Raw genomic sequence first — 72089 nt, 5'->3', positions numbered from 1 at the left:
CCCTTGTCTCCAATCAGCCAGCTGAGAGCTTGACGTGGTGGCTGGAAGAGAACTGGCACACCAGTCTGGTGCAAGATTGTAGCTGTCAGGAAAGCGGGCATGCATATTGAGAAATTCATATTGTGGTCACACACCAATTGCACATTAAGTGAATGGTAGCCTTTGCGGTTATGGAAGATGGCAGGATTAGAAACATAGAAAATAGGTGCAGGAGTAAGCCATTCGGCCCTTCTAGCCTGCACCGCCATTCAATGAGTTCATGGCTGAACATGCAACTTCAGTACCCCATTCCTGCTTTCTCACCATACCCCTTGATTCCCCTAGTAGTAAGGACTTCATCTAACTCCTTTTTGAATATATTTAGTGAATTGGCCTCAACAACTTTCTGTAGTAGAGAATTCCACAGGTTCACCACTCTCTGGGTGAAGAAATTCCTCCTCATCTCGGTCCTAAATGGCTTCCCCCTTATCCTTAGACTGTGTCCCCTGGTTCTGGACTTCCCCAACATTGGGAACATTCTTCCTGCATCTAACCTGTCTAACCCCGTCAGAATTTTAAACGTTTCTATGAGGTCCCCTCTCATTCTTCTGAACTCCAGTGAATACAAGCCCAGTTGATCCAGTCTTTCTTGATAGGTCAGTCCCGCCATCCCGGGAATCAGTCTGGTGAACCTTCGCTGCACTCCCTCAATAGCAAGAATGTCCTTCCTCAGGTTAGGAGACCAAAACTATACACAATACTCCAGGTGTGGCCTCACCAAGGCCCTGTACAATTGGAGCAACACCTCCCTGCCCTTGTACTCAAATCCCCTCGCTATGAAGGCCAACATGCCATTTGCTTTCTTAACCGCCTGCTGTACCTGCATGCCAACCTTCAATGACTGATGTACCATGACACCCAGGTCTCTTTGCACCTGCCCTTTTCCTAATCTGTCACCATTTAGATAATAGTCTGTCTCTCTGTTTTTACCACCAAAGTGGATAACCTCACATTTATCCACATTATACTTCATCTGCCATGCATTTGCCCACTCACCTAACCTATCCAAGTCGCTCTGCAGCCTCATAGAATCCTCCTTGCAGCTCACACTGCCACCCAACTTAGTGTCATCCGCAAATTTGGAGATACTACATTTAATCCCCTCGTCTAAATCATTAATGTACAGTGTAAACAGCTGGGGCCCCAGCACAGAACCTTGCGGTACCCCACTAGTCACTGCCTGCCATTCTGAAAAGTCCCCATTTACTCCTACTCTTTGCTTCCTGTCTGACAACCAGTTCTCAATCCATGTCAGCACACTACCCCCAATCCCATGTGCTTTAACTTTGCACATTAATCTCTTGTGTGGGACCTTGTCGAAAGCCTTCTGAAAGTCCAAATATACCACATCAACTGGTTCTCCCTTGTCCACTCTACTGGAAACATCCTCAAAAAATTCCAGAAGATTTGTCAAGCATGATTTCCCTTTCACAAATCCATGCTGACTTGGACCTATCATATTACCTCTTTCCAAATGCACTGCGATGACATCCTTAATAATTGATTCCATCATTTTACCCACTACCGATGTCAGGCTGACCGGTCTGTAATTCCCTGTTTTCTCTCTCCCTCCTTTTTTAAAAAGTGGGGTTACATTGGCTACCCTCCACTCCATAGGAACTAATCCAGAGTCAATGGAATGTTGGAAAATGACTGTTAATGCATCCACTATTTCCAAGGCCACCTCCTTAAGTACTCTGGGATGCAGTCCATCAGGCCCTGGGGATTTATCGGCCTTCAATCCCATCAATTTCCCCAACACAATTTCCCGACTAATAAGGATTTCCCTCAGTTCCTCCTCCTTACTAGACCTCCGACCCCTTTTACATCCGGAAGGTTGTTTGTGTCCTCCTCAGTGAATACCGAACCAATGTACTTGTTCAATTGGTCCGCCATTTCTTTGTTCCCCGTTATGACTTCCCCTGATTCTGACTGCAGGGGACCTACGTTTGTCTTTACTAACCTTTTTCTCTTTACATATCTATAGAAACTTTTGCAATCCGTCTTAATGTTCCCTGCAAGCTTCTTCTCGTACTCCATTTTCCCTGCCCTAATCAAACCCTTGTTATGTGGTGCCTGCAAAGCTGTGATATATTCACAGAGCACAGCACACACAGCTCCTAACATGGCAGGCAGCTCTCTCTCGGAAGCCTCCGGAAATCTGCCTGGTTCTGTTTAATTATTAACTGTGCAATTGCAGTACACAATACGTCCACATCCATAGTGTGGAGCTACAAACATTACAAGCTTACAGACATTACACTTCTCCCTCCTTAATGAAGAAGTTAATATAACAAACATCATACATAACTTTCATGTTTATAAATAACACAGGATATAAACTTATTATTTTTCCATATTTACAAATTTTACTTTACCACTTGCTTTCTGTTTCGAAGAGGATACCTTCGCTCTCTAACAGAACCTTCCAAACATGGTGTCGAATCTGAACTCATTCGAGGCTCATCCTGAGGAACATTTTCCTCCACGGAATTTCCTTGATTTTCATTTGAAGTCACTCTAACTTCAGGCTCTTTGTTTTCCTGACTCAGACTCAGACTTTCATTCTGATTCTCTCCTGGATTTGTTTCCAGTACATGGGATTTAGGATTTGCAACTGGTGTATCAAAACTATCTGATGAGTCAGAAATAATTGAATCATTCCCACCTTCAACTCCTTCCATGTCTGTAGGTAAAATGTGATCAATATGAACAAACCCAACCTGTCCATTATCAAACATCTTTATCAAATATGTGCGAGAACCACATATCTTCACCACTCTTCCTAGTAACCACTTTAACCATTTATGGTGAGGAGTATTTCGGTATATAATCAAAAAATTAGCCAATTTGTGATCCAATGACAATTGTCATTTCCTTGGATTTGGATCTAACATTTGTTTTATGAGGGCATGTTTTACAATTTGTACAGTGCGCTCTGCTGCATCATTCGAAGCAGGATGGTATGCTGGAACCTTGGTATGTTTCACACCATTTTTGCTCGTGAATTGTGCAAATTCTTCTGAACTAAATTGTAGTCCATTATCCGAAACAATCTCTTCAGGGAGGCCAAATGAAGAAAATAATTTTCGCAAAATGTCCAATGTTTTACTTGTGTTATTTTCCACATTGTTAACACCTCAATCCACTTCGAATGGCTATCAAACACAATGGACAATTGTTGTCCTTCCAACTCAGCAACATCAATATGTAGCCTTTGCCACACCCTGGGAGGCCATTTCCATGGCTGTAATGGTACTGGTGGTGGTTGCTTGCTTACTGATTGACATGTCATACACTAACTCACAATGTACTCGATATCTTTATCAAGACCTGGTCACCATAAATAACTGCGTACAAAGCTCTTGATCAAGCACATTTCCAGGTGCTGGTCATGGAGGTCTCCTAATAATTTGGACCTGAATTTATTTGGTATAACCACTCTTGCACCCTACATGATACAATCTTTATCGACTGGTAATTCATTCCTACGGATGAAGAATGGATGTGTATCTTTGCCTGTTACCTGGTTTGGCCATCCATTTGCAATATAATCATACACCTTTGACATCACTGGGTCACGTTTGGTTGCTCGACCAATCTCTTCAGCTGTGACTGGCAGTTTATCAATGTATGAAAAATGAAATACTTCTTCCCTATCGGGTTTAATTTGTGATGGGGAAGGCAATCTAGACATAGCATCAGCATTACTGTGATCAGCTGATCGGCTATATTCAATACCATATGTTTTTGCTGACAAAATCAAAGCCCATCTCTGCATTCGGGCTGCAGCTAATGTTGGAACTGGGGACTTTGGATGGAGGATTGCTGTTAGGGGCTTATGGTCCGTAACGATGGTAAACTTACGACCATACAAGTATTTGTGAAACTTCTTGACCCCAAAAATTAATGCCAAAGCTTCCCTTTCAATTTGCGCATAATTACTCTCATTGGCACTGAGAGTATGTGAAGCAAAAGCAATTGGTCTCTCCTCCCCACTACGTGATACATGAGAGATCACTGTCCCAACTCCATATGGAGAGGCATCACATGCTAGCTTAATCTCCTTAGATATGTCACAGTGAACTAACATGGTGCTCTCTACCATTTTGCTTTTACAATTCTTGAATGCATTATCGCATTCTTTTGATCACTTCCAATGGACCTGTTTTTTCAAAAGTTCATTCAGTGGATGTAATACTGTAGCCAAATTTGGTAGGAACTTCACATAATAGTTCAAAAGACCCAAGAATGAACGAAGTTCAGTGACATTCCTGGGAGTGGGTGCATTTCTGATCGCATCCAATTTTTCCTTGGTTGGATGTAAACCATCTTTGTCTACTCTGTACCCTAAGTACTCCACTGAGTTTTTAAATAACTCACACTTACGAGCAGACATTCGTACACTGTGCTTCTCTAGCCATTTGAGGACTTCATTCAATATGTTATTATGAATTTGCCTATTTGGTGCTGAAATTAGTATGTCATCCAAATAACATACTACGCCTTCAATACCTTGCAAAATCTGGTTCATCATCCCTTGGAATATGGCAGGGGTGGAAGACACTCCAAACGGTAGCCTATTAAATTGATATAGGCCTAGATGAGTATTTATAGTCAAACATGACAAGCTGTAAGTAGGCATTTGTAAGATCCAGTTTTGAGAAGATCTGACCACCTGTCAGTGTTGTGAACAAATCTTCTATATTCGGGAATGTATTGGGGACATTACCCTCTAGAACCTGGTATACGCTTACTTTATAATCACCACACAACCTTACCTTACCAACGGACTTCGGTACAACAACAATGGGTGTAGCCCAATTACATGGATCTATCTTACAAATAATGTTCTCAGTCTCCAGTCTTTTGAGTTCTTGCTCTCCTTGAGTGCATATGGTACGAAACGTGGCTTGTAGTAAACCGATCTAGCGTCCTTCTGTACCCTGACACTCACCTTGAAGCCTTGGATCGCACTGCCCGTTTCATAGAACATCTTCGGATACTTCTTGATAACCTCATTCGTTGATGAAAATCTCGCTTCCACACAGAAAATCTTACTCCAATCCAGCTTCAGTGAGCTCAACCAATTTCTTTGTAGTATGGCAGGCTTGTCTCCTTTCACTACTATTAGAGGCAAGTTCTGAAATTGATCTTTATATTTAACCGGTACAGTGATACAACCTACCACAGGAATTTTCTCTCCCGAGTAGCAGCGCAGCTCTATCTTGGATTTCTCCAGTTGGAAATCACGCCATTTGTCGAGGTACAGCGACTCCGGTACTACACTCACGGATGCATCCGTGTCAATTTCCATTGGTATCTTGACTCCCGCAACATCTATGTGGATTTTGATGCTTTCCGAATCGCTGTCCGTTAACCTCATGCTCCTGATGAAGTGTAACTCTAACATCTCCTCATCCTGTTGTTGTTCTTCCATGCTATGTAGTCTCTTGGGATTTCTACTCAGAGCTTTGAACGCTGGATTCATAGCTTTAAAAGCTGGTTTACCCTTCAGTCGGCATGCCTTCGCAAGATGCCCAGTCTTTCTGCAGAAGAAACACTCTGCTTTCACGTCTGGACAACTTTGAGCAATGTGTTGTCCCAGGCACCTATAGCACGACTTTGATGCTCTGTTAGAATTTCCAGTTTCTGAGACTTTGGGCCCCCACCATCTTTTAACTTGAACCTGCAGGTTATTTACCTCGGTTGACTGACGACCATAATTATTATTTAATTCTCGGGAATATTGTTCGACCATGCCCATCGACCTCACTCTCTGACAAGCAATCTTGATAGAGTATTCAAACAGGCTCATTTAGACAGACTGTGAAAATTCACAGACCCCCAAGTCAAGGCTGCAACATGCTGCTCAGCATGTTGCATTAACTCATCAATCACCTTGACATTTTCGGACCTTGGGTAGCGAGCCAATAAAACGTTAAACGACTTTCAATTGAGCCAATAAGGTCAAAGGCGGCGAGTTCTTTTCTGTAAATTGATCCAAGTATAAAATACAGCCATTTTGACCATGTGCCTCAGTAAGAACAAAGACCTGGCTTGAAGCCAAGCAGTTTGTTGCTCTCTGCCGAGATTAAAAAGTTAAAACTACCATCGGAGTTCGTATTTCATTGGAAATTAAGAGATCTAACAATTTTGGCGCTGCGAACAGGATCGCTGAGGAAAGAAACTGAATTTTGGACATCGGACCGACATACTGAGGTAAGGACTCCTCTTTTTAAAAAAAAGTCCTCGGTCAAAAGTCTAAATTCGCCTCTCCTTCTACGCGATTCCGAAAGCCTCCGGTTTGCGAACCCTCCAGTTGGTAGTCGGCTCGAGGTCCCATAGACGTCTAAACTTCGGCGGTGTGTTAGTTAATTAATCGCCGACCTATTGATCGGCTAGCAGGCCTACGACTCGAGACCCCAGTAAAGAACTCAGTAAAGAAATGGCAGCAGGAGAAAAGGGCAAAGAATTGCCTACAACTGTTAAAGGTGGGCAGGCTCCACCTGAAGTTTCTTGAGATTTAATTCTCGAACAGTTGAAAGAATACATAGAGCAACAATTCCACTTATCTAAAACCTGTATTAAGATCGAACAAAAGTACGGAACCTCCAAAGGACAATGGTCCTTGGACGAGATTAAAAGGGTCTGGGGAAAAACGACCCGTATGAAAAATAAAGAGCGAACTAGATGGTCCCTAGCGGTTATGGGCCAGATTCGAAACCAGAATGAAATTATAATGCATTCCCAACATGATCGAGAACTGACCAGTACAAAGGATCAATTGCAAGCTGTTTGTGCACAGCTGCGACAGAAAAAGCTTGAACTTGAAAAGCTGGAAGCGGAAGTTAAAGATCTTAAAGGTGAAATTAAAGAATGGAAAAAATCATTAGGTCAAGAGACAGTAATAGGAAAAGGAAAATGTATTGATCAATTCCCAGGGTACCGATGTTTGGATAAATTAAAAGCGCAAACCCGAAGACACGACCGAGGAATAGATACTGTTTCTGAATCCTCCGACAATAGAGTGTCGGAGGATGAAGAAGAATTAGGGGTGCGCTTTGCCCCATTTAAAAAAAGACGAGTTGTAGTCAAATCAGAAGAGACTGCGGATGAGGGCGGAACCAAAAAAACAAAGAGAAGGGTGTACAAAGAATACTTAGTTCATGATCCGGCAGACCCAGAGAAAATTGATAAATGGTCCAAAGAATTGCCCAATCCAAAGAAAGGGGGAGTAAAAACTTGGGACCAACTGGTCCGCTTAAGAAATATATATCAACTTCATCCCTGGGACGGAGTGCAAATTTTGACCATAATGGTGCCAAAAACACAGGGAAGAAAATTGCACGACAAGGTAGATGAAGCTTTGGGGCAGAATGAGCAAGAATTAGATGCAGGATGGGAAGCGATTAAACACTGGCTGCAAGCCTTAAGTCCAGCTAAGACAGACTGGGGAAAAATTGCAGCCTGCCAACAGAAAGGAACAGAGGAGGTCCTGGAGTATGATGAGCGGTTTAGATGCACGTGGCTAGAACATTCGGGTATGAATAATATGGATGAGGAAATGGATGAACAAGCGTTTGGACCCCTGAAAGCAGCTTTCGTGGCAGGTCTAAAGCCACTACTGTCCAAAATGCTTAAGGTAGTGTTACCGGACTGGGAAGGTAGAGGAACTACCTTTGCAGTATTGGTGGATCGATGTAACCAATTAGATCGGGATATGGGAGCTAAAGTCCAAGCTGTACAGGCTATGGGATGGAAATCCCAGGATTCTGATAAACAGTCATTAGGAAAATTACCCAGAAAATGTCATTATTGTGGGAAAGACGGTCACTGGGCCAAGATGTGCAGGGCAAAACAGAAAGGTTGTGGCTGGGGAAGAGGACGCAGCCAGGGATACAATTCAGCCAACAAACCAGGCTTGTCACAAGATAACGACCTCAGAGAAGCATTTAAGCGACTGACAATACAACAACAGAAGGAGTTACTTGGGATAGCAAAAATCGATTAGAGTCCACCCTGGCCCCCCTCCTCGCACTAATACAACAAAGGGGAGATGGGCTATATATAACTGTGAGGGTGGGCGATAAGGATATGGACTGTCTTTTAGACACAGGGGCGGAATTAACATGCTTACCCCTAAAATATGGAGACTTTTTGCCGTTAGATGGTAGGGCACGTACAGCCTATGAAGTTGGGGGCCATAAAATGGAAATTAAAAGGACAACACCGGTACTTATAGGGCTGGGTCCACATGAACTAACCACGCCGGTCTGGATAGGCCCAGTAGATCAACCCCTTTTGGGAATGGACGTTCTAATCCAAATAGATTCATTGTTGCATTTCGAGGATGGTCGGGTGACATGGTCAATTAGAACTTTGAAGAAAGAAGAATTGAAGGAACTTGGGGCTAAAGATAAGAACGATTGTGGCCTACTCCAGATGGAGCCTGCGTCATTTACAGGGACCAAGCCTCCATGCACTAAACAGTATCCCATCAGTCCAACTGCCATCGCGGGAATCTTACTGGTTATTCAGCAATTGGAGAAACAAGGGGTGCTTATTAAAACGCATAGCTCCTCCAATCACCCCGTGTGGCCGGTACAGAAATCTAATGAGACTTGGCGTTTGACTGTCGATTATAGGAAAGCTAACCAGTGTATTGATCAAAAAGCTCCTTTGGTCGCAGATCCCTCCACCATTTTTAATGCTCTCAAACCGGAACATAAATATTTCTCGGTTATAGATATGGCCAACGGATTTTGGTCGGTGCCTCTGGTACCAGAGGTTCGACAGTGGTTTGCTTTCACTGTCCAAGGACAACAGTATATTTGGACCCGGTTACCGCAGGGTTTCCACAACAGCCCTACGGTATTCCACATGGCTTTACAAAGCCATTTGCGAGAATTACCTCCCCTGTCATCCACAGTCATCCAATATGTAGACGATATCCTGCTAGCTTCAAACACGGAAGAACAGCATGAACAAGATTTACGACCTTTGCTGGACCACCTTCGGCTGAAAGGACATAAAGCCAGCATCGACAAAGCACAAATATCCCAAGAAGAGGTTGTATACCTGGGACAAAAGATTTCACAAGGAAAGAGAACTTACCCAGGATAGAACTGCAGCCATTCGGGCTGCTAAAAAACCCACTACTATTCAGGAACTAAGGTCTTTTTTGGGATTGTGTAACTTTAACAGAAATTGGATTGACTCCTTCACACAGCTTGCTCAGCCACTGAATGATATTTTAAAGGGGAAACGTGCCTCTAAAGAAGCCATCACCCTCACTAAAGAACAGCAAGAGGCCTTCCTGAGTTTGAAAAAGGCTTTGTATTCGGCACCGGCTCTGGGAATCCCCGACAGTGGTAAGCCATTTACCCTGTTTGTCCATGAGAAAGAAGGATACATGACAGCTATACTGACACAAGAACATGGGGATCGGCAAAGACCTATTGGCTATTATTCGGCAAAACTGGATGCGGTAGCCCTCGGATGGGGAAGTTGCCTAAGGGCCATGGAAGCTACATGTCGAATGGTAATGATCACTGCGGGTCTAGTCCTCGACCAAAAGCTGATTGTCAAGTGTCCCCACACCGTACACACTTTGCTGTCTATGAACAGAATGTCTCAGGTGACGGCAGCAAGCTGGACCCGCTGGACAGCAGTTTTGAAAGCTCCTAATCTCAATATCGTCCGGGCCAGCCCGGTTAATCCCGCAACTATGCTCCCGATGTCAGAATCGAGGGAGCAAGAGGGGGGAGAATGTGAAGAGCATGACTGCGTGGAGATTTTAAAAGAAACAGAAGAACCAGCCTTAGCAGCAGAGGAGCCTCTGCAAAACCCAGACCTCATCCTGTTTACAGATGGTTCCTCCTTTGTTGACAATGGTACCAGAAAAGCAGGATGGGCAGTTACAACCTTATATGAGGTAGTGGCAAAAGGATGTTTACCCTCAGGAACGTCAGCACAACAGACAGAGTTACGGGCCCTGTCAGAAGCATGTCAAATAGCAGAAGGACAGACAGCTAATGTCAACACAGATTCGCGTTATGCTTTTGGAGTCGCTCACGAATTTGGTATGTTATGGCGGAAAAGAGGATTCCTCACTGCTGCTGGTACACCTATTCGAAATGGAAAAGAAGTCCGAGACTTACTGGTGGCCATACAATTACCTCAGGAAGTGTCCATCCTGAAGTGTAAGGCCCATACCAAGGAAAATACCACAGAAGCACAGGGAAATGCCCTAGCCGACCAGGCAGCTAAAGATGCCGCCTCACAGGGTGTTCCTCCAGAAGAACCAACACAGATGTGCAGATTGAAAGCACTCAGGACTCTGACACGAGACCTTCAAACAATGCAAGGCGAGTGCTCCTGAGAGGAAAAATGGACATGGATTGAGGCAGGAATTAAGCTATGCGAAGATGGTGTCTGGAGACAAAGAGTTACCGACAAGCCAGTCGCGCCACAAGCGCTTATGCCTTTTTTAGCCCAACAGATCCACTCGTGGGGACACTTGGCCTCACAACAGATGATGGCACGGTTCCAGAAAAGCTGGTGGGGTCGGGGATTTAAAAAACATGCCCAGCTGGTAACAGACCGCTGTGTGGTCTGCCAGAAAAATAATTCTGGACCCATCACGGTAATGCCCCAACTGAGGCCCCCTGCCCCTGTCGGACCATTCCAGCATCTGCAGGTTGATTATATATCTCTTCCTTCATGCCAAGGATACACTAACATTCTTGTCATGATCGACAGATTCTCTAGATGGGTAGAAGCTGTCCCAACTAAAAGAGCCACAGCCAATCACACTGCAAAGGTGTTGTGTAAGGATTACATTCCCCAATGGGGAGTTCCGAGTAGCATTGACTCAGATCAGGGAACACACTTCACAGGTGCTGTCTGCCAAGAAGTCTGTAGGTTACTGAACATTACGTGGGATTTACACTGTCCTTATCATCCACAATCATCAGGACAAGTAGAGCGAATTAATCGAACTCTGAAACAACGGCTTGCCAAATATCACCAAGAAGGAACACCATGGCCCCAGGCACTACCAATAGTGCTATGTAGCATTAGGGCAATCCCGAACAGAACTACAGGTCTAAGCCCATTTGAAATTATAACAGGAAGACACATGTCGCTGCCAGGAACTATCGATTTACGGAAAGCTGATGTTCACTTAATGAGTGACACTCTGTTATCATACTGTCAGAACTTAACCAATGCTATTAGTTCTGTTTCCCGACAGGTATCGGCAGCTTGGGGTAATCCACCCGAAGGAGGACACGACATCATCCCGGGAGTCTGGGTGTATGTGAAAAAGTTGCATAAAGAACCTTTGGGTGCCAAGTGGGAGGGACCTTATCAAGTGTTATTGACCACCCAGGCAGCTGTTAAAGTCCAAGGAAAGAAAGCCTGGATCCACGCTTCACACGTTAAATGAGCACCCGTAACTGAAGCTGAAATCTAATAAGGACAATTACTTTTTGCCAAAATGTATAAATTTACTATATTATTGATTGTAGGTATTCTAGGCATAGGCCTACTTCGTACTCGCCGACCCTCTGCACCAAAGGGAAATAGTAGAGTACCAAGGGAATTACATGTAAATTGTTTGTTTCTGTTGATTAAATGTTGTTGCGACCAGGCGGCTGTAGCTGCTGTCCCGCAGGTGAGACACCTTGCAGGTCTCACAGCAGACCGTCTGTACGTGGCACAGGGGTAGGTTATGCTTAAGGAAAGGTTGTTTACTGGTTGAATTAAGATATTGATTTGGATTAAATTGGAATAAGGTTAATTAACCTACTAAAACCAGACTTCCATTGTGGCCACGATGGAACTCGGGTTGGTGTATATTTGTGTGGAAGCTACTAGTCCGGACATGTGGTGAAACACATCAACAAATTTTCGAAGGAAACTCTATTAACATGTATGAAATGATTTTGTAGAATGTTTAACCAGTGATACCTGATGTTTTATGATTCAGTTTGTGAAAGAATCAAAGGGGGGATTGATAGAGTATTCAAACAGGCTCATTTAGACAGACTGTGAAAATTCACAGACCCCCAAGTCAAGGCTGCTACGTGCTGCTCAGCATGTTGCATTAACTCATCAATCACCTTGACATTTTCGGACCTTGGGTAGCGAGCCAATAAAACGTTAAAAGACTTTCAATTGAGCCAATAAGGTCAAAGAAGGTGAGTTATTTTCTGTAAATTGATCCAAGCATAAAATACAGCCATTTTGACCATGTGTCTCAGTAAGAACAAAGACCTGGCTTGAAGCCAAGCAGTTTGTTGCTCTCTGCCGAGATTAAAAAGTTAAAACTACCATCGGAGTTCGTATTTCATTGGAAATTAAGTGATCTAACAAATCTCAAAAGTCAAGTCATCTGTCATCAATAAATTCCTTCTGATCGCATCATTTTTCACTCCACAAACAAAATGATCCCGTAATGCTCGGTTTTGAAAGTTTCCAAAATTACAGTGCATCGATAGCCTTTTTAATGCTACAATGTAATCACTAATATTTATATCAGTCTTTTGATTCCCAATCCCGAAACGATAGCTTTCAGCAATTTCTAATGGTTTGGGGTTATAGTGCTGCTCCAGCTTCGTTAAAATCTCTTCAAGCGTTGTGTCCTTTGGCTCGTCAGGCACAAGCAGATTTACAAGGGTTTCGTATAATATCGGACCTGCCTCCGATAAGAAGATGGCTTTCTTACATTCCAACACAGCTCGGTTTTGTACGGCATTGTCTGAAACTTCAATTCTGTTATTTGCAGTGAAATTCATTTCTAGCCGATCCACATATGCTTTAAAACATTCCCGGTCGTGTCTATATTCCCCCAAATGTCCGATTACACCTGCTATTTTAATCTCTAGCTGTTCACACCGTGTGCTCTATTTTACCTCAGATTTTGAAGCTTTTTCCAAAGACAGAAACTTCCAAAGTCTCTCTGTCGGCTGGCTGAATCCTTCACCAACAAAATTTAAGCTATAAATCATCCGAAAAATCCCATCTCAATCGCAAAATGTGATATATTCACAGAGCACAAGCACACACAGCTTCCAACATGGCAGGCAGCTCTCTCGGAAGCCTCCGGAAATCTGTCTTGTTCTGTTTAATTATTAACTGTGCAATTGCAATACACTATACATCCACATCCATAATGTGGAGCTACAAACATTACAAGCTTACAGACATTACAAAAGCCATCTGGTTAAAGTCAATGGCACCCTGCGCCATGGGGAATCCCGCTATCCTTGCAAAGCCACATGTACGTCTGTCTAAATTCTCTCTGGGAATGGAGAAGGAAATGTAGTCCCTTCTCCTACTGTAAAGAGATTCTGTGACCTCCCAGATGCAACGATGGATGCTGAAACATAGAAAATAGGTGCAGGAGTAGGCCATTCAGCCCTTCTAGCCTGCACCGCCATTCAATGAGTTCATGGCTGAACATGCAACTTCAGTACCCCCTTCCTGCTTTCTCACCATACCACTTGATCCCCCGAGTCGTAAGGACTTCATCTAACTCCCTTTTGAATATATTTAGTGAATTGGCCTCAACTACTTTCTGTGGTAGAGAATTCCACAGGTTCACCACTCTCTGGGTGAAGAAGTTTCTCCTCATCTCGGTCCTAAATGGCTTACCCCTTATCCTTAGACTGTGACCCCTGGTTCTGGACTTCCCCAACATTGGGAACATTCTTCCTGTATCTAACCTGTCTAAACCCGTCAGAATTTTAAACGTTTCTATGAGGTCCCCTCTCATTCTTCTGAACTCCAGTGAATACAAGCCCAGTTGATCCAGTCTTTCTTGATAGGTCAGTCCCACCATCCCGGGAATCAGTCTGGTGAATCTTCGCTGCACTCCCTCAATAGCAAGAATGTCCTTCCTCAAGTTAGGAGACCAAAACTGTACTCAATACTCCAGGTGTGGCCTCACCAAGGCCCTGTACAACTGTAACTGAACTGTGAGATGTTAGCTTTGTCTCCTGTTGCAGAAATTGAGAGCAATGGTGACCTTGGCTGCTACTGAGAGAGCCGTGGTCATCCTGATCTGAGGTTCCATATCTCATTGCAGGAGATGGCAGGGTGACCACCTCCTTGGTGAAGCGGAGCCTTCTAATACACTGCTCCTCGCTTAATTAGAGGTCGGACAAGTGCTCTTGGATACCCTCAGAGAATAAGGTTTCCTGTTGAGGGCCATGATGGTCCTCCTCCCTCTGGCCTCATGTTCCAATCTTTCTCACTGCCTCCGCTGTAGATCTTGGAGGGCCAGGTCAACTGCCAGTACAGCTCCCATTAATGTAAGCCATCTGTAGCGGTTTGATTTTTTAAAGAATATATATAACTACTTTTTAGTTACCACAGCACTCCTGATACAAAATAACCTTTCAATTACTGAATTAAAGTGTTGCATAATGTCAAATTGACAAAAAGGCATTGAAATTCCACTAACCTACAGCTGATTACTCATGATCCCTTCAAATTAGATCCCTGAAGCCAGCTTCTGGCTGCTTCACGCCAGCAATTCCTGTCACTGTTTAGTTGAGGCACTAATATGGGTGGCGACAATCAATTGTGCAGATTGGGCAGCCAGTGAGCATTGCACACTCATTGACATCACGATCTACCTGGCATTGAAGTCCCCAGCGGTACTTCGCACCAGCATGCAACGGGGGGGAGCATAGCTGGATTCGCCTCGTCCCAGCGCTAATGGGAGGTGCGAAGGAACTGAATTTTCCTGTGTCTCTATGATGCTTTATGTGGGCTCACAGTGCTAATTATGAAATTTGTTTTTTTAAACTGTTTCCTTCTTTAGCAGAATAAAGTATTTGGCATAATTTCAAAGTTGGCAGATGAGACAAACCTTGGAAATATAGTAAACAATGAGAAGGATAGTAACAGACCAGAAGGACATAGACAGACAGGGCAGATAAAATTTAATGCAGAAAAGTGTCAATTGATACATTTGGGTAGGACGAATGAGCAGAGGCAATATGAACTAAATGGTACAATTTTAAAGGGGCTGCAGGAACAGAGAAATCTGGGACTGTATGCACACAAACCCTTGAAGGTGGCAGGACAAGTTGAGAAGAGTATTACAAAAGCATATAGGATCTTTGGTTTTAGTAATACAGTAGAAAAGCCAGAAAGTTATGCTAAAACTTTATAAAAACACTTTCTTCTTATGGTTTTGAACACCTCTATCAAATCTCCTCTTAACCTTCTCTGTTCTAAGAAGAACAACCCCAGTTTTTCGAGTCTCTCCACATATCTTAAGTCTCTCATCCCTGGTGCCATTGTAGTAAATCTCTTCTGCATCCCTCCAAGGCCTTGATATTCTTCCTAAAGTGCAGTGTCCAGAATTGACCGAAATACTCCAGCTGAGGTTGTTCTGATCGCAGGTGGAGCAGATGTTAGTCAGGCGTAGCAGATTGTGGTCGGGCAGGAGCAGATGGCCATTGTGGGGTTCTGATGGTGAGTGGGTGGGGGAGCAGACAGTTTTCATTGTTGTGCTAGGGTGTTGTTGTAATTCGCTGCCTCAGAGAGCTGTGGAAACTGGGACATTGAATGGATTTAACACAGAGAAAGACAGTTTCTTAACTGGTAAGAGAATAAGGGGTTATGGGGAGTGGGCAGGGAAGTGGACCTGAGTCCATGATCAGAACAGCCATGATCGTATTAAATGGCAGAGCAGGCTGGAGGGGCTGTATGGCTGCTCCTATTTCTTATGTTCTTATGTACTTGCAAGGCCGATACCCTTGAGCATTTTCCTTCTGTGGATAGTAGGGATAACCAGCCTATTTGGCCTCGATTTATGTCTTGCTCCATTTGTGGTGTAATTCTATTACATGCAACTCATACAATGAAGAATTTAAATCTAATTTGTCAATGTCATCACATCATTCATTTCATGGAATCATAAAATGATACAGCACAGAAGGAGGCCATTCTGTACAATACAAATGATAAAAGAAACATCAGCAGGTTATGCAGTAATGTGACATCCCACACAATGCTTTGTCCTGTAAAAATTCTGACCTATAATTAGAAAGGAACGCCCTGCAGATACTTTACATTGTATTATATTTGAATATTCAGAAAGCATTAGATAAAGTTCTGCATGTTAGGCTTTTAACATCTAAAACTCCTCCAATTAATAAGTTAACTTCACGATAGAAAAGAGATGGTCGAAGGGAAATTGGTAGCATTAAGAAACTAGCAGCTCTGTGGAATTAAGTGATACTTGGGCAGGCCAGTTTTTAAGGGTTTTGAGTGGCATGTACTGTGATGCTGAAGTGACCTCTGATATTACAGTAATGTAGAAACTCATTAATTAAGAATAGCCTGATTGCTTTAAATAAATTAAGTATTTACAGTTTTAATAAAATACAGCTCAGACTTGTTTTTCCTTTTCTTCTTTCTATTGCTTCTGTCTAAAGTTTTCCATATGTCTGTTGTTCTGTCTCCTTCTCCACTTATCTTATCTCAGCATTGCCTTAGCAGTGGCATCTGAATGTTTAAGCAAATGGCCTGAAGAAAACTAGATGGAATTTCATGCTGAAAACTGCAGCGTAATGCATTTTACTGGACCAAGACCTTGCTCCGTCAAGTCTGTGTGGTGGCTGGTGTGCAACGGCCACCCCACGTTAAAATAATTCACACACAGGCATCTTCCACCATTTAAAATGAGTTCATCAGTCACCTGAGTAAGTCATCCTCGACCGCGAGGGACTGCCTATGATGAATGCATTTGGAATGGGAAGCGTGAAATGAATAGGTGGTCATTTACAAAGATTTTTTTTTTAAAACTCTGTGTGATTCTTAACCGCACACTAAAATTATCCAGCTAATATGAAGGTGTACCAAAACGGCTATTGAAATACTAAAATACATGCAAGGGAATTTTGTTGTGCACAAAGTGGTTTATTTTAATCTTGTACAGATTTTGGTGTCTTGGCCTAGAAATTCAAAAACAGGTGGAGGATCATGTTAAATTAGTGCTGAGAGTTCATTATCATTAGACAGACGTGCAGGCAGCACTACCCACACTGCTTATCGGCTGTGCACCTGTTTGGGGGTACAATAAATCAGGTGTCACTGATGTCACTTAAAGGCAGCCTTCCCCTCTTAAAGAGGAGGTGCACTGTGACACACATAGCTGCAAAAGCCGCAGAAAGAGCAGACAGATTCTCTGATGCAGCTTTGGAGGCCCTTGTGCAGGTGGTCAATTGGTGAAGGACGATCCTAATTTTCCCTGGGGGCAAAAAAGACCTCCAGACAACACCTCCTGCTGCTCCCACTGCTGCCATGGAAGCTCAGATTGTGCCACCTTGGTTCTTGGGTCCAGCGTTGACAAGGTCTTCCAGAGCATGAGATCACGGCTGTACTCTGTTCTCGCACATAGCCAAAGGAGTGCTGAGGTGCAGCCCCAGGAAAGTTGTTTTGGCTCATGGGAAAGACACCTGCTGACCTCTGTCAGAGTGAAAGCATGCCTGTTTCCTCACCACTCAATCTGCTAGTGCCTTTGTCAGTACCACACAGCCAATGAGGCCAGACTGCTCTGGCCCATAATTCATTTTGCAGCCAGGCCCTCAAGTGCTAGAGCTGCTTGAGGCCATCTAAAATGTCCTCAATGGAAGCTCAGCAGCCTTTCACCTCCCAAGCTGTAGCCCTAAGAGCACTAGGATAAGTAAAGGTGCACGCAAGGCATGAACTCGGGAAAGGATGCACAGCCTGGGTCTCTTTTCTCGTGAAAAGAGAAGGCTGAGTGGTGACCTAATAGAGGCCTTTAAAATTATGAAAGGTTTTGATAGAGTAAACATAGCAAGAGTGTTTCCACTTGTAGGTAAGAGCAAAACAAGAGGCCATCAATATAAGATAGTCACAAGAAATCAAATAAGAAATTCATAAGAAGTTCTTCACCCAAAAAGTGGAGAGAATGTGGAACTCATTACCACAGGGAATAGTTGAGGTGATGCATTTAAGTGGAGGCTAAATAAACACATGAGAGAGAAGGGAATAGAGGATTATGCTGACAGAGTTAGATAAGGAAATCTGAGAGGAGGCTCAAGTGGAGCATAAACACCAGCACAGACTGGTTGGGCTCAATGCCTGTTTCTGTGCTATATCTTCTATGTAATGCCATGTAACTTCGAGGTTACGCAAGGATTTTTAATTCTTTAAGTCGATTGTAATCCAACTATAACGTGAATTCTTGCAGTAAACTTTTCATTTTTGGGGATTTATTGCTGGTGTTAGGAATTGTAGTGAATGCAACATCCATGAGGCTGGATTGCAGGAGGGCAATCAGATGTTCGATGTGAAGACTATGCTTTTCAAGATGGGGGGACAGACTTGGGGAGGGGAGGGATGGTTCAGGTGAAGCTTGTATGAGTTGTTCTCTGAGGGCTATGGCAGCTGGTGGGACTGCTGGGCGATGCTGCCCCTGTTCTTTCTTTTTTTCTGCTGCTTTTCCTCCTCCTCTACTACTTCGTGCCTGGGTAGTGGTGAGGACAGGTCTCTCTGGATAGCTGATGTACATGCTGCATATCATGACAACTTTGGAGACATGTTCAGAAGTATACTGCAGAGCTTCTCCAGAACAGCCCAGTCAGCAGAATCATAGTTTGATCATGCCAATGGTCTGCTCAGTGAGATTTCTGGTGGCAGCCTGGCTCCCATTGTAGGCATGCTCTGCACTGTGTCCAGGTTCCTGACAGGAGTCATGAGCCATGTCTGGAGAAGATATTCTTTACACCCAGTTGCTAACCTGAGAATTGATAGTCTGGTTAGAATAGAAGTGGGACAAAGGATTAGTGTAGGATCATGGTTGCTGCCTAGAAATGAGGCCTGTATTATAGACTGTCTGTGGCTGCAAACAAGTTGCATGTCGAACGAGTGGTATCTCTTTCTATTGAGAAGGATGCCAGGCTGGTGATGCGGAGTATTGCAAGGCAATTTGTGTGCAGTGTATGGCACCTTGGACCCTGTGGAAGCCTGCAGTGCATGCAAAGCCTACTGCTGTATTGCTCAGTTACACTTGGTCCATGGGGAAAGGGATGTAGGTGTTCCTCCTGGAAGAGAGAGCATCGGTCACCTCCCGGATGCATCAGTGTACATAGCACTGACTGATGTCATTATTGTCACCTGCTGCAGACTGGAACAAACCCATGGTGTAAAAGTTAAGGACAACGCTGACCTAGACTGCCACAGGCAGTGCTGTCCATGTCTGTTTGGGGCTCCAGTTGTGGTTGTAGGATGTGACAGCACTCTGTTACAGCCTTACTGCTGAAGTGTAGGCACTTTGGTCAGATGGAGATTGTAAAAGTGTTACCTGAAAACTTACGCAATGCCCCTCTCGTCCCTCTTCTCTCAGCTACTCCTGCTATCTCCTCTCTTCTTTGCTGCTTCCCCTCCACCCCCCTCCCCAGTGGCAGACCTAACAGACAACAATGAAATAAATTGTTGCAAAGCAGGAAAGTAGCCGAACACCTGTAAAAGGTTGGTCCCAGAACTCCCGAGTCAGTAGTGGAATGAGAAAATAGCCCAAAATAAGGCACAGAAGTTGACCAGCAGCCAAAGAGGACAAACAGCAATTAACCTGCATGGAGGCAACCAGCTGTTTACATAAGAACATAAGAAATAGGAGTAGCAGTAGGCCATTTGGCCCCTCGAGCTTGGCTGATCTGATCTTGGGTGCAGCTCCACTTCCCTGCCCGCTCCCCATAACCCGTCACTCCCTTATCATTCAAAAATCTGTCTATCTCCAACTTAAATATATTCAATGACCCAGCCTCCACAGCTCTCTGGGGCAGAGAATTCCACAGATTTATGACCCACTGAGTGAAGAAATTCCTCATTTAAATTCTAAATGGGCTTATTCTTAAACTATGCTCCCTTGTTCTAGATTCTCCCATGAGTGGAAATATCCTCTCTGCATCTACCTTGTCAAGCCCCCTCAGTATCTATTATGTTTCAATAAGATCACCTCTCATTCTCCTAAACTCCAATGAGTATAGGCCCAACCTGCTCATTATTTCTTCATGTCAACCCCTTCATCTCAGGAAGCAACCTAGTGAACCTTCTCGGAACTGCCTCCAATGCAAGTATATCCCTCCTTAAATAAGGAAACCAAAACTGCATGCAGTAGTCTAGGTGTGGCCTCACCAATACCCTGTACTGTTGTAGCAGGACATCCCTGCTTTTATACTTCATCCCCCTTGCAATAAAGGCCAACATTCCATTTGCCTTCCTGATTACTTGCTATACCTGCAAACTAACTTGCACAAGGACTCCCAGGTCCCTCTGTACTGCAGCATTTTGTAATCTCTCTCCATTTAAATAATAATTTGTTTTCTTATTTTTCCCGCATTATACTCCATCTTCCAAACGTTTGCCCACTCACATAGCCTGTCTATATCCCTTTGCAGGTTTTTTGTGTACGCCTCACAACTTGCTTTCCCACCCATCTTTGTATCATCAGCAAACTTGGCTACATTACACTCGGTGCTTTCCTCTAAGTCATTAATATGGATTTTAAATAGTTGAGGCCCCAGCACCGATCCCTGTGGCACCCCATTAGTTGCCGTTTGCCAACCGGAAAATGATCCATTTATCCCGACTCTCTGTTTTCTGTTAGTTAGCCAATCCTCTATCCATGCTAATATATTACCCCCAACCCTGTGAGCTCTTTTCTTGTGTAGTAACCTTTTATGTGGCACCTTATCGAATGCCTTCTGGAAATCCAAATACACCACGTCCACTGGTTCTCCCTTCTCTACCCTACTCCAGCAAATTTGTCAAACATGATTTCCCTTTCATAAAACTATGCTGACTCTGCTTGACTAAATTATGATTTTTCAAATGTCCCGCTATTGCTTCCTTAATAATGGACTCCAGCATTTTCTCAACAGCAGACATTAGGCTAACTGGTCTATAGTTTCCTATAGACCAGTTACATTTGCAGTTTTCCAATCTGCTGAGACCTCTCCAGAATCCAGGGAATTTTGGTAGATTGCAACCAATGCATCCACTATGTCTGTAGCCACTTCTTTTAAAACCCTAGGATGCAGGCCATCAGGTCCAGGGGACTTGTCCCCCTTTAGTCCCATTATTTTACCGAGTATTTTTTCTTTAGTGATAGAGATTGTTGTAAGTTCCCTCTGCCCTATAACCCTTTGATTATCTATTACTGGGAAGATTTTAGTGTATTTTACCGTGAAGACCCATACAAAATATTTGTTCCAAGTGTCTGCCATTTCTCAGTTCCCCATTATTAATTCCCCAGTCACATCCTCTAAGGGGCCAACATTTACTTTAGCTACCTTCTTCCTTTGTATATACCTGTAGAAGCTCCTATCTGTTTTTATATTTCTTGCTGATTTACTCTCATAATCTATCTTCTCTCTCTTTATTATTTTTTTAGTCGTCCTTTGCTGGTTTTTAAAAATTTCCCAATCCTCTGGCCTTCCACTAATCTTGGCAACATTGTATGCCATTATTTTCATTTGGATACCATCCTTTATTTGCTTAGTTAGCCACAGATGGTTCTCCCTTCTCTTAAAGATTTTCCTTCTCACTAGAATATATTTTTGTTGAGAGTTATGAAATATCTCCTTAAATGTCTGGCGCTGTTCATCTACCATCTTACCCTTTAATCTATTTTCCCAGTCGACTTTAGCCAACTCTGCCTTCATACCTTTGTAATTGCCTTTATTGAAGTTCAGGATACTCATTTGAGACTTAGCTTTCTCACTTTCAAACTGAATTTGAAATTCTACCATGCTATGATCACTCTTCCCAAGAGGATCCTTTACTATGAGATCATGAATTAATCTAGTCTCATTACACATTACCTGATCTATAATAGTCTGTTCCCTGGTTGGTTCCACAATGTATTATTCTAAGAAACCAACCCGGATACACTTTATGAACTCTTCTTCAAGGCTTATATTGCCAATTTGATTTGTCCAATCAATATGAAGATTAAAATCACCCATGATTATTGCCGTACCTTTCTTACAAGCCTCCATTATTTCTTGATTTATACTCTGTGCTACAGTGTAGCTACTATTAGGGGCGAAAGACTACTCCCACCAGTGACTTATCTTCCTTACTATTTCTTATCTCCACCCAAACTGATTCTACATCTTGATCTTCTGAGCCAATATCATTTCTCACTACGGCACTGATCTCATCCTTTATTAACAGAGCGACCCCACCTCCTTTTCCTTTCTGCCTATCCTATCAGATCATACCATTTATTTCAATTTATGCCGTCAACTCATCAATCTTGTTACGAATGCTGTATGCATTCAGATAAATAGCTTTTAATTTTGTTTTTTTACCATTTTTCCCTACTCTGACCCCACTTTCTGATTCACTCTTATGTTTATATGCTATATCCTTCCTGTCAAACTCTGGTTATCATTACCCTATCAGCACCCTGCACTATTGCCTTCGCCTTTTTGACTTTTTAAATAGCACTCCTGTCCTTGCTGACTGTTGGCGCCATGATTTGCTGGGTGAGTTTATCATGTGGGACAGGTGCTGGGGCAGACCAGTTTCACAAAAGGGTCCCACAACCAGCGTAGGGTCGTTAGTTTAATATGATAATTACGTTTTTAAATACTACCAGTTAGTTCCTTGGATGCCAATGGTGTGCCTGATTCAATTTGGAGAGCGCAAGACAGGCATTGCCCATCATATTGGACACCAAGGAGCCTGTTTCATGCCTAAACAACGGACCTGGAAAAATCTTACTTCTTAGCCCTTATCTTCAAATGAAATTTTATGCATTGAAGAGAGAAAACCACTGGGTTAGTTGCAAAGCTTTATGCTCAGGGTTAAGAAGAGTATCTCACAGCATTGAACTTGTTTTCGCTGAACTAAAGAAGATTGAGAAGTACGTGATCCAGGTGCTTAAAATGATGACATACATGGATAATGTAGGCACAACCAGCTTATTTAATTTAATTTAATTGTGATTGCAGAACTTGAGAAAAAAAATAATAAGCCTCAGGCAAGACTAGAGATTTGGAGTCTCTCGCTGACCATCACAAAGGTACTGAATATGAAGAAAATACTTCTAGCATAAGCAGCTACTGCTATGTCAATTAACTGTAAAGATAAGTTTGATAAATATCTGTTCTTGAATGGGAATGAAGGTTATGTAGAAAAGGGTAACTTAGCTGTTGAAATTCTTTACAGAGCATGATGCTTTCTGTGCTACAGAGGACATGGATGAGTCGTCTGTGCAATGCAACTGGGCAGAGAGCAATAACGTGGGTTGTGCAGTTGGGCTAATATTCCAGAATGTTGTTATATTACCTTCAAGGATTGTGGAGAAATTTCAAAGAGCTGATTTATTCTCTGTGATTGGTCACCTCCTTTAGACTGAGTGAATGTATACGTTCCAAGTTAAAGCAAATGTTATGCAATTAAACGAGACTGAATTGTTTGACTGATGGGACAGATTGTTTTCTCTTTCTCCATATTTTCATGTAATCTAAACAGAAAAGCTGGCCAACCAGATTTCCATGAAAATGTTTCCTATATTATGAAAAATATGTAAATCTGGCCTTTACTCTAAATGTAGAAAAAACTTTAAGTACTAATAGCCAGATTTAATATTATCTATTATTGAAGTACCGCATCCCATACAGCATAGATTCACCAGAATGATACTGGGATCAAAGGGTTAAATTATGGAGGCAGGTTGCATATACCTGGTTTGTATTCCATTAAATTTAGAAAGAGGAGGTATGATCAAATCAAGGAAATTGCCCCGTGCCCCGTTTGTGGGCAGTAACCTTCCTGGGCTGGGACTGTTAGCGCCCGGTGCAGTAGTCCCGCCAATGCCGCTGAATTGGGCTTACCGCCCCTCATTACGGGGTGGTAACCGGGACCCAACTGGGGCGGAAATTCGAGCGCTACATGGAGGCTCCACATAGTGCTGATGCGCTTCAACACCCCGACCCTTTGATTAAAGGGGAGGGCCGCTGCGCACTCTGCATGGCCTCTGATAGCCTCCACAGGGCTACGAAGGCAGCGAGCGACTGGGCCAACAGCCCGGCACCCAAGACAGAGTGCCGGGCTGCACGATGGTGGCTGGGACCATGCTAGGGCCATCATTGTCGAACCAACCTGAGAGTTGGCCGACAAAAAAAGATTGTGGCCCGGGCGCTGGCGCCTTCCCCTTTAAGTACCACCCCGAGAGCAGATGTCGGCCAGCTTCGTGATTTGAGAAACTGGCGTTGACAACCGCTTGCGCCAGCATCGCGGCCCGCAGGGCAATTTCTCCTGTGGCATGGTAAGGGATCGGCGCGGGGCAGTGCGGGTTCGCCATGCACGACGTGAGCATAAACTTTGCTTGCTATATTGTATACCTTGGTGTAATCGAATTTCTAAGCCAGTAGGGAAATCTAGAACAAGGGTGCATGATATTAAAATTAGTGGTGATCAATTTAGGAGTGCAATCAGGAAGCACTTTCTCTCACAATGGGTAATGGAAAAGACTGGAGTGGCAGAGCCAATTGAAATGTTCATATTTTCAATTTAAACAGGTTAAAAAAATGTTAGAACCAGGAAAACACACATTTTTACTGTGTCTGTGTGATAGGTGTATTATAGTGTATGGAGCTTCAAACAACTAAGGCTGTTCCTCATGCAATCTGTATCTTAATGCCATTATTCCCATGAATAGTTGCTTCTAGACAAGTCATACAATTCATTTGGAGCAGTCCTTCTCTCATTCACTCTGATATCCAATGGCCACCAACCGTGTTGAGCACTGAGAATAGGACAGTAGGGGATGAAATTGCACCTTTTTTTAGAGGCCTGTTAGTGCCACCCGGCACAGAGGAGACGTTTCACCCAACGGGAGGAGGGGGCTACCGCTTCCCGGGAAATTGCCCAGGTGTTTGCGGAGGCGCTGCCTTAGCAGTGCCGCGCCCCATGGTTAGCGTCCCGGGCCGCCGCGCAATCGCCGATGATGCCAATGTGGTGTGAGACGACCCTCACCACCTCGTGCCAACCCCTTACCGCCCCGTGGGGGAAATTGTGTGCCGCAAAGCTGGCCGATATCTGCTCTCGGGGTGTTACTTAAAGGTGAGAGCGCCAGCGCCCCCGGGCTGCCATCTTTCCTGGATTGCCAATTCTCGGGTCGGCTCCAGAAATGGCAACCCTAGCATGGTCCAGGCCATCATCGTGCAGCCCGGCATTCCGTTTTGGGTGCTGGGCTGCACGCCCAGTCCCACATTGTCCTGGTGGCCAAGTGAAGGCCAACAGAGGCCTTGCAGAGTGTGCAGCGGCCCTCCCCTATAAGCAAAGGGGAAGGACATTGAAGCATGTCAGCGCTACGCGGAGCATCTGCGTAGCACTTGACTCACCGCCCAGTAGCGCCGCAGGAACCACCCCCAAAGGAACTGGAGCGCATATTCTACTTCTCTTGAGGGGCGGTAAGCCCAATTCAGCAGCGGGGGCGGGACTTATGTGCGGGCACAGCAAGTACCGGCCCCAGCTGGTTACCGCCTCCAAATGGGGCGCAGGGCATTTTTGCCCCCGCAGTCTTTATGGTCATTGCAATTATTTTTGTTTTAGGGCCAGATGAGATTGATCACATTATGTAAAGGTAACTTGGCATACTAAAATTAAAGTAGAGCTATTTTATTCTATTCATCACTACAATCGCATTTTCTTCATTAGTTCCCAGTGTTCGGCACTGTCATCTCTCACATCAATGGTTTTTTGTGTGTGGCACTATCAGCATCCTGTTGCGACTTTAATCTATAAATCAACAGAATGATGACAGTTCTAATATGCTAATATTCCAACATGGAACACTAAATGCCCCACAAGATGTTAAATTTTTTAGTGCAGTCCTATCTTTGGAAATGCTGTACAGTAATTTTATATTTCTATAATCTGTATGCTGAAGCTCACCACAGTGCTAAATTGTTCAATCCCATAACTACGAGGAGCTTTTAAATTGTAGCATTTCTGAAACTCAATCATTGGTATTCTTGTCGAGAAACCCTTAAAATGTCACAGCTATTTTATATTTGATTCTTGCCTTCTCTGAAGTATCCTAAAGTGCTTAGTTTGCTACCATCACCACTTCTATGAATTGAAAACCAATACAATAAATGGATCTATATCCATTATTATTTGAAGGAGATGTTAGATGAGAGTTCTACAGTGAAGCACTCAATGTTTCCATGTAACTTTTCCCCAGCCTTGAACATCTCTTATATCCATAATGTTGAATGGTCCCTTTCATAAGCACATTATCCCGGATTTTGGGTCAATAGCAATAGCATGGTGCTTGCCATTCACTATACTAACAGCTCGCCAATGTTTTTGCGAGCCTTTGAGCAGAGATTTACTGTCATAGGGCCTCTATTTCAGCATGGCGCCCTCTATGTACAGGGGCTCAGTGGCAGGTCAAAAAACAGCAAGGACCTGCAACCAATCAGATTGAAGAATCCTCACTGAGACAACAAGTGGCACTATTCCCTGAATATATTAGGAGATGAAGAGCCTTCTTAGAAAATGCTGTACACTCATTTTATATTTCTGGAATATTAATCTGAAATGATGGTTTAACCCGAAATTAGAGCAAGATACCATCTTGGTAAAGGAGTTGAGACTTGTACTAGTAATGGCCACTTGGAGAATTGTTAGGTAGCAGATAGCCACTTACATTGCCTGCTAGTGCTCATTAATGAGGCTGCAAGGTATTTTGGTGGCTAGCATTTGTCCTAATGCCCTCTCCTAACAATTACCAGCTGATTGAGAGTAAACTAGTCGTTGCAGCAGATTTTGAGTGCTACATAAAGGCATACTCACCTTTTACTGTTCACTTGCTGCTGGAGATTTGAGGAGGATTAAGATACACATCGAGACAATTTCTGAGACATTTTTCAAGAATTCACCAACATTTATTCTGGAAATTCTCTGAGGACTTCCCCTAAAAAGAATGAGTGCTGTTCTACTCTACCTTATAGGAGTCAACGAGAGAAAGAGTCATCAGCATTTTTCTCAAGGTCCCCCTTGGTTTGCAGGAGGAATGGGGGGGAGGAGCACAAGAAGCCAGGCAGAGCAGCACTAGCTGCTGCAAGAGAGCGGGCCAGGAGAGTGAGGTGGACTCCTTCCCTCTATGGGTATAGGACATCCCTCATCCTCTGGACGTCCTCCACTAGAGCTCTAGTGCCATGCCCACGAACCTATGCACCCTCTCACTCGGTCCCTGAGGCACCCTGAAACCTGCTGCTGTGCTTCAGCCAGCCCACTCCACAACTTCAACGGAAGCAGGTCTGAGGAGCCTATATATACTGCTCCACAAAAATTGCATCTAATCAGCACTTGAGTGAGAAATCAGCAGGTGTCTGATTTTGCACCTCCAGGCAAGGTCAAATTATGCTAATCAGCAATTAAGCTTAAAATTGCATGCTAAATCCAAACTTTCAAACAGGCATCTCTTATTAGCACAGCACCCATTTAGCACCTGGTTGCATCCTTTCACCAAAATAACTCCCGCAGAGTTCAAACCAGGAAGTATAAAGCAGGAAATATATATATTAGCCCACAATTTGCAGTCAACGGCAAAGCGATGGCGATCGCCATTGACTTCGAAGAAAGCTGCACATGTGGTGAGAACTTTAACTTCCTCAACGTGAAATTGATTGTTGCGTTGTCAAAAGGGGAATTCTTGCCAACAGCAGCAGCGATGTCATTAAGCTAAGCAGCCGATCACATTGAAGAATTTTCATACACAGCAAACCAGGAAAAGAAAAGCACTGATTATCCGCATTTTAAAAAAATGTTACAGAGAGTGAAATAAAGATTTGGACTTCCACATGGGCTAAGGTAGAAGCTGACTTACCATGAACAAACTTTAAAAAAATACATATTCTTTTAAAAATCTAGTAATTTTTATCATAATGGAAAAAATTGACATTCTATAAATATAAAGTTAGATTTTCAGACCAGAATGATTGCTTAGCAGTCATTACACTGTTAAAACTCCAGTTACACCTATTTCAACAGGGTTTAACATTTTAATGGCATGTTTAACAGCGATATTCGCGTGGAAAAGCTTAAGTTTTTGTCAGCACTACTGAAACACCGTTTCACCATTATTTCACTACTCCAAGGGAAAAAATCTAACAGCAACTTCGGGAGTACGCCCACAGTTACACAGTTCAACGCGGAAATCCAGAACTTGCTATCTCAGAGACCCTGCTCCTCCTTAAGGTGTGCTGTTGCAGTCCTCACCGATAGACTTGGCTGGGAATCTGCTGTACTTGCCCACTAGTTCCCCAGTAAAAATGCATGAAAAAGTTAGAACTGGTGCATTCAGGAGTAAGTGAATTTTTAATGGTGTGGTAAATGATAATTACTGCTGAAAAACTTCTCTGGCCCTGAACAATTATTTTTACAAGTGTGGAATCTCATTCTCTAAGAATATTAAGGGGGAATTTGGTGATGAGTCAGCAGGTGCGTTTGGTGGTGGATCGTGTCAGGAAAATCTATTTTTTGACAATGGGTCAGGTCCCCGCTGTCAACCCGCAGCCACGCACCTTTCTCAGATGTCGAGTCTGTCAGTGCTGAACAAACCTGACAGGGAGCGGCAGGGGAGGCAATTCAGGTCAAGATAACCTTGTTAACAGCCCATTTAGAAGTATTTTAAGTTCACTGTCACATTTTACAAGGTCCACACTGCTCAGGGATCACGTCAGATAAGGAGGTTGGGTGTTGTGTGACCATGGAATCATCTCATTACTTGACAGCTGCAAATGTGTTATAAAAGCTCCCAGATCGCCCATGTCATCTTAAGTTTACCTGCCATCTATTACATCAGCATTGGTGCCCTTGAAATTATCTCAACTTGGTCCTCATAATCCCACCATGATCAATCCAACCCCAACACGAGCAGCACCAGGCACACCAGCAGGACCAACAACATCAACTTTCCCCAGAATCAACTGATGTTGCACAGACACAGGGCATCAGTATCCAACCAGATTGCTGCCTGGGATGCCAGAGATGGCCTCACCATGGCCAGATTTACTTCAATTGACTCTGTACACCTTGGCTGCCACATGATGCATCAGGTTGGCACGATCCCACACCAACACCATGAAGTATCCCTACAATGCCCAAGCCATTCCTTTCACACTCATCACCTTTGCAGGGGTATCGTTATCTCTCACCATTCATTGCAACTGACTACACCACTTCCAAAAGTGCATACAGATCTGTCCAAGAACGCAAAGTGTTCAAAATAAGGTTTCAATGTTTGACATCACATTAACAGAAACATTACATGAACACTGCATAAAACACTCAAGTGCATACCCTTGTGTGTTATTTGTTATTATGATTGGACTAGTGAGATGGGGAAGTGATAATGTAGACATAGAAGAATGGGTGGAAGTGGAAGGTAAGTTGGTGTGAGGAAGGATGTAAGGTGGGGAAGGGAGAGTGATAGGGATGTGATGAGTGGCACAGCAGGATGAGGTTGAGCGTGACTTTGCAGTAATGTTTCGTGATCGACTGAAATCATTGAAAGGTTTGCGCCACTGCAGCCCTATCCTCTTCATGGCATCCCTGCTTGTGTTCTCCTGTACAATGTGCAACCAGGCTGTGTTGGTATCCTGGGGTGGTCTCTTCCACCCATTGGAAGGGAAGAGAACATTCCTGCGTGCTGTGACTCCCTCCATAAACATATGGTGACGTACTCCCTCCAAAAGCAGGGCAGAGAAGTACTCTTGGCGCGAATCCGTGACCTCATGTATCTTATCTGGAAGGAGGAGAACATGCCTGTGGATCTCAGAGATGCTGTAATTATGACCATTTTCAAGAACGGTGACAAGTCCAATTGTGGTAATTACAGAGGAGTTTCCCTGATGTCTGCCACAGGGAAAGTCATTGCAATAATCCTCCTGAATAATCTCCCAGTGGCTGAAGACAACCTCCCGGAGTTGCAATGCAAATTCCACCCACTAAAGGGCACAATGGACATGATCTTCACTGTGCATCAAATCCAAGACAAATGCAGGGAGCAGCATCAACCTCTTCTTTGACCTCACAAAGTCCTTCTACTCTGTCAACCATGAGGGATTATGGAATGTCCTTCTCAAATTCGGCTGCCCTCAAAAATTTGGCACCATCCTCCACCTGCTTCACGATGACATGCAAGCCATGATCCTTACCAATGGATCCACAACAGACCCAATACACATGCAGACTGGTGTCAAGCAAGGCTGTGTCATCGCACCAACGCTCTCCTCAAACTTCCTTGCTGCAATGCTACATCTCACCCTCAACAAGCTCCCTACAAGCTAATCTACAGGACAAACAGGAAATTGTTCAACCTCCGCCGCCTTCAGTCCAGATCCAAGGTTGTTCCAATCTCTGTCATTGAAGTACAATATGCAGATGACGCCTGTGTTTGTGCACTCAGAAGTTGAACTCCAAACCATCATCAACACCTTCACCGAAGCATACGGGAGTCTGGGCCTAACATTAAACACCCGTAATACAAAGGTTCTCTGCCAACCTGCCCCTGCCACACACTACTGCCCCCTGATTATTAAGATCCATGATGAGACCTTGGACAATGTGGACCACTTTCCATACCTTGGGAGCCTACTGTCAACAAGGACAGACATCGATGACGAAGTCCAACATCGCCTTCAGCGTGCCAGTGCAGCCTTTGGTCACCTGAGGAAGAGAGTGTTCAAAGACCAGGATCTCAAAACTAGCACCAAGCTCATGGTCTACAAAGCAGTAGTGATACCCACCCTCCTATATGCTTCAGAGACATGGACTATGTACTGTAGGTAACTCAAAGCATTGGAGAAATACTATCAACGCTGCCTCTGCAAAATTCTGCAAATCAATTGGCAGGATAGATGCACCAACATCAGTGTTCTCACTCAGACCAACATCCCCAGCATCGAAACATTGACCATGCGCGACCAGCTCCAATGGGCAGGCCACATCGCCCGCATGCCCAATACTAGACTCCTGAAACAAGTGCTCTACTCCGAGCTCCAATATGGCAAGCGAGTCCAGGAGAACAGAGAAAACGCTTCAAGGACACCCTCAAATTCTCCTTGAAAAAGTGCAACATCACCACCTACACTTGGGAATCCCTGGCCCAAGAACGCTCAAAGTGAAGGAGATGCATCCGGGAAAGCGCCGAACACTTCGAGTCTCTTCGTCGGGAGCATGCGGAAGCCAAGCACAAACAGTGGAAGGAGTGCACGACAACTCAAGCACCCCACCCATCCATCCCTTCAACCACCACCTGCCCCACCTGTGACAGAAAGTGTAGATCCTGCATTGGTCTCATCAGTCACCTTAGAACTCCTGTTACTGTGGAAACAAGTCATCCTTGACTCCAGGAGCTGCCTAAGCAGAGAAGATATGGTGGGAGTCATGGGAGAGCCTGGGTGTAGCTGTGCACCTATGTGTAGTGCTCGTCAGTGTTTGCAACATCTCAATGCTGTCGAATACTGAGAGCACAACTGTCAAAATAAATTTTCACATGGGCCCTCTAAGGAAAATGACGTCATCAGACCCACTTCCTTCAGTTGGCCGGAAAATGTGCTGGGCGGGTTTAACAAGCCTAATCAACGCAAAATCATTCCACACAGTGGGCTGGAGCCAACAGCGGTGTCTAGACCTGCCACCAACATCGCCCGCCATGGACTCGCCAAGGGAAGGGAAATCGCAGCCTTAGTGTTGGGGATTTAAAAAAATTAAACTTACATTTTTTTTACTTTTTCTGTTTGTCTCTTATCTCTCTCCCTTAATCCGACCTGTATTTCCGAATCTTTATTTTGCTTTCTGTACATCATTTAATTCTATAAGCCCAGATTGTGCAGTGGTAATGATGGAGAACTGTCAGTGTTCACTGTCATTACCCCTCTGAAACTGACCGTAACTTCAGGATTTAGCGCATGTGCAGATAAACATGGAAATCCTGATGTTGTGATCAGTCATTCACTGCTCACCATAGGCTGCGCCTTGGACACACCCACCTTCACAAAATCCAGCCCATTAAACTAGCCTGTTGGGAGAGTGAGTCAGTCGAATTGGACAAATCTTCATGAATCCTGACTTACAGTTCATCTGTTAGAAAGTGTACTTGGGAAACAATGGAAAATGCTCGCGATCTAGTTGTCACTTCTTGTTCAGATAATTCAGTTGGGACGAGCAAACAACATTCTTGGTAAATATAAATATAAATATGGCATAGAATACAAGAGTAAATAAGTAATGATGCATTTATAGAAAGCATTGGGTACATCATAATTGGACTATTATGTGCAGTTTTTTCAGCCCCAATATAGAAAGAACACTAAAATCAGAAGCAACGTACAAGCCCCGAGAATTACTTCAGCCTGTGCAGAGAGCGAAAGCAGCGGGTCGGGGGTTGCATGGGGGAACTAATGTTGGGTGGTGTGAGGAGGATTTCCAGATGAAAACCTGAAATTAAGGGTTTCCCGGCCATCGTGTAGGATTTAACTGTGTATCGCCTTTCTCAGTAGGTTTCAGACCAAAACTGATTGACAGGCTGGCTGCCTGTTGGGCAAGAAAACAGCAGAGGAGCAGATGCCAGGTGAGTGAGGGGGGAGAGGTAAGAGATCGCTGGGGGGAGTCAGTGATCAGGATGGACATCATAGATCAGGGGTATTTTGTGCTCCACTTCCTTTTGGAGCGGTAACCCCAATTTCTTGCGGGAGGTGAAACTTCTGCGCCTAGTGCAAAGTCTTGCACCTCGCGAGTTGTACTGCCTCCAAACAGAGTGGTACCCAATCTTTCCCCCAAAAAGTCAAGAATGTAAAATTTATTACCAAAAGATCAAGGTGAGATGTGAGGAGAAAGAGCCAGTGCAGACATGAGATAGGCCTTCTACTGTGATGTAACCTTGTATGGTTCTATGATTCTAAACATGTGCACAGACTAAGCCTGGGTACAAGTATCCAGGAAGACTGGAATTCAAAATGGTCTCTGTATTGATTTTATGTTTGTGTTATTGTAATGTTGGTGATTATCTAATATCAAATGATAATGTAATAATTATGCTTATATGGTTTTGAACAACTACACAAATTCCATCATGAAAACTCCAATCTGGACTTAACCAATTGGTGTTTACTTTTCACCTTCATCACTTGGGTGGTAACCTGGCAGAGTGGAACAGCTCCCCACCATGATTATGGAGAGTAGGGGTTCTGGGGCAAGACTGGCTCACATTATTTTGGTGGGCCACAGCAAAGCATCTGCTGCTCTAGGGCCCACAAAAATAATTCAACACTTGCCTTTGGAGGGCATTGTCGGTTTCATCCCCCATGGAGCTAATCGGAGCCTGTACTGAGCACGCTCCGAACAGTTCCAAACTAATATGGCAACTGGGGTCTTATTTACATCATAGCATCACAATTTCCATGTTAAAAGAAGACAATTGCCAGAAACAAGAAGGTGCTTTGGACAACCGGCAGTAGGCCCCTTTCAAAATGGAGCCATGGGCATCGTATTGGTAAGGCTACCGACTCTATTTTGTGGCTGTTACTGCCTCATTAATGGCAGGCAAAGGCAGACAAATTGGTCCCAATTGTGTCATATTTTAAATTGTATTTACTCAGATAGCATTACACTTATTCAAGTATTAAGGTATTTTTACAATATAAATTTATACTCTATTCATTTCTATTAGGAAATGGTAGCTAACCATTTCAACTTGGTGTAAGCACTGTTTGGATCAGCACAAGTAAGCTCTCAGGACTAGATCGGGTGAAGGGCTTACTTTAGTACTAGCCATGATGGTTTTCTTTGAGCTGAAATGTTCAGCTTTAATTGCAAAAAGAGAATAGCAAATGTCGTATGACCTTTTTAGGTAATTTGACACTAATTCCCTTTGTAATACCCAAGCAAAATCAAGCTTCGAATTGTTTACACCCACTAGGATTTCTGTGATGCCTGCCAAGGAACACTTTAATCATTTAAATATAGTTTAACATTTATATTTTAAATTAATTTATTCTTGATTAGTTGATTTGCTGTGAAATTCGTAGGAGATTGTTTTTTTGTACCACTGGTACATTAAGCTACCCACCCTGGTACATTGAGCTACCCACCCTGGTACATTAAGCTGCATATCCTGGTATATTAAACCATCCACCTTGGTACATGAAGCTTTCCACCCTGGTACATTAAGCTACGCACCCTGGTAAATTAAGCTAAACACCCTGGTCCATTAAGCTACACACTCTGGTCCATTAAGCTAACCATCCTGTTACATTAAGCTACTCACACTGGCACATTAAGTTACCCATCCTGGTACATTAATAAAACCCATCCTGATACATTGAGCTACTCACGCTGGTACGTTGAGCTATCCACCCTGGTACATGTAGCTACCCATCCTGGTACATTGAGCTATCCACTCTGGTACGTTGAGCTATCCACCCTGATACATTAAGCTACCCATCCTGGTACATTAAGGTATCCACCCTGGTACATTAAGCTACCCACCCTGGTACATTATGCTACCTACCCTGATAAATTAGGCACCCATCCTGGTACATTTAGCTACCCATCCTGTTACATTAAGCTACCTACCCTGGTACATTGAGCTACCTATCCTGGTAGATTAAGCTACCTATCCTGGTACATTAAGCTTCCCATCCTGGTACATTAAGCTATCCACCCTGGTACATTGAGCTACCCATCCTGGTACATTGAGCTACCCATCCTGGTACATTAAGATACCCACCCTGGTACATTAAGCTACCCACCCTGGTACATTAAGCTACCCATCCTGGTACATTAAGATATCCACCCTGGTACATTAAGATACCCACCCTGGTACATTAAGCTACCCACCCTGGTACATTAAGCTACCCACCCTGGTACATTAAACTACCCACCCTGGTACATTAAACTACCCATCCTGGTACATTAAACTACCCATCCTGGTACATTAAGCTACCCACCCTGGTACATTAAACTACCCACCCTGGTACATTAAGATACCCACCCTGGTACATTAAACTACCCACCCTGGTACAGTAAGCTACCCACCCTGGTACATTGAGCTACTCGTCCTGGTACATTAAGCTACCCATCCTGAAACATTAAGCTATCCTCATTGGTTCATTAAGACTCGTATCCTGGTACATTAGGCTGCCCACCCTGGTACATTGAGCTACCCATCCTGGTACATTAAGCTACCTTTCATGGTACATTGAGCTATCCACCCTGGTACATTGAGCTATCCACCCTGGTACATTGAGCTATCCACCCTGGTACATTGAGCTATCCACCTTGGTACATTGAGCTATCCACCCTGGTACATTGAGCTATCCACCCTGGTACATTGAGCTATCCACCCTGGTACATTGAGCTATCCACCCTGGTACATTGAGCTATCCACCCTGGTACATTGAGCTATCCACCCTGGTACATTGAGCTAACCACCCTGGTACATTAAGCTACCTATCTTGGTACATTAAGCTATCCATCCTGGTATATTGAGCTATCCATCCTGGTACATTAAGCTACCTATCCTGGTACATTATGCTATTCACCCTGGTACAATGAGCTACCCACCCTGGTACATTAAGCTATCCACCCTGGTACATTAAGCTATCCACCCTGGTACATTAAGATACCGACCCTGGTATATTAAGCTACCCATCCTGGTACATTGATCTACCCATCCTGATACATTAAGCCACCCATCCTGGTACATTAAGCTATCCTCATTGGTTCATTAAGCTACCCACCCTGGTACACTGAGCTACCCATCCTGGTACATTAAGCTACCTAACCTGGTACATTACACTATCCACCCTGGTACATTAAGCTACCTATCCTGGTACATTAAGCTATCCATCCTGGTATATTAAGCTACCCATCCTGGTACATTAAGCTACCCATCCTGGTACATTAAGCTACCCATCCTGGTACATTAAGCTGCCCACCCTGGTACATTAAGCTGCCCACCCTGGTACATTAAGCTGCCCACCCTGGTACATTGAGCTACCCATCCTGGTACATTAAGCTACCTATCCTGGTACATTAAGCTACCCACCCTGGTACATTAAGCTACCCATCCTGGAACATTAAGATACCTATCCTGGTACATTGAGATACACATCCTGGTACATTGAGATACCCATCCTTGTACATTAAGCTAACTATCCTGGTACATTAAGCTACCCTCCGTGATATATTAAGCTATCCTCATTGGTTCATTAAGCTACCCACCGTGGTACATTAAGCTATCCACCCTGGTACATTAAGCTACCCATACTGGTATATTAAGCTACCCACCCTGGTACATTAAGCTACCCACCCTGGTACATTGAGCTACTCACCCTGGTACATTGAGCTACCCACCCTGGTACATTAAGCCACCCATCCTGGCATATTAAACTACCCACCCAGGGACATTAAGCTATCTACCCTGGTACATGAATCTATCCTCCTTGATTCATTAAGCTCCTCACCCTGATACATTAAACTACCCACCCTGGTACATGAAGCGATCTACCCTGATACATTAAGCTATCCTCCCTGTTACAACTGCAATCAGAGGAAGTTGTGTTAAGTTATTTAAGCTTTAAAATCAGAAATTGCTCGAAGTTCACATGGGATTCATCAATGTTCTTAAAAAGAAAAGGATGTAGACCCTTTGTCAGAACATTTAAAGTTTTACTGCATTCGACCTGTTCAGGTATAATCTATTCCCAAAATACAAAGCTCTCTCTCCCCGCAGTGGACTCACTAAAATAAATATGTTCAGAAAGCACTTCATCTTTTGATTAGACACTTTACAACCTTCCAAACTCAACATTGATTTCAATAACTTCAGACGATAATGACTGCTCTGATATTTTTGGTCAACAGTTGAACATAAGAATATAAGAAATAGGAGCAGGAGTGGCCATTCGGCTCTTTGAGACTGCATCTTCATTCAATAAGTTCATGGCTGAACTTTCACCGCAACTCCACTGAACTTTCATCTCAACTACTAATTTTCAGTGATATATGTACGAGGACACCCAGGTCCCTCTGTATATCAACGTTTCCCAATCTCTCACCATTGAAAAAATTCTGTTTTTGCCATTTTTCCGACCAAAGTGAATAACTTCACATTTATCCACATTATACTCCATCTGCCATGCTCTTGCCCATTCACTTAATCTGTCTATATCCCGTTGCAGTCTCTTTGTATCCTCCTCACAAGTTACTTTCACACCTAGCTTTATATCATTTGCAAACTTCGATACGTTACACATTTCTAAGTCATTAATATGGATTGTAAATAGCTGAGACCCAAGCACTGATCCTTGCGGTGCCACACTAATTACAGCCTGCCAACTCAAAAATGATCCATTTATTCCTACTCTCTTTTTTCTGTCCATGAACAAATTCTCAATCCATGCTAATATATGACCTCCAATCCCACGATCCCTAATTTTGTGTAATAACCTTGTCATGTATCTTACATTATTATATATAACTGTATCCTAACATGCTATACATGACTGTAATAAGATATGACCTGTAACCACCAGCATACCTTACCACCAGGGGTGCACTTGCAAGACACAGGTCTATAAGGACAGGTCTCAGGCAAGTGCAGCATTCCAGAGCTGTGAAATCAAGGTGCAGGTCCAGAGTGAGCTTGACTTCACTACATGCCTCGTGTGAATCTGTACTGAGGGGACAGGACTTTACAGTGGCGACGAGTTACGGGATTACAGAATCCACAGAATGGTGAACAACGGATCAGATGAAAAGTACAATGCGGGAGACAATTGGGAGGACTTTATAGAAAGGCTCCAGCAAAGCTTTGTAACCAAAGACTGGTTAGGCGACGATAAGGCAGACAAGAGAAGAGCCCATCTCTTGACCAGCTGTGGCTCGAAAACATACGCTTTAATGAAGGATCTGTTGGCACCCGAGAAACCAGCAAGCAAGTCGCTTGAAGAATTGAGCACACTGGTAAGAGACCACCTGAAGCCAGCGAGCAGTCTACACATGGCCAGACACAGGTTCTACAACTACAGACGCTGTGTGGGCCAGAGCATACCCGACTTCGTGGCGGAACTTCGGAGGTTGGCTGGTTTATGTGAGTTCTCCGATGAACTGAGGAGAGAAATGCTGAGAGACTTTTTCATTGAAGGAATAGGCCACGCAGGCATATTCCAAAAGCTCATAGAGACCAAGAACCTGACCTTAGAGGCAGCAGCACTGGTTGCACAGACATTCTTGGTAGGGGAAGAAGAAACGAGGTTGATTTACAATGCAGGTATGACAACTAACGAAATATCGGAACAAGAAGTTCACAGCACTAAACAAGCTGCTACCCCCACACACAGACAAAACCAGTAGAACAGGCTCTCGACAGCAGGCAGAAGCCATCAAAGGCCACAGGAACGGCAGTTCATACCTCATCAACCCACAATGCTAGCAATCAACTACAAACTGAGAGAAGCTCAAGAGAGATCAGCCAGATGCAGCTCATTCTTTGGGAACACATTGAACAATGGAACAGGTTTGTGCTGGAGGTGTGGGGGTGGGCACTCGTCAAGGGGATGTCGATTTCAGCAGGCTATTTGCAGAAATTGTGAATATACAGGGCATTTGGCCCGCATATGCCAAAGAAACGGCAGCTCGGCTGGTATACGAATCGGATGGGTCGGAAAGCGGACCAGAAGATGGTGGGGACAGTACCCGGGACACCGATGTACAGTGGGTCCACACGATCAATGGCCACTGCTCCTACAACAGGACGCCTCCTATAATGATGAGGGTCCTACTCAACAGGATATCTGTCAACATGGAGCTGGATACGGAAGCGAGTCAATATCTCATGGGCGCTCAACAATTTGAACAACTGTGGCAGCATAAAAGACACAGACCAAAACTCACAAGGGTCGACACCACACTAAGGACCTATACCAAAGAAATCGTACCAGTCCTCGGCAGCGCCATGCTCTCTGTCACACACAAAGGGACAGTGAACCGACTTCCCCTACGGATTGTCCCCGGAGACCTCCCAGCACTGCTGGGGAGAAGCTGGCTGGCAAAATTAAACTGGAAATGGGATGATGTCCATGCCATGTCATTAGAGGAACGGACCTCCTGCTCAACAGTTATAAAGCGATTTGAACATCTCTTTCAGCCAGGTGTGGGCACTTTCAAAGGGGCCAAAGTCAAAATCTGCATCACACAGGATGCTAGACCGGTCCATCACAAGGTCAAAGCTGTACCCTATGTGATGAGGAAAAAGATTGAACACGAACTAGACAGGCTTCTGCGGGAAGGCATTATATCACCTGTGGAATTTAGCGACTGGGCAAGTCCCAGCGTCCCAGTCATGAAGCCTGATGGATCCGTACTAATCTGTGGGGACTACAAATCTACAATAAACAGAGTCTCCCTACAAGACCAGTACCCGCTGCCCAGAGCGGAGGACTTATTTGCCACATTGGCTGGAGGTAAACTTTTCTCAAAATTAGACCTCACATCTGCATACATGACGCAAGAATTGACTGAGGAATCCAAGCTACTCACCACCATCAACACAGATCGAGGCCTTTTCATGTACAATCGATGCCCATTCGGCATCAGGTCGGCAGCTGCCATATTCCAGCGCAACATGGAGAGTCTGCTCAAGTCCATCCCGGGGACGGTTGTATTTCAAGACGACATACTTATCACGGGCAGGGACACCGACTCCCATCTCCGTAATTTGGAGGAAGTACTAAAGCGGTTGGATCAGGTAGGCCTACGAGTCAAGAAATCCAAGTGGATGTTTCTCGCACCCGAAGTTGAATTTTTGGGCAGAAGGATTGCCGCTGATGGAATCCGCCCAACAGAGTCCAAAACAGAAGCAATTCGCCTGGCACCCAGGCCCCGGAATGTCTCAGAACTGCGCGCCTTTCTCGGGCTACTCAATTACTTTGGGAACTTTATGCAGAACTTAAACACGCTGCTGGAGCCTCTCCACGTGCTACTCAGGAAGGGGTGCGATTGGTTTTGGGGGGACGTCTAGGAACGCGCCTTCAATAAGACACGCAACCTTCTGTGTTCCAACAGTGTTTTGACTTTCTTTGACCCAGGTAAAAAGCTAGTTCTCACATGTGATGCGTCAGCGTATGGGGTTGGGTGCATTTTGCAACATGTCAATAGTGCGGGCAAATTACAACCCATAGCTTTTGCCTCGAGGTCTCTTTCGCGGGCGGAGCGCAGGTACGGAATAGTAGAGAAGGAGGCGCTCACGTGCGTGTACGGTGTCAAAAAGATGCACCAATACCTTTTCGGGGCCAAGTTCGCGTTAGAAACCGACCACAAGCCCCTCACGTCCCTCCTATTCGAGAGCAAGGCAATAAACGCCAACGCCTCGGCGCGAATTCAACGGTGGGCACTCATGCTGGCGTCCTACGACTATACCATAAGGAACAGACCAGGCACGGACAACTGTGCCGACGCGCTCAACAGGCTACCCCTGGCGACCACGTAAGGGTCTGATGAACAGGACTGTGAGATAGTCATGGCAATCAATGCCTTTGAGTCCACAGGTTCGCCCATGACGGCTCGCCAAATCAGAGCCTGGACGGCCAGCGACACCACGTTATCCTTAGTAAAAAGACGTGTCCTAACGGTGACTGGGCAGAGGCTCGCGATGCCTGCCCCGAGGAATTAAAACCCTTTCACAGGCGCATGCATGAGCTATCAGTACAAGCAGACTGCCTGATGTGGGGCGGCCGAGAAGTCATGCCTCTGCGAGGCAGAGAGGCATTTGTCCTGGAGCTCCACCGCGAGCACCCGGGGATTGTTCTCATTAAGGCCATAGCCAGATCCCAAGTCGGGTGGCCTGGTATTGATGCGGACCTGGAGCTCTGCGTCCGAAGGTGCACCATTTGTGCCCAACTCAGCAATGCCCCCAGGGAGGCTCCACTGAGCCCCTGGCCCTGGCCTACCAAACCGTGGTCGCGGGTGCACGTCGACTATGCGGGCCCATTCATGGGCAAAATGTTCCTCGTAGTTGTAGATGCATTTTTAAAGTGGATCGAATGCATCATTTTAAACTCGAGCACAACCTCCACCACTGTGGAGAGCCTCGCAACCATGTTTGCAACGCACGGAATCCCTGACATATTGGTCAGTGACAATGGTCCGTGCTTCACCAGCGCAGAATTCCAAGACTTTATAATTGACTACGGCATAAATCACGTCAAGACGGCACCGTTCAAGCCGGCCTCCAACGGCCAGGCGGAGACAGCAGTGCAAATCATTAAACAAGGCATGCTTAAAATCCAAAGTCCCACCCTGCAGGGTCGCCTGTCGCGACTGCTGCTGACATAGAGATCTCGTCCGCACTCACTGACTGGGATTCCCCCCTGCGCAACTGTTGATGAAAAGGACTTTAAAAACAAGGCTCTCATTAATCCTCCCAGACATGCACGAAATCGTTGAGGCAAAGTGCCGTAAGCTGACTGAGAACAATGACAAAAGTTCGAGGGGGAGATGGAATGAGATAGGAGACAAAGTGTTTGTACTAAACTATGGCAGGGGTCCCAAATGGCTTGCAGGAACAGTAACGGGCAAGGAAGGAAACAGGCTACTGGTAGTACAAATGGACAATGGCAAAACCTGCCGGAGGCATGTAGACCAAGTCAAAAGCAGATTTACCAACAATACTGCGGAACTCAATGTAGGCAGACTACAATGTGGAACTCGCACCACACCTGGTGGACAGACAGAGGGAACAACCTGAGGAAAGGGCAATCCCAACAGACAGTCCAGGTGAGTCAACAACAATCACACCAATAGAAACAGACAGCCCAGGCGAGATACCAGCAACCACACCCAAAGAAAAACAGACACCAAGGCAAACAACTGAACCACAACTCAGACGCTCCACGCGAGAGCGTAGACCACCTGAGACTGAACCTATAAAGACAATAAGACCTTGGGGGAGGGTGATGTCATGTATCTTACATTATTATATATAACTGTATCCTAACATGCTATACATGACTGTAATAAGATATGACCTGTAACCACCAGCATACCTTACCACCAGGGGTGCACTTGCAAGAGACAGGTATATTCAAAAAGGAGTTAGATGGAGTCCTTACTACTAGGGGAATCAAGGGGTATGGTGAGAAAGCAGGAATGGGGTATTGAAGTTGCATGTTCAGCCATGAACTCATTGAATGGTGGTGCAGGCTAGAAGGGCCGAATGGCCTACTCCTGCACCTATTTTCTATGTTTCTATATAAGGACAGGTCTCAGGCAAGTGCAGCATTCCAGAGCTGTGAAATAAAGGTGCAGGTCCAGAGTGACCTTGACTTCACTACATGCCTCGTGTGAATCTGTACTGAGGGGACAGGACTTTACAAACCTCACAGACCTTCCCTTTTGTTCTTTCCTCCCCTCCTCCCTTTCCCTGCCTCTGTACTTGCTTAAACATTGTTACATCTCTAACTTTAAGCAGTTCTGATGAAAGGTCACAGACTTGAAACATTAACTCTGTTTCTCTCTCCACAGATGCTGCCTGACCTGCTGAGTATTTCCAGCATTTTTTGTTTTTATTTTAAATATAAATTTGTGTATTTCTAAAGAGGTTCATAGTGAATATTTTTGTATGGAATAGGTTTGTAGTGTATCTAATAGAAAATAATTTATCACCAGTGGGACAGATTGTGCTGGTGAAATACATTTGTTACTTTAGGTCCTCGGTTAAAACTGGTTATGAATAGAGTTCCAATAGACAAGAAAATCAGGAAATTTCAGAGATTGTGATCTGCAGGCACATTCTTTGTGGTGATTTTTTTTTATCCATTCAGCTAACTCCGTATTTTAACAAAGCATAGGCATACTGATAAAATGTTACACATCTGTCTTGGAAATGACAACAAGCATGTGCCCCAGGATATATTTCCCCCCAATGTATCTGATGACTGTGCTACTGGGAGCATTAGTTCTCAGCAAATAAATAACAAGCTGACTAGTGTTGTCATGAGGCAAAATAAGACTGTCATATTTGGCTGGTTGTGATCTGATGAATTTTAGTGAGGCAAAAAAGGGAAACCAATAATGCTTGCAACCCTGAGTTGACTTTACATCCTTGGCCAACCTTTTATTCAGGGATGACGAAAATTTGATGTAATGAATTTTGTGTTTCAGTGCGTGCAATAAATCTTCATGGTCTTGTGTATTTTCTTGTACGCCTCTAGATCTCTTTAGCTATTACTGATAGACCTAAAAAGTAATCAAGTTTGATTGAAATGTAAAATGCAAATCTGTTCTGAAGTTCTGACTGATAAATAAATATGACAAGGTTATCAGCTGGTGTGAATGGTTTTCATTTCTTAGTTCTCAGTTGTTTTTTTTCAGTAAAGATGTTGGGGTTGATATCAAATTAAAATAATGAGTTAGGTATTTACATTGGAGTTGTTGCTGGGTGCCCTTGTATCTGGTTATGCAGGACTTGCTGCTTTCTGTATTTGCTGAGGACAGCCTGAGCTGGTCCTGCTGCACACTCAGTATTCAGGACATTGTTCTGGAATCGCTCTGTCTCGATTTATAGGGTGGTTGCTGTAGTGCGGGGCGTCGGTATTTCACTCAGAGGAAGAGAGGCACAAGGAGTTGAGGAAGTCTTGGGCAGGAGTGCGAAAGGCTTGGTAGTGGTGAGCTGGGTCTGGCTGACGAAAGGAAAACCGTCCAATAGCTTCTTCCTTTCTTTTATCTGAGGTGTTGGACAGCGATGCCATGAGGTGGACCTCGCTAGCAGGGAGGAGAAAGGGAGAGTCATTTTGGGAGGCATTGGAGAGGAGTTACCGGATTTAAAAGGACAGCTAGGGAAGCCCAAAATAACCAGTTAGTTATGACTATGTATGAGCACAAATTTACAGAGCAAAGGTAAAATGGGCTGGAAGGCATAATAAAAGTACCTCACTACAGCATGAAAGGTAAACTACAGGCTTCTCGCAATAAATAGGCTTCCTAATATTAATGAAGATTCAAAAGACTATTTTAGAGTTTAATCATGTTCTTGTAAAATATATATATCTATGTGTATTTCAATAGATAGTTAAAAAATCTATGCTATTATGTTGCTTGATAAGAGGATTATATAGTGTAATGGAAAATTGTACTGCTATATTTTAGATGTCATTGGAAATAAAGACATGTTGGTTAAAAATAAAATTAAAAAAGAATAAATGAAGAGAAATTAAACAGAAATTCAAGTTTAATTGATTGAAAAAATTGATGAAATTATATACTGATAGGTTTTCATATAGGGATCCTGAGAGAACTGAAGCCTTCAATTTATTAGGACATTGATTCACTTTTCATTGCATTTCCCCTCTGCAGGCATCAGCTCAGAAGCACTCAACTAAGAGAAATTAATTATTCAGACTTATGGTGGCTCACTGGTGAAGCACAGAGAACGAAGGGTAAGGAAAGCTTGGAGTTGCAGATGATAAGGGTCAGCAAATGCCTGTTTTGGACTGTGGAGGCACAGGATTGAGATCTTGGGGATACGGCATTTAAAGTATGGATGTATGCAGAGCAACAAGCTCATGCCAAAGCATTTGAATCGGTGTCCTTGAATATGAGTCAGATGGTGGTGTCCATGATTATGGAAGTGTGTACAGTCCTGCAATTGACCCTGAAACATGTGGCAGTTCTAGAATGATGTACAGCTGAAGATCTCATGGCAGCTATGACTGTTGCCATAGGTACCTTAGGCACAAGAATGGAGACGATAATTTCTCAATTTTTTGAACGCCTGATTAGAACCATTCAGTATGTCTTCCTGATGATCTATGGCCCAACAAAACTGATACCCAATCATCATCATCATTGTGGTCTGGAAGGTGTATGCCTGCATGATGAGGCTGATTCTCAAGGTAGTGTCACTTATAAGCCATTCTACCATTCTCTTCAGATGTCTACATATGAGCATCCAAGGCCTGGTTGACCCTGAAAAAACACATCATGCAGCCTACAACAGGTCTTACTGGGGCCTCAGTTGAACTGAGACAAAAGCCAACTCAGATCCGGACTGCTCATAAACACTGCTGATATTGGGCTGGATTTTTGGGCGAAAACGTAAGTGATATGTGAAAATGACCGTTTTCGCTGTATTACCAATTTAAGGCCTACCTTTCGGCACTTGGTGTATGCGACAAGGGAAGCATTGCACTACTATTCAGGGTGCAAAAACGTGATACTCACCTACTTTAGTGTGGGGCCGGGAGCGCTGCGAGAGAGGCCTTGGGAGAGGGGAAAAAAAATCAAAAAACATTACCAAGACCCTTACCTAACAAATCGCTGCAAAAAAAAAACCCTCCTTTTTTCAGTTTTCCAACTTACCGCTGCTGGCAGGACTGCACCACTAGGTTTTACCTGTCACTGTTCTGGGTGCGGCATACGGGTCGGGTGAGTACCGAAACTCAGACAGTAACGCAATCCGAGTCATTACATGTCCGGCACAGCTCTCCCAAGCATCCAAGTGCCGCCGCAAACAAGGAACCGAAGATCGCGACCGGGCTTAGCGATCGGGTTTTCGCTGCAGAGGGTCAAAACGCGGCGAAAACCCGGTTGCAAACCACTCGAAAATCCAGTCCAAGCACTTTTTATTATAATAAAGGAAATTATTGCGAGACTGTTCAATAGACCACAGATGCCAACATAGAAAAGTTTTTTGCACCAAAACACAGGAAAAGGTAAAGCTAATAAAGTAAGTAATGGAATTATTAAATAGAATCAAACATATCACTTTGAGTGAGTATTTGTCATTCTGATTGTGTCTTCTATAATCTCTGTGCATGTCCATGCATTTCCGTTCTGCTGGTAGGAAGGCAATCACTTGTGGAGTCCACTAATATCAGTGCTGCTAACTTATTCCGTATGAACTAATCTCCTTACAGTCAGATGCTTACAACAACAGTAATCCTACTAGAAACCACTCACCCAGAAATTTAGTTCAGAAGTTGGAAAACATACTGGTTTGCAGATTGTGTGTCAGCAGCATATTGCTCCAAGCCATCTCACTAAGAACATAAGAGTTGCTTCTCTCACAATTTGCAGCTGCACTGCTGGGAATTCTCTATTAATACGATCTTCTAATGCATAGTACAGCACATGTTGGTGTCTGCAAATCTGATGCTGATAAAGTTTATATTAGAGTGAAGATAATTTGCTTCACATTTTTCTTGTTTGATAAATAATTGTGAAAAAGCTTTTAAACTTGAAGCATTCTATAATTTCAGAAATGTTTGTAAATTTATTGATATTTAATTTCAGAATTGTGACACTGATATTGAACATTTGAATGATATTACAATATAAATTATTGGTTCTTTTTAATCCCATAAATAGTGTTTCATTCATTAAAATAATGAAATTCTATTGTTCCGAGTAAAAGCTGTTAATTCCAAATAGCTATTCACTGGCTGCTGACACCTCGCTCCCAACTCCCATGGTGTTCTGTGCTATGCACAGGGAATTCCACAAGATTATTTTAATGAGATTCCCTCTTCATATCATTCAAGGTTAGCTCACTGTGGCACAGCTACACACATGAGGAGCAGTGGCTGTGCACAAAGACTGCACTGCCTGACGTCTAACCTAAATCTACCCCTATACAACTTACATTTGTGAGCCCTGGTCCTGCCTAACCTATTTAATTGAAATTGTCAACTGGAGATGTTATGTATGCAACACCTCGTAACCAGCATTCTACCACCAGCAGAGGGCGCATCTGTTGGCGTCCCAAGGGTTGGGAGCACTGCATATAAACAGGCCTCCAATGCAGTGCCAGCACTCTGGAGTCAGAATAAAGAGACTAAGGTCACACTTACTCAAGTCTACAGTACTCAGTTACATTGCTTTATTTGAGACATAACAACTGGCGATGAGTAATAGATAACGAACCATCAAACAAAAATGCAGAGCACTGTTGGTATCCTGGAGAAATTCTCAGAAGGTGACGATTGGGAAGCCTTTGTGGAGCGACTCGACCAATACTTCGTGGCCAACGAGCTGGAAGGGAATGAGAACGCTGCCAAACAAAGGACGATTAACTCACCGTCTGCAGGGCAACAACTTAAAGTCTCATGAAGAATCTTCTTGCTCCGGTGAAACCGATAACCAAATCGTATGAAGAACTGTGTACGCTGGTCCGGGAGCAACTAAATCCAAAGGAGAGCGTTCTGATGGCAAGGTATCAATTTTATACCTGTCAATGGTCTGAAGGCCAGGAAGTGGCGAGCTACTTCACCGAACTAAGGCACCTTGCAGGACATTGTGAATTCGGTGGATTCCTGGAGCAAATGTTAAGAGACTTTTTTGTGCTTGGCATTGGCCATGAGGTTATCCTTCGCAAACAATTGACTGTTGAAACACCGAACCTGAGCAAAGCCACAATGATAGCCCAGGCATTTATGTCCACCAGCGATAACACCAAACAAATTTTGCAGCATGAAGATGCATCGGCAAGTACTGTACACAAAGTAATGTCGTTTTCAGGCAAGAATGCATATGGCAGAAACATAGAAACATAGAAACATAGAAAATAGGTGCAGGAGTAGGCCATTCGGCCCTTCTAGCCTGCATTGCCGTTCAATGAGTTCATGGCTGAACATGCAACTTCAGTACCCCATTCCTGCTTTCTCACCATATCCCTTGATTCCCCTAGTAGTAAGGACTTCACCTAACTCCTTTTTGAATATATTTAGTGAATTGGCCTCAACAACTTTCTGTGGTAGAGAATTCCACAGGTTCACCACTCTCTGGGTGAAGAAATTCCTCCTCATCTCGGTCCTAAATGGCTTCCCCCTTATCCTTAGACTGTGTCCCCTGGTTCTGGACTTCCCCAACATTAGGAACATTCTTCCTGCATCTAACCTGTCTAACCCCGTCAGAATTTTAAATGTTTCTATGAGGTCCCCTCTCATTCTTCTGAACTCCAGTGAATACAAGCCCAGTTGATCCAGTCTTTCTTGATAGGTCAGTCCCGCCATCCCGGGAATCAGTCTGGTGAACCTTCGCTGCACTCCCTCAATAGCAAGAATGTCCTTCCTCAGGTTAGGAGACCAAAACTGTACACAATACTCCAGGTGTGGCCTCACCAAGGCCCTGTACAATTGTAGCAACACCTCCCTGCCCCTGTACTCAAATCCCCTCGCTATGAAGGCCAACATGCCATTTGCTTTCTTAACCGCCTGCTGTACCTGCATGCCAACCTTCAATGACTCGATGTACCATGACACCCAGGTCTCTTTGCACCTCCCCTTTTCCTAATCTGTCACCATTCAGATAATAGTCTGTCTCTCTGTTTTTACCACCAAAGTGGATAACCTCACATTTATCCACATTATACTTCATCTGCCATGCATTTGCCCACTCACCTAACCTATCCAAGTCGCTCTGCAGCCTCATAGCATCCTCCTCGCAGCTCACACTGCCACCCAACTTAGTGTCGTCCGCAAATTTGGAGATACTACATTTAATCCCCTCGTCTAAATCATTAATGTACAGTGTAAACAGCTGGGGCCCCAGCACAGAACCTTGCGGTACCCCACTAGTCACTGCCTGCCATTCTGAAAAGTCCCCATTTACTCCTACTCTTTGCTTCCTGTCTGACAACCAGTTCTCAATCCATGTCAGCACACTACCCCCAATCCCATGTGCTTCAACTTTGCACATTAATCTCTTGTGTGGGACCTTGTCGAAAGCCTTCTGAAAGTCCAAATATACCACATCAACTGGTTCTCCCTTGTCCACTCAACTGGAAACATCCTCAAAAAATTCCAGAAGATTTGTCAAGCATGATTTCCCTTTCACAAATCCATGCTGACTTGGACCTATCATGTCACCTCTTTCCAAATGCACTGCTATGACATCCTTAATAATTGATTCCATCATTTTACCCACTGTCGATGTCAGGCTGACCGGTCTATAATTCCCTGTTTTCTCTCTCCCTCCTTTTTTAAAAAGTGGGGTTACATTGGCTACCCTCCACTCCATAGGAACATACACACCTGCAGCTGCACGACCTCAGATGACTCAGAGTCTGCCATCAAGTGTGAATACAAGGCAATTAACACCTTGTTGGCGCTGCGGAGGTGATCATCGAGCCCATCAAGGCAGCTTCAAACACTATGCATGCAAAGGCTGTGAAACAATGGGGCACCTCCAGCAAATGTGCAGACAAGTGCAAACCCTGAAAACCACCACGTTGCAGAGGAAGACCGATCCATGGCGGATCAAATTGAACTAGAGACACGAACTGAGGAGGCAGAAGTGTACAGGTTACACATCTTCACCACGAAATGTCCACCGATCATGTTAAAAGTTGAACTGAACGGAATTTCAGTATCCATGGAATTGGACATGGGTGCGAATCAGTTTATCATGAGCAAAAAGGCCTTCGAGAGGCTGTGGTTCAACAAGGCACAAAGGCCCAAGCTGAGCCCTATTCATACCAAGCTGAGAACTTACACGAGAGAGCTGATCCCTGTAATTGCAGTGCAGCAGTAAAAGTCTGCTATGATGAACGGTTCATGAACTACCACAATGGATTGTACCAGGAGATGGTCCCACACTATTCGGCAGAAGCTGGCTGGGAAAAATCCGCTGGAATTGGGACAAGATCCGAGCGCTTTCGTCCATTGACAATGCCTCATGTGCCCAGGTTATGAGCAAGTTCCCATCGATGTTTGAGCCAGGTATCAGAAATTTCTCTGGGGTGAAGGTGCAGATCCACGTGGTTCCCGGTACATGACCCATCAACCACAAGGCACATGCGGTGCCATGCATGATGTGAGAGAAAGTGGAGATCGAGCTGGACAGGCTGCAACGCGAGGACATCATCGCGCCGGTTGAGTTCAATGAGTGGGCCAGTCCAATTGTTCCGGTTCTCAAGGCACGGTCAGAATTTGTGGAGGACTATAAAGTAACGATTACCGTTTTTCGCTGCAGGACCAGTACCCGCTACCCAAGGTAGACGCCCTTGCAACACTTGCTCTCAACTGAGCAATGCTAAGTTTGTAGTCATAGCCCTGCAAACCGTGGTCTAGGATCCACGTTGACTTCGCTGGCCCGTTTCTAGGCAAAATATTCTTGGTTGTTGTGGATGCGTACTCAACATGGATTGAGTGTGTAATAATGTCTGTAAGCACGTCCACTGCCACCATCGAAAGCCTCCGAGCCATGTTTGCCATGTATGGCCTGCCTGATGTCCTTGTCCTTGTCAGCGACAATGGGCCGTGCTTCACCAGCGCTGAATTCAAGGAATTCATGACCCTCAATGGGACCAAGCACGTCACATTTGCCCCGTTCAAGCCCGCACCTGGTGGCCAACCATCAAGCAAAGCTTGAAACGCGTGTCGGAAGGTTCCCTGGAGACCCGTCTGTCCTGAGTCCTGCTCAGCTACCACACAAGACCCCACTCGCTCACCGGGGTTCCCTCTGCCGAACTGCTCATGAAAAGGGCACTCAAGGCAAGGCTCTCTCCAGTTCACCCTAATCTCCATGATCATGTCGAGGGCAGGCGGCATCAACAAAGCATGTACCATGATCGCGCAAATTTGTCACGTGATATTGAAGTCAATGACACTGTATTTTTACTCAATTATGGACATGGTCCCAAATGGCTTGCTGGCACTGTCGTAGCCAAAGAAGGGATTAGGGTGTTTGAGGTCAAACTTGCAAAAAGCATTTGGACCAAACCAAACTGTGATTCACAGACAGCCACGAGCAACCTGAAGAGGACACCTCCAACGTCGACCCTCCGATACACACACAAGTTGTAACCGACATCACGGTTGACCATGAAGCTGAACTCATCATCCCCAGCAGCCCAGCAAGGCCAGCTGCGCAGCAGCCCAGCAAAGGTCCAACCAACTCACATGCACCTGTGTTTGTACCAAGACGATCGACTAGGGAGCGAAAAGCCCCAGATCGTCTCACCCTGTAACTAAGTGTACTATTGATTTTGGCGGGGGGGGCGGGAGTGATATTATGTATGCAACACCTTGTAACCAGCATTCTACCGCCACCAGAGGGCGCATCTGTTGGAGTCCCAAGGGATCTCAGCATTCCTTGGGAGCACTGCATATCAGCAGGCCTCCCATGCTGTGCCGGCACTCTGGAGTCAGAATAAAGAGACTAATGGTCCCACTTACTCAAGTCTACAGTACTCAGTCACATTGCCTTATTTGTGACATAACAGGAACAGCGTCTATTCCCTTCATCATCTTATAAACCTCAATCATATCCCCCCTAAGTCTACACTGCTCAAAGGCATAGAGTCCCAGTTCTTTCAGCCTATCTTGATAACGAAGATGCTTTAGATTTGGAATTAGTTTAGGGGGCCTCTTCTGCACCCTTACCAGAGCCTCAATATCACCCACCATTTGAGGAGACCAAAACTGGACACCGTATTCCAAGTGCAGCCTGACTAAGGTCTTGTACAAGGACAAAACAGTACACTTCGTCTTATATTCAATTCTCCTATGGATACAGCCAAACATCCTATTTGCTCTAGCTATCGCTGCACAGCATTGCTCATGTACCTTTAAGGATGTATGCACTAGAATGCCCAAATTTCTTTCTATCTCCACCATCTTTAATGCCTTCCCCTGGAGGGTATACAAATGTTGAGCTTTTGCCATTCCCACATGCATAACACTGCACTTATCTAATTTATACATAATTTTCCAGTCTTGAGCCCAATCTCCCAACATATTAAGATCTGCCTGAAGCATCTTCTACTGTTCTAACATTTGCACAGATCTTGTTATCATCTGCAAATTTTCAAATTGTGCCCCCAACGCCAAAATCCAGATCACTAATAAAAATAGTAAAAAGCAACGGTCCCAACGCTGATAACTGCGTGATACCACTGGTGAACGGTCTCTAAACAGATCCAAAACCATCTATAACTACTCTTTTCCTGCATTCTGCCAACCATATTCTACCCTATGTAAACTAGAGGTGATCCAAAACTTGGCTGCCCATATCCTATCTCGCACTAAGCCCCGCTTACCCATCACCCCTATGCTCGCTGACCTACATTGACTTACGGTTAAGCAATGACTCAATTTCAAAATTCGCATTCTTATTTTCAAATCGCTCCATGGCCTTGCCCCTCCCTATCTTGTAATTTCCTCCAGCCCCACAACCCCCCGAGATGGTAACAGGGTAAAATGTGGGATGCCAGCCAGGAGTGCATTGGAATAGTCAAGTCTAGTGGTAACAAAGGCATGGATGAGGGCTTCAGCAGTGGATGAGCTGAGACAAGGGTGGAGATGGGCGATGTTACGGAGGTCTTAGACATGCTGCAATATGTGGTTGATAGCTCATTTCAGGGTCAAATATGACACCTCGGGCTGGATCTTTGGTTGCCTAACACCTCAGATAGCGGCCAGAGAGGACGTTAAAAGGAGCGTAAGAGGTTACCAACCAAGAGTGCAGCGTTTGGCGCCCCAATCAAAAATTCATTAGAGGCTCACCAGGGGCGCAAACCAGTAGTGCCTGGCTGCTGACAATCACTCCGAACATAATGTTTTCCTGGTGCAATGCCCACGCTTGCGTCCCAGTCATAAAATTAGGTGCGGCTGCCTCATTTAGCAAATGCCAAGAACAACATCTGGAAAACCAGTCAGTACAGGCTTGCAGAGTCGTTAACTGGTGACTACTTAAAGGGATGAGGAAACGCTTCCCTCGGAGGTCATATTCAGTGCAATGTTTACACACAGCACAGTAGTGAGCCTCCAAGTTTGCAGCGGCAGACAGACATACCAGTTGAGCTTCAGAGAAAATTATTTGTAAAACTTTAATGGAGGCATAACTCGTTCGCCAGCGTCACATTCTATATGCTCTAGCAAGGCATCGTGAACAGAGAAAGGCTGTTGGCCATGTTGGCGGCTGAAAGAGGAGAGCCTCTAGCCGTCGGTACAGGAGGCCTTACACCCCCACAGCTTTACCAGCGGCAACGCTCATACCTGGACCTGTCCGATGAGCAGTGTGTCAGAGGCTGCGCTTCCGAAAGGAGATAGTTACAGAGATATGACATCTCCGTTATGTATGTAAACTTATAACTGTGTAAGACTTGCCACCAGAGGGCGCTCCTGTTGGAGACCTAAGGGTCACCTGCACACCTCATGCAAGTAAGTATAAAAGGCTGTCTACCATGTTGCTTTGGCACTCTGGAGTTTTATTAAAGAGACTAAGGTCACATCAGTTTAAGCTCACAGTACTCAGTCTTGCGGAGTTATTCTAAACATAACAATTGGCGATGAGTAACAGATCACAAAATTTCACACAGTTATGGCTGCTGTTGGTATTCTTGAGCGATTTGTAGAGGGTGATGATTGGGAAGCCTTCATTGAACGTCTCGACCAGTACTTCGAGATGGATGTGGATGATAAAGCGATCAAGCGCAGGGCGATTCTCCTCACCTTTTGTGGGTCTACAACATATGGCCTCATCAAGCATCTGCTAGCACCAACTAAACCAATGGAAAAGACATATGCAGAGTTATGTACGCTGGTTTGGGAATACCTCAAGCCAAAGGAGAGCATTTTAATAGCCAGGTATCGCTTCTATATGCACTATCGCTCCAAGGGCCAGGACGTGGCGAGTTATGTCGCCGACCTAAGATGTCTTGCGGGACCTTGCAATTTTGCTGGATATTTGGGGGAAATGCTGTGGGACTTTTTCGTGCTTGGAATCGGCCATGAGGTCATTCTTCGCAAGCTGCTGTCCGCCAAATCCCCAGACCTGAACAAGGCCATCACGATCACCCAGGCTTTCATGTCCACGAACGATAATACTAAACTGATATCTTCTCAGCATCAAAGCTCACCAGCAAATACTGTGCATAAAATAAAGACATTAGCAGGCAGAACTGTACATGGCAGGCCTTCACGTCTGCAGCTGCAAGACCTAGGATGACTCAGGGTCCGCCGCAGGGCGTGAATCCGAACCCATTAACACCATATTGGCGCTGTGGGGGTAATCATAGAGCCTATCAATGTCGATTCAAGCACTATGTGTGCAAAGGCTGCGAAACAATGGGGCACCTCCAGCGAATGTACAAAAATGCTGCGACTCACCACGTGGCAGAGTCAACAGAAGATGGTCGATCCGAAGCAGATCACACAGAACGAGTCAGAGAGGCAACTTAACCCGAGGCCAAGGAAGAAGTGTATGGGGTACACACCTTCACCACCAAGAGCCCTCTTATAATGCTGAAAGTCAAATTAAATGGCATTCCAGTTTCCATGGAGTTGGACACAGGGGCAAGACAGTCAATTATGAGTCAGAAGGCTTTTGAGAAACTGTGGGGCAACAAGGCACAAAGGCCCAAACTAAGCCCGATTTATACAAAGCTGCGCACTTACACCAAAGAGCTCATACCAGCAGTGCGGTAGTGAAGATATCGTACGATGGAGCTGTGCATGACTTATCACTGTGGATTGTACCAGGCGATGACCCAATGCTGTTCGGCGGAAGCTGGCTCGAAAGATTTGATGGAACTGGGATGAAATCAAAGCAATATCTTCGATGGATGATGCCTCGTGCACTCAAGTGCTGAGCAAATTTCCGTCACTATTTGAACGAGGCATCGGCAACTTCACAGGCGCCAAGGTGCAGATCCATCTTGTCCCTGATGCATGGCCTGTTCATCACAAGGCTCGAGCGGTTCCATATATGATGAGGGAGAAAGTCGAGATCAAACTGGGCAGACTTCAACAAGAGGGAATCATATCGCCAGTTGAGTTCAACGAGTGGGTCAGCCTATAAGGTAACGATCAACCGAGTCTCGTTACAAGACCAGTATCCACTACCCAAAGCAGATGACCTGTTCACAACCTTAGCAGGGGGGAAGTCATTCACTAAATTGGATCTAATCTCCGCTTACATGACACAGGAGCTGGTTGAATCTTCGAAAAGATTGACTTGCATCAACATGCGCAAAGGACTGTTTATATACCACAGATGCCCTTTTTGGATTCGCTCAGCTGCTGCCATTTTCCAGAGGATCATGGAGAGTCTGCTAAAATCAGTTCTGTGCACAGTTGTGTTTCAAGACGACATCCTGATCACCGGTCGTGACACCATCTAACACCTGCACAACCTGGAAGAGGTTCTAACTCGACTAGACAGAGTGGGACAGGCTGAAATGTTTCAAGTGTGTTTTCCTGGTGCCAGAGGTCGAATTTTTGGGGAGAAAGATTGCGGCAGATGGCATCAGACCCATGGACTCAAAGATGGAGGCCATCAAGAACACACCCAGACCACAGAACGTGACGGAGCTGCATTCCTGGGACTCCTCAACTATTTTGTTAACTTTCTACCCGGGTTGAGAACTTTGCTGGAACCATTGCACATGTTGCCACGTAAGGGTCATGACTGGGTTTGGGGTAAATCTCAAGAGACAGCCTTTGAGAAGGCCAGAAACATGCTATTTCTAAGAAGTTACTTTTATTGTATGACCCGTGTAAACGTTTAGTGCTAGCTTCTGATGCATCTTCGTACGGAGTGGGGTGTGTGTTACAGCAAACCAATGTATCAGACAAACTGCAACCGGTTGCATATGCGCCTAGAAGTCTATCTAAGGCTGAAAGAGCCTACAGTAAGATCGAGAAAGAGGCGTTAGCATGCGTATACGGATTTGGACTCCGGTTCGAGCTTGAAACCGACCACAAACTGCTCATTTCGCTATTTTCAGAAAACAAAGGTATAAACACCAATGCTTCGTCCCGCATCCAAAGATGGGCACTAACATTGTCCGCTTATGACTATTTTATCCACCACAGACCAGGCACGAAGAACTGTGGGCAATGGTAGCCCTCAGTTGGCTACCATTGCCCACCACCGAGGTGGAAATGGCGCAACCCGCAGACTTGCTTCCGGTCATGGATGCTTTTGAGAGTGAGGGATCACCCGTCATGGCTCACCAGATCAGGACCTAGACTAGCCTGGACCCTGTGCTATCACTAGTAAAAAGTTGCGTCCTCAATAGGAGCTGGTCGACTGTTCCCGGGGAAATGCAAGACGAAATTTAATTTAACAGTACCCACCCAGGCATAGTCATGATGAAGGCTATTGTCAGGTCGCACGTTTGGTGGCCCAGCATTGACTTGGATTTAGAGTCATGCGTACACCGATGTAACACTTGCTCACAGTTGAGCAATGCACCAAGGGAGACTCCACTGTGTCTGTGGTTATGGCCCTCCAAACCGTGGTCCAGGATCCACATAGATTTCGCTGGCCCCTTTCTAGGAAAGGTGTTCTTAGTAGTAGTGGACGCTTACTCTAAATGGATTGAATATGTAATCATGTCATCCTACACATCCATTCTCACCATTGAAAGCCTCTGGGCCATGTTCGCCACCGATGGCTTGCCCGATGTCCTTGTCAGTGACAATGGACCGTGTTTCACCAGCTCGGAATTCAACGAGTTTATGACCTGAAATGGTATTAAGCATGGCAGGTCTGCCCCGTTTAAACCCGCATCCAACGGTCAAGTGGAACAGGCAGTCCAAGCTATCAAGCAGAGCTTGAAACGTGTGACAAACAGCTCCCTGTAGACCCGTTTATCTCAGGTTCTGCTCAGCTACCGCACGCGACCCCACTCGCTTACCGGGGTTCCCCTGGCAGAGTTGTTAATGACGAGAGCACTCAAAACCAGGCTCTCCTTAGTCCACCCGGATCTTAATGATCATGTGGAAACCCGGCGACACCGGCAAAACATGTACCACAATCGTGCGGCTGTATCGCGTGACATTGATGTAAACGACCCTGTGTTTGTCCTTAATTATGGTCATGGTCCCAAATGGGTTGCTGGCATTGTCTTGGCCAAGGAGGAGAATAGAGTGTTTATTGGCAAACTATGTAATGGACAAACATGCAGAAAGCATTTGGATCAGACCAAACTGTGATTCACTGACAACCAGGAACAACTTGAAGAGGACATCACCATCATCGATCCACCAATACACATCCAACCAGCAATCGACCTTGCCGTCAATCTAGAGGATGAACCCACCATGCCCAACAGTCCGGTCAGACCAACTGCACTGCAGTGCAGCAATGGCCCGACCAACTCGCCCATGCCAGGGTTCGAACCAGGGAGCGAAGGGCCCCGGACAGCCTCAACTTGTAAATAACTTGTCTCAAAGACCTTGGGAGGAGTGATGTTATGTATGTAAACATTATAACTGTGTAAGACTTGCCACCAGAGGGCGCTCCTGTTGGAGACCCAAGGGTCACCTGCATACCTCATGCAAGCGAGTATAAGTTTGTCTACCATGCTGCTTTGGCACTTTGGAGTTTTATTAAAGAGACTAAGGTCACATCAGTTTAATCTCACAGTACTCAGTCTTATGAAGTTATTCTAAACATAACAATCTCCTGCATGAAGACCTGCAGTCTCACATCGGCACCAGGACTGCGCTGCCTGTCGCAGTGAAGGTCACGGTGCCACTCACCTTCTATACCTCTGGCTCCTTCCAGGTTGCATCAGGGGACATGTGCAGCGTTTTACTATTCACAGCACATCGCTGCATCCATGATGTCACATTGGCTCTCTACACCCGTCGAATGGACTTCATTACCATCCTGATGACCAAGGAGAAATAAAATGAGCGCGCATGTGGGTTTGTCACGATAGTGGGCTTCCCGAGGGTGCAAGGAGCAATTGACTGCACCTACATGGCCTTGCGAGCACCATTCCAGAATGCAGAGGAATTCAGAAACAGAAAGGGATATCACTCCCTAAATGTGCAACTGGCTTGCAACCACACGCAGCACATCCTGGCAGTCAATGCTCGCTATCCTGGAAGCGCACATGATGCCTTTATCCTGCAGGAGAGCACTGGATGCTCGGGGACAAGGCTACAGCCTGGCCACCTGGCTAATGGCCCCCCTCCGCAACCCCACCACGGAACCGGAGGAACGCTACAATGAGAGCCATGCCGCCATCCGCAACATCATAGAGCAGACAATAGAGATGCTGAAGCAATGATTCCAATGCCTGGACTGCTCTGGAGGCTGCCTTCAATACTTCCCTCAACAGGTCTCACTATTCATTGTTGTGTGCTGCATGCTGCACAATTTGGCCATCATGAGAGCCCAGGTCTTGCCAGTGGGGATCGCAGGCCCTCCTCAAGAGGACAAGGAGGAGGGGGAGGACGAGCAGGAGGAGGAAGAGGAGCCTGATGATGCCCTGAATGTCCAGCAACATGGCAATGAGCAGCAGCAACCATGGAGGAGGCAGCGTGCCAATGTCGGTGGCGACAGGGCTATTCGGCGCCGGCTCATAAGGGATCGCTTCACTTAAATGGAGTGTATTGAGGGATTCAGCTAATAATGAGCGTGTACATGGTCAAGATAATGCCACCTTTCTGTTAGAAGTCAACAGTCATACACCAGAGGCTGCAGGAAACATTCAATGTAACATTTTATTGCAAAGAAATCCATCCAAAAATCCAGACAACCCCACCCCCTGAAACAATACAAAATGGAGCACCCGCCCCTTCGAATCATATAACATATGAGTGACATATGCACCATTATTTACATAGCACCCATGGGGACAAATGCAATTACATTGTTTTACGTAGACATTTGCCACCCTTCTACCTCACCCCCCTTCTTTGCACACTGCTCCTCCTCAATGGTTCCTCATTGCCTGCAGCAAGTTGCTTGAGGGCTGCTGTGTCTATGAGGAATGCAGATCAGATGGCTTAGGAGGACGCCCTCGATCAGCTATGGGCATGGAGGGGCTGATTGCTGACTGCACCACCTCAGAATGGGCGGCAGCAGTGTGGGATGGCTGGGGTGTAGGCAGTGTTGGGTGCAACGGCGGACTGGCAGTGGTGGAAGCCTGAATGCTGTCATCGTGAACAATGACAGCACCTTCCATTTCCAGCTGTCACTCCTCCGGGGCGGTGCCAGAGCATCAGGAGCAACTTGTGCCACCACCGATTGCTGACCTCCTGTGGTAACATCTGTTCCCCATCCAACTGTGGGGAACACAGAGAGAATAGTGGCAGACAAAGCTTGCATTGCATCACTCTGAGATTGAAAGGAAACTGGGAGCGACTGAAACACTGCAGTCTGCGTTTGATCCGCTGGAGTCTGAGAGTGGATGCCAGCAACCAGTGTCTGCATGACATCACGATGACCTTGTGTGGCTTCAGTCTGTGATGTCATGGCTGCTGCCATGTCAAAAATGGCACACCCTATGACCTCTGCGACCCCACTGTTGCTCGTTGCCAGTCTAGAGAGGGAAGGATGGTCTCAGTGGACAGCTGAGAGACATGTACCATGGTCGAGGCAAACTCCCGACACACTTACACCAATTGCAGCCACATTCAGCGGCACCCTCCCTAATGCACCCATCATCTCATGGTGCATCTGCACTGACTCCCTGTTCACAGCCTCCCAATCGAGGTCCTCATCTGCCTGATTCTTACCAGGACTCATGGGCTAACTTACCCTCCGTAGAACTGGTTCCCGAACTTCCCTTCGCACTGCGCGTTGCTGCAGGCCACTGGGTCCAGGAGCGTCAGGATCTGGAAAGCCCTGAAAGTTAATGGTGCCCTCCCCCGAGCTGCTGTCCCCACTCGCGGGCACTGGTGTTGACTCCCGGTCGGTGGCGAGAGACATCCCGACATGCTCTTCATCCTCCCCCTCATATGAGGACGTGGCTGACAGGCAGGTGGTGGAACATTTGGTTCATCATCTCTAAGCACAAAGCAACACAAGCGTGGTTATCAATTGGGGAGGGGGCAGAAAGGGAAGAAGAAGTGTGCATCATTATTTTGCAGATACATGTGGGATGAAGGGTAAGGGTGTCGCCGAAAACAGACATTTCATTGATAAACCGTCAGTGTACTGCGGGGGCTCTGCCTGTCCGACTGTCACTTCTTCGACTGCTGGGCCGAAGAGGACATTCACTCGCGTTGAGTCCTGGATAACGTGTCTCTACTTATCTGTATATATACTCCACGAGGCATAGTGCTGTGCTTGAACTGCTGTGACCTTAGTCTCTTTATTCAAACTGCAGAGTGAGGCAACAATGTGGTGACCAGCCTTTTATACAGCTGCTGCCTGGGCCTCCCACAGTTGCATCCTCTAGTGGTACCAGCATAGTATGTACAGAGTATACATATATGACAACATTCCCCCCCCCAAAGTCTATGATGCGAGTTAGTTACAGGTTGAGGCGATCCGGAACTCTGCGCTCCCTGGTTGATCGTCTGAGTGTCACTTCTGGCATGGGTGAGTTGGTCGGGCCACAGCTGTCTTGCAGCACTGTTGGTCTGACTGGACTGTTGGAGATGATGGGATCATCCTCGTGGTTGGCAGCTAGGTCTATTGCTGATTGGGTGTGTGTAGGTGGATCGCTGAATGTAAGGTCCTCTCCCAGTAGTTACTAGTTACCTGTAAATCGTAATTTGGTCTGGTCCAAATGCTTTCTGCACGTTTGTCCATTAAGCAGTTTGACAAAAAACATTCTATTCCCATCCTTGGCTAAAACAGTGCCAGCGACCCATTTGGGGCCAGAACCATGATTCAGCACAAACACCGGGTCGTTTACATTGATGTCGCGTGATACAGCCGCGCGATCATTCTGGAGGTTACTTGCTATACTCCCCTGAGATTGTCGGTCTGTTCACTGTTGTGTGCTGTATGCTGCATAACTTAGCCATCATGAGGCAGCAACAGCTGATAGGAGAAGACCCACCTGAGGTAAGAGTGACTGATGATAATGATGAGGAAGTTGGAGGATGAAGACAAGGATGAGTAAGCCATGCAACTACCTGAACCTGAAGCATGACGGCGGAGGAGGGCGTGCTGTCGTGCCCCTTTAATGATTGCTCGAGCCTTGCATCAGCAACTCATCCGTGAAAGCTTTGCTGCCCAAAGGCTCAACAACAACTATTCCACATGGACCATGTTTACTGTTTGGACCTGTTCCACAATGTTATGTTGTTTTAATGGAACAAATGATGGAAATGATTCTTGTTCAAAAGTTGTATTAATAATCGAACAAATAATGGAAATGATTCTTCTTGAGTTTCAAAAGTTGTGTTAATAATGAAACAAATAACTTAACTTAAATTCAATAAAATTATTCTTGTGTCATCCTTTAAAGCTTTCAGTTATGATCACTTACAAACAGGCAGAGGTGCAGTGTTTCTGGGATTGGTACCAAGCTTATTCTATCTACAATCACGGGTAGTGCTTACCTGTTACGGGTTGGGGGTGGGGGTGGGGGTGGGCGGCAGCAGACGGCAATGTGAAGGGCCCGGCTTGGGGCTCTTCAGAGGCTGGTGTGGGGATTGGAGTGGGAGTGGCAGTTGATTCTGTTAATGGGCGCGGGGTCTGGGCGTGTTCCCTTATTGCAGCAGCTAACCCCAACATGCCGTCCCTCATGCGCCCTGACAGTGTCTGAACGACCTGCAACATTCCATCCTTTATGTTGAGCAAAATTGTCTCAACTACCTGTGACATTCCTTCCCTCATGTTCAGTGATAGTTTTTGCACCAGCTCTGACATTCCCTTCCTGATGTTCACTGACAGTGCATCAGCTACCTGTCACATTCCCTCCCTCATGGTCACTGACATGGTTTCAGCTGACTGAGATATTCCCTCACTCCTGGTCCTGGACATTGTTCCCATTTCTCGTTAGATTGCTGTCACTTCTCCCGACAGTCCCGATATCTCATCACCCAGGAGAGATCATGTAAGGTCAATGTTCTCCCCACTCATTGTCATCATCTGAACCACATCTGTTAGATCCTGCACATCAAGAGAGCATGTCCTTCCCCTTCTCACCACATGTGTGCCTCGCATGCCATCACTGGGACCCACAGCCTCGGAAGGTGGTGCCCTGGGTTGTGCCTCGTGGCACCCAACCACTGGGACCCGCAGCTTCGGACTTTAGGAAACCATGGATTGTCCCACTAACACTCAAACTACTAGTCACGGAAGGGGCTGGCAGCTCAATGGGCAGCATCTGCACCTCCACCAAAGTCAGTAAAACAGTGGGGGCTTCATCCATCTCCATCTCCTCCCCCTCATGCTCTTGGTCTGGAAGGTGGGATTGGAAGATGTTCTCCTCTGCAGGCTCGTCCGCGTCTGAACCTTCTTCTGCATCGTCATGGTTGGCCTCAAGTTCTGCAAAATATAACAGAGCAGACAAATGGTTAACAGCAGAGGAGGGGGCTGGGTGGATGGCATGAGTAGGCTCACACAGCATAGGCAGCAGGCTGAGTTGAAGGACCACGATGAATGATAGCACATTGCATCAACCGAAGCGTAGCTGATGGAGACATCCCCAGGAACCAAAGCATGGCTAGCCCTTGCAATACTTAACATTTAGCAAGGCCAGACTGGAATTTTCAGGACTTACCTCTCCCTCAAGTTGTGGGCCCAGCTTGTGCAGTGGTGGTTGCTTTTCTTCAGGTAGGATCCATCAAAGCAGCAACCCTCTCTTCCAAGGGTGTCAGTGGCTGCAGATTTGCCGGGCCTCTTCCTGTTCGAGTTCTTTCCCTTTTATTATGTGCCACCTTCCTCTACAAAGATGAAAATTCAACTTTTTAGAGAGGGTGTCTTTCTGCTGGGTGGGACATATACAGCTTTTCACATTTACAATTGCAATTCCATTGAATAAATGAAAATATTACTTACACTAACTACTTGACCAAGGTCCTGCCACTTCTTTTTACATTGGCCTTCAGATCTCGTGGTGATCACCATTCTGCAGTAATCTTCTGCAACTTGGTTCCAGCATTTCTTCACTTCTTTCGGTGGAACTTTTATTTGACCTCTGCGGTGTTCAGCTCCTGCCATCTGGTCTCAATCACGGTAACTAGTGCCTCCACTACATCCTTTAAGAAGCTTTTGGTCCTTGCACCGCGTTGCATCTTGTATTTCTGCAGATCCGATTTTTTCAATGCTCTCACATAGCACTCCTTCTTATACACACAAATGGCTCTTTAAAAATGGCCGATTGCCAGCCCGGAGCTGTACTGCGCATGCGCGTCCATTGATATAACATAAAAAATGCCACTTTTTTTGTCGCGCATGCGTCGAAGGTGCGGCATCATTTTCTCAGTGCAGACAGCAGACTCAACTCCCCGAGGTGACTGGACACGCTGCGTGGCGACAAATTTGAATTATACACCGGGGAAATTTTGGCAAAATATTTCTGGTGCATTTCTGGCCTAGAAAAGCAGGCATAACTCTGGCAACATGCCAGAAAATGGGCTTGGGTAAAATTGAGCCCTATGTTTGCCATTAAATTAATCACCTCTATCACATTTTGCATTTTGTTCTGCAGTGTGGTTTTACAGCAGCCTTTGTGTCTGCATTGTCAATATAGCAATAATATAGAAGTTGGCTGACTGGTTTCAATGTTGTTTAATACAGGATTAAGGGAATAGTGAAGGATGCGACATGAACTGTTAAAGCATAGTGGATTTGTGGAAGATTTCAGGGCAATGGAATGAGCAGATGATTGGATTCACTGAGCAATGGACTCATTCAATTTGCATAGGGTAAATAAGAACATAAGAACATAAGAACATAAGAATTAGGAACAAGAGTAGGCCATCTAGCCCCTCGAGCCTGATCCGCCATTCAAAAAGATCATGGCTGATCAGGCCGTGGACTCAGCTCCACTTACCCGCCCTCTCCCCATAACCCTTAATTCACTTATTGGTTAAAAATTTATCTATCTGTGATTTGAATACATTCAATGAGCTAGCCTCAACTGCTTCCCTGGGCAGAGAATTCCACAGATTCACAACCCTCTGGGAGAAGAAATTCCTTCTCAACTCGGTTTTAAATTGGCTCCCCTGTATTTTGAGGCTGTGCCCCCTAATTCTAGTCTCCCCGACTAGTGGAAACAATCTCTCTGCCTCTATCTTGTCTATCCTTTCATTATTTTAAATGTTTCTATAAGATCACCCCTCATCCTTCTGAACTCCAACGAGTAAAGACCCAGTCTACTCAATCTATCATCATAAGGTAACCCCTTCATCTCCGGAATCAGCCTAGTGAATCGTCTCTGTACCCCCTCCAAAGCTAGTATATCCTTCCTTAAGTAAGGTGACCAAAACTGCACGCAGTACTCCAGGTGCGGCCTCACCAATACCCTGTACAGTTGTAGCAGGACCTCCCTGCTTTTGTACTCCATCCCTCTTGCAATGAAGGCCAACATTCCATTCGCTTTCCTGATTACCTGCTGTACCTGCAAACTAACTTTTTGGGATTCATGCACAAGGACCCCCAGGTCCCTCTGCACCGCAGCATGTTGTAATTTCTCCCCATTCAAGTAATATTCCCTTTTACTGTTTTTTTTTTTCCACGGTGGATAACGTCACATTTTCCGACATTGTATTCCATCTGCCAAACCTTAGCCCATTCGCTTAACCTATCTAAATCTCTTTGCAGACTCTCTGTGTCCTCTACACAACCCGCTTTCCCACTAATCTTTGTGTCATCTGCAAATTTTGTTACACGGCACTCTGTCCCCTCCTCCAGGTCATCTATGTATATTGTAAACAGTTGTGGTCCCAGCACCGATCCCTGTGGCACACCATTAACCACCGATTTACAACCTGAAAAGGACCCATTTATCTCAACTCTCTGCTTTCTGTTAGCCAGCCAATTTTCTATCCATGCTAATACATTTCCACTGACTCCACCTACCTTTATCTTCTGCAGTAACCTTTTGTGTGGCACCTTATCGAATGCCTTTTGGAAATCTAAATACACCACATCCATCGGTACACCTCTATCCACCATGCTCGTTATATCTTCAAAGAATTCCAGTAAATTAGTTAAACATGATTTCCCCTTCATGAATCCATGTTGCGTCTGCTTGATTGCACTATTCCGATCTAGATGTCCCGCTATTTCTTCCTTAATGATAGCTTCAAGCATTTTCCCCACTATAGATGTTAAACCAACCGGCCTATAATTACCTGCCTTTTGTCTGCCCCCTTTTTTAAACAGAGGCGTTACATTAGCTGCTTTCCAATCCACTGGTACCTCCCCAGAGTCCAGAGAATTTTGGTAGATTATAACCAATGCATCTGCTATAACTTCTGCCATCTCTTTTAATACCCTGGGATGCATTTCATCAGGACCAGGGGACTTGTCTACCTTGAGACCCATTAGCCTGTCCAGCACTACCTCCCTAGTGATAGTGATTGTCTCAAGGTCCTCCCTTCCCACATTCCCGTGACCAGCAATTTTTGGCATGGTTTTTGTGTCTTCCACTGTGAAGACCGAAGCAAAATAATTGTTTCAGGTCTCAGCCATTTCCACATTTCCCATTAATAAATCCCCTTCTCATCTTCTAAAGGACCAACATTTACTTTAGTCACTCTTTTCCTTTTTATATATTGGTAAAAGCTTTTACTATCTGTTTTTATGTTTTGCGCAAGTTTACTTTCGTAATCTATCTTTCCTTTCTTCATTGCTTTCTTAGTCATACTTTGCTGTCGTTTAAAATGTTCCCAATCTTCTAGTTTCCCACTAACCTTGGCCACCTTATACGCATTGGTTTTTAATTTGATACTCTCCTTTGTTCCTTTGGCCCTCATCCCACTGTAGTCCCCTTTGTTTAAGCATAGTATGCTCGTTTGAGACACTACTTCCTCACCCTCAATCTGTATTACAAATTCAACCATACTGTGATCACTCATTCCGAGAGGATCTTTTATGAGGAGATCGTTTATTATTCCTCGCTCATTACACAGGACCAGATCTAAGATAGCTTGCTCCCTTGTAGGTTCTGTTACATACTGTTCTAAGAAACAATCCCGTATGCATTCTATGAATTTCTCCTCCAGGCTACCCCGTGCGATTTGATTTGACCAATCGATATGTAGGTCAAAATCCCCCATGATTACTGCCATTCCTTTTTCACATGCCTCTATTATTCCCTTGATTATTGTCCGCCCCACCGTGAAGTTATTATTTGGGGGCCTATAAACTACACCCACCAGTGATTTTTTTCCCCTTACTATCTCTATTCTCCACCCACAATGATTCAACGTTTTGTTCATTAGAGCCAATATCATCTCTCACAACTGCCCTGATATCATCCTTTATTAACAGAGCTACTCCACCTCCTTTCCCTTCTTGTCTATCCCTCCAAATTGTCAGATACCCCTGTATGTTTAATTCCCAGTCTTGGCCACCCTGCAACCACGTTTCTGTAATAGCCACCAAATCATACCCATTTGTAATGATTTGTGCCGTCAACTCATTTACTTTATTTCGAATACTGCGTGCGTTTAGGTAGAGTGTTTTAATACTAGCTTTTAAACCATGATTTTTAGTTTTGACCCCTCCTGCAGCCCCTTTATCTTCATACATATTGTCCCTTCCTATCACCTTGTGGTTTACACTTACCCCAGTGACACTCTGCTCTGTTGCCTCCTGCCTTTTGCATTCTTTCTTGGGGTCCTGTTCATCTGCGCTCTCACCCACTCTAACTAGCTCAGAGCCCTCTCCTGGGTTCTGAATACTCCTCGCATTGAGGCACCGAGCTTTCAGGCTTGCCTTTTTATTACACTTTGACCCTTTAGAATTTTGCTGTACATTGGCTTTTTTTGCTTTTTGCCATGGGTTTCTCTGCCCTCCACTTTTACTCATCTCCTTTCTGTCCTTTGCTTCTGTCTCCATTTTGTTTCCCTCTGTCTCTCTGCATTGGTTCCCATCCCCCTGCCATTTTAGTTTAACTCCTCCCCAACAGCACTCGCAAACACTCCCCCAAGGACATTGGTTCCGGTCCTGCCCAGGTGCAGACCATCCGATAGTTAAACAGATCAGATAGTTAAACACGTGGCTCAAAGACTGGTGTGGGAAAAATGGGTTTAGTTCATGGGGCACTGGCACCAGTACTGGGGTAAGAGGGAGCTGTTCCGATGCTTCACTTAAACCGTCCCTGGGACTAGTGTCCTGGCAAATCAAATAACTAGGGCTGTAGAGAGGGTTTTAAATTAACTCGTGGGGGTGGGTTCAGGTGAGCAGAAATTTAAAAAGTCAAAGAGCAAGGAGACGGCAATGGAGCAGGGTAGCTCTGGGGGGAAAGGATAACCAGAGCTTGATAGGAAGGGACAGAATGTAGAAAAATAAGCATGTAGCAGAAGGTGGGGTCAAAGCAGGGAAAAATGGTTAAAAAAACAAAATTAAAAACTCTTTATCTGAATGCATGCAGCATTCCCAACAAAATAAATGAGCTGATGGCACAAGTAGATATAAATGAATATGATCTGATAGCCATTACAGAGACGTGGTTGCAAGGTGACCAAGGCTGGAAACTAAATATTCAGGGGTATTTGACAATTTGGAATGATAGACAGAAAGCAAAAGGAGGTGGGGTAGATCTGTTAATAAAGGATGAGATCAGTGCACTAGTGAGACGTGATATTGGCTCAGAAGATCAAGATGCAGAATCAGTTTGGGTGGAGATAAGGAATAATAAGGGGAAGAAGTCACTGGTGGGCGTAGTCTATAGGCTCCCTAACATTAGATATACGTTGGACAGAGTATAAATCAAGAAATAATGGAAGCTTGTCAAAAAGGAATGGCAATAATCATGGGCGATTTTAATCTTCATATTTATTGGACAAATAATATTGGCCAAGGTAGGCTTGAGGAAGAGTTCATAGAGTGTATCCAGGATATTTCCTTGAACAGTACTTTGCGGAACCAACTAGGGAGCAGGCTATCTTAGATCTGGTACTGTGTAATGAGATAGGATTAATAAATGATCTCCCAGTAAAAATCCTCCAGGAATGAGTGATCATAGCATGGCTGAATTTCAAATTCAGTTGCAGCTTAAATAAAGGAGACTACAAAGGCATGAAGGCAGAGTTGACTAAAGTGGACTGGGAAAACAGATTAAATTACAAGACGGTTGATGAGCAATGGCGGACATTTAAAGAGATACTTCATAACTCGCTTCAAAAATATATTTCAATAAGAAGGAAAGATTTTAAGAGAAGGGATAACCATCCATGGCTAACTAAGCAAATAAAGGATGGTATTAAATTGAAAACAATGGCATACAAAGTGGCCAAGATTAGTAGGAGGCCAGAGGATTGGGAAACTTTTAATAACCAGCAAAGAATGACTAAAAGACTAATAAAGAGAGGCAAGATAGATTATGAAAGTACTCTAGCAAGAAATATAAAAACAATCAGTAAGAGTTTCTACAGGTATATAAAAGAGAAGAGTGGCTAAAGTAAATGCTGGTCCCTTTCGAGGATGAGACTGGGAAATTAATAATGGGGAACAGAGAAATGGCAGAGACTTCGAACAAATATTTTGTATTGGTCTTCACAGTAGAAGACATTAAAAACATCTCAATAATGGATAATCAAGGGGCTATAGGGAGAGACGAACTTAAAACAATCACTGTCATTAAAGTAGAAGGACTTGATAAAATAATGGGACTGAAGGTGGACAAGTCCCCTGGACCTGATAGCTTGCATCCTCGAGTCTTAAAAGGAATGGATACTTTGGTTGTAATCTACCAAAATTCCCTAGAAATTGGAGAGGTCCCAGCGGATTGGAAAACCCTATTTAAAAAAGGAGGCAGACAGAAAACAGTAAACTATAGACCAGTTAGCCTAGCATCTGCCGTTGGGAAAATACTGGCGTCCATTATTAAGTAAGCAGTAGCAGGACATTTGGAAAAGCATAATTTAGTCAAGCAGAGTTAGCATGGTTTAAGAAAGGGAAATCATGTTTGACAAATTTGCTGGAGTTCTTTGAGGATGGAACGAGCAGAGTGGATAAGGGGGAAACAGTGGATGTAGTGTATTTGGATTTCCAGAAGGCATTCGATAAGGTGCCACATAAAAGGTTACTACACAAGATGCAAGTTCATGGGGTTGGGGGTCATATATTAGCATGGATAGAGGATTGGCTAATTAACAGAAAACAGGCAATCGGGATAAATGGGTCATTTTACGGTTGGCAAACAGGAACTAATGGGGTGTCAAAGGGCCTCAACTATTTACAATCTATATTAATGATTTGGATGAAGGGACCGAGTGTAATGTAGCCAAGTTTGCTGATGATACAAAGATGGGTGGAAAAGCAAATTGTGAGGAGGACACAAAAAATCTACAAATGGATATAGATAAGCAAAAATTTGGCAGAAGGAATATAATGTGGGAATGTGTGATCCACTTTGGCAGAAAAAATAAAAAAATAAAATTATTATTTAAATAGAGAAATATTACAAAGTGCTGCAGTAGGGAGGAACCTGGGGGTCCTTGTGCATTAGACACAAAATGTTAGTATGCAGGTACAGCAAGTAGTCAGGAAGGCAAATGGAATGTTGGTCTTTATTGCAAAGGAGATGGAATATAAAAGCAGGGAAGTCCTGCTACAACTGTACATGGTATTGGTGAGGCCATACCTAGAGTACTGCATACAGTTTTGCTCGGCTTATTTAAGGAAGGATATATTTGCATTGGAGGCAGTTCAGAGAAGGTTCACTCGGTTGATTCCTGCGACGAAGGGGTTGACTTATAAAGAAAGGTTGAGCATGTTGGCCTGTACTAATTGGAGTTCAGAAGAATGAGAGGTGATCTTATTGAGACATATAAGATAATGAGGGGGTTCGACAAGGTAGATGCAGCGAGGATGCTTCCATCCATGGGGTAATCTAGAAATAGGGGGCATAGTTTAAGAATAAAGGGTCGCCCATTTAAAACTGAGATGAGGAAGAATTTCTTCTCTCAGTGGGTTCTAAATCTGTGGAATTCTCTGCCCCACACAGCTGTGGAAGCTGGATCTTTGAATATATTTAAGCTGGAGATGGACAGATTTTTGAGCAATAAGGGAGTAAAGGGTTAGGGGGAGCGGGCAGGGAAGTGCTGCTGAGCCCATGATCAGATCAGCCATGATCTTATTAATGGCAGAGCAGGTTCGAGGGGCCAAATGGCCTACTCCTGCTCCTATTTCTTATGTTCTTATGTTCTTGTGTATCCCTCACTTCTCTTGATGTAAGGTGTTGAGATGGCCCTCTGTCTTTGGCTGCTGCTTCCCCCTGGTTTTCTTCATATGAGGCAGACTGTACCCCCTCTTAATGCAGGTATCTGCCTGTATGGTTATGTAATGTATTTAACCCCTTGTAACCTGTATTACACTACCACCAGAGGGCCAAGGGATCCCAGCATCCTTTGGGAGCAAGGTATATAAGAAGGCCACCCACGAGGTACCTGTACTCTGGGGTCACATTAAAGGAGCTAAGGTCACACTTGCTCATTGTACACAGTACTCAGTTTCATCCTTTGTTATAAGCTTAACAATTGGTGACGAGGTAACGAACAACTGCGCAAAAATGCAAAGAACAGTTGGTATCCTGGAGAAGTTATCAGAAGGGAACGATTGGGAGGCCTTTGTGGAGAGACTCGACCAATACTTTGTGGCCAATGAGCTGGAAGGGAACGAGAACGCTGCCAAATGAAGGGCAATCCTCCTAACTGTCTGTGAGGCAACAACCTATGGCCTCATGAAGAATCTCCTAGTTCCGGAAAAACCAACAGAGAAATCCTATGAAGAATTGTCTACACTGGTCCGATAGCACCTAAATCCTAAGGAAAGCGTTTTGATGGTGAGATATCAGTTCTACATGTGTCAATGATCGACAGGCCAGGAAGTGGCGAGCTATGTCGCCGAACTAAAGCACCTCGCAGGACATTGTGAATTTGAGGGATTCCTAGAAAAAATGCTAAGAGACTTTTTGTACAGGGCATTGGCCATGAGACAATCCTTTGCAAACTGTTGACTGCAGAAACTCCGAATCTAAGTAAAGCTATAATGAAAGCCCAGGCATTTATGTCCACCAGGGGCAACACCAAACTGATTTCGCAAAGTAAAGAAGTTTCGGCCACTACTGTGCATAAAGTAACGTCGGTTTCAGGCAGAAATATACATGGCAGAATGTACACGCCGGCTGCTGCTGCCCGACTTCAGATGACCCAGAGTCTGCCGTCAATCGTTAACGTGAGGCAGTTAACACCTTGTTGGCGCTGTGGAAGTAATTGTCAGCCCGATCAATGCTGCTTCAAGCACTATGCGTGCAACGGTTGCAGAACAATGGGACACCTCCAGCGAATGTGCAGGTGAGCTGCAAACCCTGCAAACCCTGCAAACCACCACGTTGCAGAGGAATATCGATCCACTGGGGATCAAGCTGAATTGGACATGCACACCGAGGAGGCAGAAGTCTAAAGGGGACACACATTCACGACGAAATGTCCACCAATAATGTTGAAAGTTGAACTAAACGGAATTCCAGTATCTATGGAACAGGACATGGGTGCGAGTCAGTCCATAATGAGTAAAAAGGCCTTCGACAGGCTGTGGGGCAAAAAGGCACACAGATCCAAGCTCAGCCCCATTCAAACCAAACTAAGGACATACACCAAGGAACTAATCGCTGTAATTGGCAGTGCAGCAGTCAGAGTCTCCTATGACGGAGCGGTACACAAACTCCCGCTGTGAATTGTGGCAGGAGATGGCCCCACATTGTTTGGCAGAAGCTGGCTGGGAAAAGTCCGCTGGAACTGGGACGACATCCGAGCGCTTTTGTCCGTCAATGACGCCTGATGTGCCCAGGTTCTGAGCAAGTTCCCATCGTTGTTCGAGCTAGGCATTGAAGCTTCTCGGGTGCAAAAGTGCAGATCCATTTGGTTCCCAGTATGCGACCCATCCACCACAAGGCATGGGCTGTACCGTTCATGATGCGTGAGAAAGTAGAAATTGAGCCGGACAGGCTGCAGCGAAAAGGCATCATCGGCCGGTGGAATTCAATGAGTGGGCTAGTCTGATAGTCCTGGTACTTAAAGAGGACGGCACGGTTAGAATTTGTGGAGACTATAAAGTAACGATTAACCATTTTTCGCCACAGGACCAGT

The 72089-nt window shown here is 44.9% G+C and overlaps 1 long non-coding RNA gene across 1 annotated transcript; it reads right to left on the bottom strand.

Annotated features, from left to right (window-relative positions):
- Nucleotides 1-25709: 25709 nt before the first annotated feature.
- On the bottom strand, nucleotides 25710-45529 carry LOC139265355 (uncharacterized). The gene is made up of 3 exons (XR_011593541.1): nucleotides 45481-45529; nucleotides 45343-45380; nucleotides 25710-25845 (listed from the first exon to the last, which is right to left on the bottom strand). It is a non-coding gene; the product is annotated as an uncharacterized lncRNA (long non-coding RNA).
- Between the last annotated feature and the right edge of the window lie 26560 nt (nucleotides 45530-72089).

This window comes from Pristiophorus japonicus, chromosome 6, assembly GCF_044704955.1.
Source record: "Pristiophorus japonicus isolate sPriJap1 chromosome 6, sPriJap1.hap1, whole genome shotgun sequence".
NCBI classification, from domain to species: Eukaryota; Metazoa; Chordata; class Chondrichthyes; family Pristiophoridae; genus Pristiophorus; species Pristiophorus japonicus.
Note: the sequence above shows the minus strand (reverse complement) of the source record. Positions and strands in the feature narration are given on the sequence as shown.